At 35.8% G+C, this 72,089-nt stretch overlaps 3 protein-coding genes across 4 annotated transcripts; 1 reads left to right on the top strand and 2 right to left on the bottom strand.

The window, feature by feature from the left end:
- The first annotated feature begins 7,460 nt into the window (after window positions 1-7,460).
- On the top strand, window positions 7,461-13,855 carry TYMS (thymidylate synthetase). The gene is made up of 7 exons (XM_070942352.1): window positions 7,461-7,665; window positions 9,047-9,120; window positions 10,762-10,936; window positions 12,108-12,209; window positions 12,371-12,546; window positions 12,842-12,913; window positions 13,687-13,855. Exons 1-7 carry the CDS (start codon window positions 7,461-7,463, stop codon window positions 13,822-13,824), a joined length of 942 nt encoding a protein of 313 aa, XP_070798453.1. The 3' UTR covers window positions 13,825-13,855.
- Window positions 13,856-15,776: 1,921 nt separating this feature from the next.
- ENOSF1 (enolase superfamily member 1) lies at window positions 15,777-35,142 on the bottom strand. Its single transcript, XM_070942354.1, has 16 exons — window positions 35,002-35,142; window positions 34,505-34,613; window positions 33,489-33,604; window positions 32,231-32,317; window positions 30,782-30,808; window positions 28,291-28,363; window positions 27,652-27,690; window positions 27,278-27,360; window positions 25,113-25,147; window positions 22,374-22,461; window positions 21,883-22,017; window positions 20,703-20,744; window positions 17,928-18,057; window positions 17,446-17,545; window positions 16,760-16,841; window positions 15,777-16,161 (listed from the first exon to the last, which is right to left on the bottom strand). The coding sequence occupies exons 1-16, from the start codon at window positions 35,083-35,085 to the stop codon at window positions 16,069-16,071; spliced, it is 1,323 nt and encodes a 440-aa protein (XP_070798455.1). The 5' UTR covers window positions 35,086-35,142; the 3' UTR covers window positions 15,777-16,068.
- Window positions 35,143-41,055: 5,913 nt separating this feature from the next.
- On the bottom strand, window positions 41,056-61,755 carry YES1 (YES proto-oncogene 1, Src family tyrosine kinase). 2 transcript variants are annotated; one of them, XM_070942355.1, is made up of 11 exons: window positions 61,491-61,755; window positions 56,355-56,454; window positions 53,723-53,821; window positions 51,768-51,871; window positions 51,515-51,664; window positions 51,241-51,396; window positions 50,724-50,903; window positions 48,691-48,767; window positions 43,324-43,477; window positions 41,977-42,108; window positions 41,056-41,282 (listed from the first exon to the last, which is right to left on the bottom strand). In XM_070942355.1, exons 1-11 carry the CDS (start codon window positions 61,753-61,755, stop codon window positions 41,074-41,076), a joined length of 1,626 nt encoding a protein of 541 aa, XP_070798456.1. In that variant the 3' UTR covers window positions 41,056-41,073. The 2 variants fall into 2 exon arrangements, with proteins under 2 accessions (XP_070798456.1, XP_070798457.1); XM_070942356.1 differs by lacking the exons at window positions 56,355-56,454; window positions 61,491-61,755 and adding an exon at window positions 56,730-56,746.
- Window positions 61,756-72,089: the final 10,334 nt, after the last annotated feature.

Consider the following 72,089-nt stretch of genomic DNA (forward strand, 5'->3'; position numbering starts at 1 on the left):
TGTATTCCAACAAAATTTCTGACTTTTTATTATTTAGTGATTCATGCATATTTTTGAACATCTCAATTAATTCCTCACACATCCAAGACTCGATATTGCCAATTTAAGGAATTGTTAAAGCTTTTGAGTTATATCACTTTTAATTAAAACTTAAAATCCATATAGTCTCTTTTTGTTTTCAAATAATGTCCAGTTCAAATATTTATCCAGTCCACTCCAAGTTAAAGATTTGTTATCTTCTATGCATTTTCAAAAATACATTCTTAAAAAACTAGAATAAGTTATGTTTCATCTGGAATTTTAAAAAAATATCTTTTAGCTACCCACATTCAATATGTTATGTTTCTTAGTCCATTTTGTGTCATTCTTGGTGATAAGCAAAAGCCTAGATCTGGTGCATATTACTGAAATTGACTTGGTTATAGGTAGGAAAACTGTTCAACCCAGTTGAGTAGAGATCACACAATCTGCTTGAGCCAAGTTGATTGAACTGTTCAAAGCACATAATACAAAGTTCTGCCCACCAAGAGAGGACCAAGACAAGATTTATATAACAATCCTGTTTACAAGAAAAAGCCACAGAGACCACCTTAACTCATATTTACAGGATCCCTGTATGTTTAATTTTTGGTTTGGCTCAGTAGTAAGACGCTGAGCTTGTCGATCAGAATGTTCGGCAGTCCGGTGGTTCAAATCCCTAGTGCTGCATAATGGGCTGAGCTCCTGTTACTTTTCCCAGTTTCTCCCAACCTAGCATTTCGAAAGCATGTAAAAATGCAAGTAGAAAAATAGGGACCATCTTGATGGGAAGGTAACAGCGTTCCATGCGCCTTTGGCGTTTAGTCATGCCGGCCACATGACCATGGAATTGTCATCAGACAGCACTGGCTCTTCGGCTTAGAAATGGAGATGAGCACCGCCCACTAGAGTCAGGAACGACTAGCACGTATGTGCGAGGGGAACCTTTACCTTAACTTTACCTTGTTTAGTCAGCAAGTGAGTACTATAATTGTCAGTGGTTGATGTCTTCTTTTCCAGTAATTAGCTCTTGAGTTTGCAGTTTCAGTCCTCTTAGCCCCTATTTGAAATATAAAAATATTTCCCATTTTATACAAAAATATACAAATATTTTATACAAATATATACAATTGTATTTCTATTTTCAAGCATTTTGCCAAATACTGAAGTATATCTAAAACCATTTTGTTTGAAGAATGGGAAATGTTAGCTATTTTCCAGGCTTAATGCATCTTCAGATTCCTGCCTGCTGGCATCAGTTATTTTTCTCCTTCAGTAACAATGTAGATGTGTCAGAAATTGGCCTGGATGGGTTTCAAGTCCTAACGTAGCTGTGACGCCAAGGGCAAAGAGAGGTTGCTGTTATTATTTCTGAGATAGTTAAGGTTAAAGGGAACATAGCTCTGGCAGTGATCAGTTTTTGCTGTTTTTGTATGAAGGCTGCACTGACAAGATGTGAAGTGCTGGTGCACCAACCACCGACTAGCTCAGCAGTGATTTTGTACATAATCCTGAATCTGATTCCAAAGCCCTCTAGTCTTGGGCGATTTCAACCTCCATGCACAGTCAATAGAAAGGCACATACTTGATCTGGTCTTTAGTTTGGGATGGATCATCTGAGACTGGAAGATATGAATATCTGTCCTTTGCCTTCTCCAGATCACTTTCTTATCAAACTTCAGTTCTTGGCAGCCCTAGAATTCTCCAAGGGCTGCAATTCTTAGACTTCTAGGTGCCTAGTAGTTGCAGAGGATTTTCAGAGGACATTTGGGGCATATCCTGATAATTTAATAATGAGCCTGTAGTACAGTGGACTAAAGCACTGTTATTAACAGATTAACATCTGCTGCTTGCAATTACTGAAAGTTCAAATCTCACCAGGCTCAAGGTTGACTCAGCCTTCCATCCTTTCTAAGGTAGGTAAATTGAGGACCCAGTTTGTGGGGGCAATAAGCTGACTTTGTATAAATATACAAAAAGTATGAAGGCTATTGCTTAACGCATTGTAAGCCGCCCTGAGTCTCTGGAGAAGGGCGGCATATAAATTAAAGCAAAAAAAAAAAAAAAAAAAAAATGGAGAAAGCTCCATTATATAGAAGAGAATATATGCAGTTCAGAGTTGAAAAAGATGTCTAGAGTAAGGGTGGCTAAAAACAGCACATGACTGATCAGTGATAAAAGCTCATGTTTCAGACCACATAATGATGATAAAAATGATGAAATGTTGGATATCCATCTTCAGATTCCTGCCTGGTGGCACTGTTTAGAATAACTTCAGCTTTTTGGAGGAAAAATGCTGATGCAATATGCTCCTAAGCACTGCTACCCTGGAGTTAGTTGTAAATGGTATGAAAAACATGAAATACTGAACTGCCTGTTTCTCTGAGACTCTGAGGATCAGATTAAATTCTATCAGGATTAAATCCTAGATATTCAGGCAATCAATTATGGCAGTTGTATTGCTGGGACTGTGCTCCCCTTAGAATTAGTTGGCACATGACTTGCAGATTCTCCTGTACTCTCAATTCCTATTTAAACATCAGGAGGAAACCATGGCCTTCAGTTTAAAGTGGTCAGGGAATAGTAACTTGTGCTCTTATCCTTTGGTTGGAATACTGTAATATAATCTATTTAGGACTATTTTTGAGGCAATCTGGAAACTGCAGCTGGTATAGAATGCATCAGCTAGATTCCTGATGGAATAATTATGCTAAAATAATAATCATTCTGAGATTCCTGTCCTAGTTGAGTCTAGTCCAAAGTGATAGTTATCACATTAAAGCAATTTAGAGCATAGCAGTCATATATATCACCCTATCACTCTCGCCTGTCCTTGGTTTAGAGACAACGTACAATTATTGAAAGTTTCAAATACTTTGAAATATTTCACATGATCACACACTAGAAAAAACTTTATAAAAATGTGGGACTTGGCTATTTATTTCTGTTGTTTAACAATGGGAAAGTAACTTACATATTTTTGTAATCGACATGTCATGTTGTTTTTGGACTTGAAATGTGGGATATTTTGTCACAGTCAGGTTATGTTAAATAAATAAGAGAATTCTCCACTCATCTGAATCTCCTTTCTCTCCTTAATATTTAGATTCCACATATCTCCTAAAAATTATCCATTGTATATGCTCAGAATTTTTTATGCGTTCTTTTCATAGAACATGTATTTTAGATGGTGGTTTGATTTTCTTGTAGTGATATTAATTACCATTCTAACTGAAGCTGTACAAAATTGCTGTAAGATTTTAAATATTAAAATTCCCATCCAGTCATCTACATCAGTGGACCCCAAATCTTTGGGCACTAGGGACCAGTTCCATGGAGAGAAATTTTTCCACGGACCAGAGGGAACATGGTTTCATATGCTGCCTGTATCCCGCAGATGGATCTTTGCTTGTTTGCATGGCCTGGTTTCTGGCATGCCACGGCCAGGTGCCAGTCCATGGACCGGGGGTTGGGGACCCCTAATCTACACTGATGCAGAATTAGTTCTAAGATCAATCTACAACTTCCAGGAGCTTCAGCTGGAAGGCTCAGTGGTTATAAATAAGGGACATTATAGGCCAATACATGCCAGACCATCACATTGAGAAAGGTGAAATTGTGTATATTAGGGAGACATAACGGAGATTTTTGGGGTTCTGGCAACAGATTCCACTGTCCAAGTTCCACACTTTTCCTGTGAAAGAAAGAAAATTTGGAGATCCCCTCCCCTTTACCCAAAGGAACCTATGAATTTATGTTATTGAATTTAAGTTTATTAAACCATATCCAATAACTTCACTATATAGTCACTTCCTGATTCCTACATTAGAATGGCATTTATTTATAGATTTTTTTTTCATTAAACAACTATCAGTACCCTGTTGTTCACCATCAATCATTACATTTTCCTATTGTGAGACTAAAATTAGAATAAATACTTGAATATGTGTTAAGAGATAACTTGTTTAAGATTAAAAATTGCCTTCTATCTTTCACACACATATAAGAAGTCGACCCATGGAAGTATATACTGTATTTTTTGGTAGTATTGACAGGCACAACTTATCCAATTACAAAGGCCATTTGCTGAGAACTGCAGCAATGAAAACCACCAGGAAAAGCTTCAAATCTACCCACAGCTCTTTTTGTTGAGAAGTATATGCAGCCCCTATAAGATTTGTGGTTCAGCCCAGAGATTTCAAAGGTAAAAGAAAAAGAAAGAATGTAAATGAAATGAAATTCACTTTTTGTTTTTGTCCCTCCTGCTATTTTTTGACCCTATAAATGGTTGCAGACACCTGCCATACATGCCTCTAAATATGCTGATAAAACATTCTTGGTATGTTTTTGTTAGAGAGGCCAGCTTTCAAACAACAGCTATATAACGGGAACAGATCTAACAATTCTATCTGTAACTGGTCCTGCTCATAGCCTTACCTAAATTTTTACTTTTATACTAAACACCAACAACAACAACTTTAAACATATATGAATTGGATTTTCAAGGAATGCTTTACGACAATATTTTGGATTTATTTTTAGTTTTAAATATAACAAATGAACACCGATAAGTCTAGCACACAGCAAGAAAGTAGTCTATTCTTTTTTCAACAGTCACGTCTAATGCACCCCCTTGTGTTTATTTTTTGATGCATATATAAGGCAAGAGGCTGAGATTCCACAGAGAAAAAGACATTAGAGTTTAATAAGAAAAAAATCCATTAATATGATTAGATAAATAGCTCATGACAAAATCTGTGATGTTGATAAGAATTAGAACAGCAGCCTACTCTTCTCTTAACCTGAAGAGAAGCCATTAATATTAATGGTAAATATGATTTTCTGGCAACCTATTTTTGCCACTGAGTTTAATAACAAGTGTATTTTATTAGTAATAATTTCAGTTCCCAAATGTAATACAAGTTATATGGTTATATACTGTATATATTTATAAATACATGTTATATGTGGTATTTTGTACTGATATAGTTGTTATATATACTATGCATTGGTAGAATCTTTAAAAATTAGTTCATTGAGCTCCCTATAGAAAGAGACTTTAAAAGTATGTCTTAATTTTAGGAGAAAATATATTACAATATTTTTTAATTAGAAAACACTAAATTTCCATTTTATATATTAATTTGCATAATTGGACTATAAGCTATTAAAAATTGTGATTCTGAATCTATTAACTTCACCTTATTACAGAAATGGAAAACTTTATTACTATTTCTAGTCTTTTTATAATCTGGAAAGTTATAATTAATTAAACTCTTTGAATGGGCTGCCACTTTTGCAGAACTTCCTTTGAAGTGGCTTGTTCATAGACTTTTGTCAGTAAAAACCTCCCCTAAATATGGAAAAGAGTTAACTTGTTCTACGGGATTCCCATTCAAGTATCAGTTTTATATGATGCAGCTCTTGCCAAATACCACTTTGGACCTAGCTTTATTACATAATTATAATTAAAGGGTTAGATACAGTACATAGTTTCTGCAGAGAACAGCAATAAAGGTGATTAGGGGGCTGGACATTAAAACATATAAAAAACTGTTGTAGGACCTAGGTATCTCTAGTCTAACGAAGGACTAGGGGTGACATGATAGCAGTCTTCCAATAGTTGAGGGCTGTCACAGAGAAAAGGGATCAACTTATTCTCCAGAGCACCTGAGGACAGGACAATAAATAGTGGATGGAAACTTATCAAGGAGAGAGCCAATTAAAGAGAATTTTCCTGTCAGTAAGAATTAATTAATAAATATGTAATTGCCTCCAGATGTTGTGGATGCTCCATCATGGAAGGTTTTTAAGAAGGGATTTGAGAGCCATTTTCCAGGAATGGTATAGCGCAGGGGTATCAAACTTGCGTCGTCATGGCATTGTCATGTGACGTAGCGTGACTTTTTCCCCCTTTGCTAAACCGGGCATGGGCGTGGCCAGCAAATGATGCATCTGGCCTATGGGCCGTGAGCTTGACAGCCCTGGTATAAGGTCTTTGGCTTGAACTAGAAGACCTCCAAAGTCCCTTCCAACTCTTATTCTTATTTATTTTCAGGCTTACTTCAGCACGTGCCATCAAAAATATATCCTGCATATAAAAGGATGTTAATAAATTGCGTAAAGATCTTTTAAGTATCTGAGGAGTGGAGAAATTCTGAGAAAGCACTTACTTAATGAAAGAACATTTGAATATATAATACATGCTTCCCTGACAGTTAAGAAGTGGTTATTTTCTGTGTAAAAGAATTTATTGGCTTCGATATGTACTGTGCTACAAGTATAATCATCCAGGTCATGGTTATCCCAAAAGTGCTTTTTCCAAAAGGCATCTTGACTTCTTTTTTTTAATTAGTTCTTTGAAAATGTTTAGCTTCTCATCCAAGAAGCTTCTTTAGTTATAATTCTGGCTCTCATGTTTAGCTTGACTAGATTTTTCTGCAATATATTTTTATTTACGGAGCCAAATGCTGCATGAAACCTTATATAGGACATAGACGGTTATTTTTGGCTATACATTTCATTTTACAATGATATCTAGTGAAACAATTGTGTATGATGGATCGCTTAGATCTAAATGACTGTTCTTCTGTTAATAAATTCCTCTCAACATAGTCCTCTAACCCAGTGGTCCCCAACCTTTTTATCGCCGCGGACCAATCAGCCTTTGATAATTTTACCGTGGCCCGCTGAGCGCGCGCAGGGGTGGGGGCTTTGGGCCACACGTGCGTACCTGCGCGGGGCTCTCTTCCCTGGAGCCTTTGCGCACGGCCCAGGAGCTTTTGCGCACGGCCCAGCTTTTGCGCACGGCCCAGGAGCCTTTGCGCTGCAGCGTTCATGTCCCCCGGCCGCTGCGCGGCCCGGTGTCAGGTACTCCACGGCCCGGCACCGGGGGCTGGGGACCACTGCTCTAACCAATTGGTTTTTAGCATACATCTTGGCTACTATATCTAGGAAGCTGACAGGTCTGTATTTTTTGGGATGTTCCTTACTACCTTTTTTATAAACATAATTTCTATAATAGAAATTTCTCATTATTTTGGAATGCAACCAGTATTATTTATGTAGGAGTACAGCCCCATAAACGGCAGTGAGGGGATAGTGAATAGGTGACTTAAGAGAAGAACTTAATCAACCCAAAAAAAACAGCAAGCAAGGCGCTTGCGTCGGTCTAAGCCCTTTCTCATACTTCCTCCTCCTCTTATTCCTCTAAAATAGGAATGGAGAGGAAGCACGTGGCATTCAAACTCTACTCACAACAGTAGGTGGAACTGGAACCTGGAGGAACGGGAGAGTCAGCCAATAACAATCCAGGCTCGGGGCAAACACACTCCTTGGTTTCCTCCGATTGGCTTATCGGAAGATGGGCGGGGAACGCGCCAAATCTAACGCTAGAATTTCGGTCCCGCCAAGAAAAGCCCGCTTTGCTCTGCTAATTCGAAATGCCGGCCGAGCTGGACGTGCAGGAGACCCCCGCGCTCCCCCAGGAAAAGCCCCTCGCCGCCTCCGGCTCTTCCCCATGTCACGGAGAGCTCCAGTATCTCCAGCAGGTCGAGCAGATCCTGAACTTCGGACACAAAAAGGAAGATCGGACCGGGACAGGGACGCTGTCCATCTTCGGGATGCAGGCGCGGTACAACCTCCGAGGTGAAATTTAGCCCACTCCATCCTTTTCTCCGGCTCCGTGGCTTTCTTTTCAGGAATTCGGGGGTAGTCGGGAAACCGCTGCCGGTTGTGCAGCCTTGGCGCTGGTCTTGGAGCCTCTCGGTCTCAAAAACGGTGAAATCGTCAAGTCCCTTCTCGGGGGCTTTAAAGCAGGGGTTAAAACTTGTGGACTTCAACTCCCAGAATTCCTCAGCCAGGTTTGCTGGCTGAGGAATTCTGGGAGTTGAAGTCCACAAGTCTTAAAGTTGCCAAGGTTGGAGACCCCTGCTTTAAAGGGCACCGAATTCGCCTCGGATGGTAATCTAACAAAACAACAATACTGTTCTTTTTATATTGTGCTTTTACAATACTGTGCTTTTTATAATCCGTGAGCAAGAAAGAAACGGAGACCACCAGACCCGAAGTGGTCGTGGGCAAGCCAGAGGAGACAGCAGAAGATTTCGAGACCGAGACCAGCTCGGTGTCCTGATTCCCATATCTTCAGTTCATAGCTCCTTGCTTCTGCCTAATTAGCTTCTGCCTAATTTGGTGCAAATCTATTAGGTCCGAAATTCTTTTGCTTAGGAGCACTTATGTGTCACTAACATAGAACTTGTCTCAAGCATGAACTTTTCTCAAAACAGGAACGATGGAGAAAGAGCAGTGATTTCCCCCAAGTGGCATCCCAAAAAAAATTATTCAGTTATATATTTATCAGATTATAGCCCACATTTTCTTTTGGCAGAGGATATGGTTTAAGGAAGTGCTTCTTATAAAGGTAGTCCTCGACTTATGACCACAATTGAGCCCAAAATTTATGTTGTTAAGCAAGGCAGTTACGTAAGTAAATTTTGCCACATTTAAGTGAATCTCTGCAGTTGTTGAGTCAGTAACACAGTTGAATTTGGCTTCCCCATTGACGTTTCTTGTCAAAAGGTCATAAAAAGGGATCCCAGGGAAATGATCATAAATCACTTTCAGTGTCATATCTTCGAACATTCACTAAATGAACTGTTGTAAGTCAAGGATTACCTGTAGTTTCTTCACAGCAGCAACCCTGTAAGATAGTCTGGGCTGAGAGTGTTTAAGGTCACTCGGTACCCATGGGTTCCAGCTTCTATGACAGTCAGCTTTTTGAGGTAGTGCAGACAAGATAGTACTTTATTGTAAGGCTACAGTACAGAATCTTGCAAATCTGGAAGCACTTCTTGTCCTTGGATAAAAAAATAAAAGTCTGAATACTATATGTTAGTATTCCAATATGATGACCTGATTAAATATTTATCTGAATTATGTTTAATGGCTCCAAATTATGAACTAATTAACTTTAGAAAATGTTCAATTAGCATATAACCCAATATCTCTCATTTTTTTTCACTTTCAGATGATTTTCCATTGTTAACAACTAAAAGAGTATTCTGGAAAGGAGTACTTGAAGAACTACTTTGGTTTATCAAGGTATAATGCATAATAATGGTTTCAGTCAAATTTTGATTAGACCCATTGAAATTAATTGAAATTGAGGTTTATTATAAATGCAAATAATAATGCAATGTTAATTCAGCCATAAATTATTCAGAAAGGATACAGATGAGGCATGTTAAGTCTTCTACTGGAAGCCTACAGAGATCTGTGGATAGAAGAGTCCTTGGCGAGATGTATCAGCCTACAAACCACAAAAGTGGTGGTACAAACGTGGAGATAATTATTCAACATTATCAATAACAAATCTGTTATAGCCTTTAGACAACCCCCCCCCCCCACTATATAGCAGTACAGATATCTAAAATTATTGATGAGGCTAACAAATAGGAATGTGTTAAAATTAATATAACAATAATACAAATCAATGGAGATCACCAAATAAAGCTAATCTTCAGAATAGGTGGAACAAACAAGAAACAGAAGCAAAACCAAAACTGGACAACCTGAAAAGAATACATCAGTCTTGATTGGATAGAAGTGACAGATAAGTATCATGTTCTCTACCAAGTTAATTCTTTAAAATATGATACCGGTACATGCATGTCTCATTTCTAAAAAAGAAACATACTTCAGGCTTCCAGATATGAACTGAAGACAGTTTTTTGAAAGCGGAGTCAACAACTAAAGCAGAGAACCAAGGAACCTATGATTAGACCAGTTCCTTGGAACTTCTATGGATAAGGAGAAGACAAGAGATTGCCCACATGTGCTCAAATGGTTGCTTCTTGCATGGAACCCACAGAATATGCCTCCATGCAAGAAGTTTGTGAGTTTGAATGCTGGCAAGCAACAAAACTATCCATTTTGCTCATCTAGCAATAAATAAAATAATTAATCAGGGTGGAGACTTAAAGAATCCTAAGAGGAATATACCTCAAATGCTGTTTATTCTTTGAAGATCTCACTGGATTAATTTTTCTAATTTTCCCTCTGCCTTGTGAAAAATAGAGCCTGAAACAACTTCAGGGTTAGTCTGGTTAAAATCTATTGCCTATTAATGCATTCTAGTAGTATTAAAAATTTTAAAAATAAAAATTACTGAACAAAGTAATGCAATATATTGAATCTTGCTAAATATTATGAATATAATGTATGATACCGAAAATATTTTCCTATTTTTATTTCAAATCAGTTTTAATTTTTTCTCTAGAATATTAAAATCATATTTGTTATTTTTAACAAAATATTCTTAAAATTGTAGAATAAGAGAATTGGAAAATATAATGCATACAAAGTAATTAACAAGCAAAACTGTATTTTGATTAAATTTAATAAACTTTGTAGAATAAGAACAATATAAAATTGATCTGTCAAAGAAAAGCAGTAGCTTCACAATCACTGAAGTGCTTCTTGTTTATATAAACATAAGGACTTCCAAAGATGGAGCATATATATATAAAGCAATATTAGACAATCTGAGTACTGAAACTGGTACTCTGAATATTTACTGCTTTACTGAATTGTCACAGACAGCACTTAATGTTGGGAGATGTTTTCTTCTCCAAGTGGTTGGAAGTATTAGAGCTTGATATTAACCTACAAATTTAAAAAAATTACAAGTCTAAAGAGTTTATGCTGAATGCTGATAAATGATTTCTTTCTCATTACCCACAGGGTTCTACGAATGCAAAAGAGCTTTCTGCTAAGGGAGTTAAGATTTGGGATGCCAATGGTTCTCGGCAATTCTTAGACAAACAAGGATTTTTTTCTAGAGAGGAAGGAGACCTTGGTCCTGTTTATGGCTTCCAGTGGCGACATTTTGGAGCTGAGTACAAAGATATGAATACAGGTAAACATGGCTAAATATTTGCTTTCATTTTCAAGTATCCATAAAAATATACTTTAGGATACTAAGGATGTAATTGTTAAAACTGGCTTGATTCCAAAAATGTACAGGTTATCTTCATTTAACTACCCTAATGGGTCTGGCAACTACCACTAAATGAAGCAGTTGCTAAGTGGAAAATCACATGACCATGACTGTTTTTTGGCTGAAAAAAGACAAGACTGTTCAGTTTCACACTTTTGGCTTTTGTTTGCCTCCTAACCATTCCTGCTCCTTGGAATGCTTGAGTGGCTGCTTACTGTCTTGTATACATCAAAAGCAATATGATTGCAAGCAGTGGACTTGGAGCCTGTGGGTTGCTACACAAATAGCTTACTTTCTTGCAAACCTTTTGTCTCCAATTAATATGCTTTGCAAGGGTGGTGGAGAGTAAGTACAAGTCAGACAGGACAACACATACTGATGCTATAAAAGTCATATGTAGGCTGTAAAGGTATTTTTTTAGTAACTTGGTAATGGTGGCTAAACAAATGGCCATAAATGAGGACCTATATTAAAGTACATGGGGGCATGAAAAGACAACTGCTTTAAAGAATCAACTCTATAATAATTATAAAATAATGTCTTCATGTTACATTATGTATTAAGCAGATTTCTGTTTCAAGAAGATTTGAATAATTTGTTATTGGGAGTAATTAATTTGTAAAAGTTAATTTTCATGCCAGTAGTTATGTAAATAATACATATATTATTGGTCCTGTCTCATTTAACCTAGAGTAAACTACTGTTTATTTCTACTGTTAATAAAGTACTTTGATCAATATGGAGTAGGAAATTTAATGAATAGGTCAAATTTCCCCTAGAATTAAAATGGATTTATACTATCACCAGTTATTAAATGGCTTACATTTCTGCCCTTTTAAGCAGATGACATCATAAAAATATACTTTGTAATCTGTTTTCCAGACTATCAGAACACATTTGTGCTGATTGGCCATGACTGATGCTTCCTGGGTTTATTTAGTAGACATTTTCAGAAGGAATTTACAATTCTTAAATATTGTTGTCTTTAGTGGAACAATCTCATAATAAATAAGATAAACAACTATCAAGAGTGAGATTAGTTCTTGTATTGAAAAGAATTATAAATAAGCTTGTCTTCACTTTTTTGTAGATTATACAGGGCAAGGAGTAGACCAACTACAGCAAGTAATTGATACTATCAGAAACAATCCAGATGACAGAAGAATTATAATGTGTGCCTGGAATCCTAAAGGTATATATAATGCTGAGTCATTAAAGATTGTAGTTATCCATGATAACTCTTGTTAGGGAAAAAAATCACTATCTTAGAAAACAGCTATCCAGAATAATTGCACAAGCAATTTATGTTTTAAATACATTTTTAAAATTTATTTTTTTCCCTTTTCTTTTCAGATCTCTCTGCAATGGCTTTACCTCCATGCCATGCTCTCTGCCAGTTTTACATTTTAAATGGTGAACTGTCTTGTCAGTTGTATCAGCGTTCTGGAGACATGGGACTGGGAGTTCCTTTCAACATAGCTAGTTACTCACTTCTTACTACAATGATTGCCCATGTTACAGGCCTAAAGGTATCCTTATCTTTTAAACCATTTCCACAGGAAGTAAGGAAAAACAAACAAATCTCAGGGTGAACACAGTTTGGCAAGGAGTGGAACTCTAGCAATATTTTCAGACAGACAATAGGAGAGGTAAATTCTGGCAACACTATACTAGTCTGAAGAGAGAGCTTAACAGCATCAGTAAACAAACTGGTGTATAGGAAATAATGACAGTACGTTCAGAAAACAAAACTTGTCTAGCAGCATATTTCTTTTTCTGTTTATTCTTAATTCATCACTAAATAATACTCTTTTTTTTATATAGCCTGGTGAATTTATACATACATTAGGAGATGCTCATATATATTTAAACCATATTGAACCCTTGAAAATACAGGTAATTATATCAGTTGATTACTCTCATATTGTTTTAATATCATTAAAATTATTATGTGTATTGGATACTCATTTCCATCAGGACCTGGATGAAGTATAACTTAAATCTGTCAGTAGTGCTCGACATTATCAACAATTCATTGCAACACTGCAATTGAAGGAGATAACATGTTATCACAATCATTACATAGATAATATTTTTCTATCTCCAGCCTAGGTTGGACAGGAGATGTAGTGAGTCTTCTGTACTGCTCTCAGGATTTGAGTGGGTCAAAATAAACAAAAATTGATTCCCAATAAAACTGAAAACTGGCCTAGAAATCTTTAGGTTCTCTGGTGATCTTTTCTATATCTGGAAAGGGTGTGCTATCTTGGAAGAAGCTTGTCTGACCTTCTGCAGCTTCGTGGGTATCCTGGATTAATGGCTACTGCCAGAAAGGAGTGTTTGGCTCCATTTATGTCCCATTACTTTGTGATTGTTTTATTACAATGTGCTGTCTTTGGGCCTACCTTTGAAAACCACTTGGAACCTTCAGTTGTTGCAAAATGCAGTGGCTTACAATTTAATAGGGTAGCAGTTTTACAGCTGTTGAATTGCTACCGGCACATTTTCAGGTACAATTATGTATAATGTTACCCTATAAAACAGATTTACTGTTTTAAATCAAAACTTGTATAATTTACTAATAAAAAGTATCTTCAATAAGCAATCAATTCAACACTTAATTGAACTCTATACCATGTAATATATATATATATATATTTAAATTTCAGCTTCAGAGACAACCAAGACCTTTCCCCAAGCTCAAAATTCTTCGTAAAGTTGAAAACATCAATGACTTCAGAGCAGATGATTTTGAGATAGAAGACTATCATCCACACCCAGCCATTAAAATGGAAATGGCTGTCTAATGAACTTTTTCTGCGACTGTTTTAATGTTCGGCCTGGAGTTAATGTGTTTAAGCATTATTTGTATTCATATCACTCAAAAGGTCAAAAACATTTTTTTTTTTTTTTTTTAAAAATGTTCATTTTTGTATGAAGCTTGAATCTGAAGTAGACTGTTATATATGCATCATGCACAGAGCATAAAAGGGTTTATGTAGTTTGGAATTATCCAATAAATCATATGTGTTGTAATAAATGTTAGCTGAAATCTTAAGGGAAAGATGTACTGCATCATTCATTTTTCAAGTTAACCTTTCCTATCTAGTAGGAAAATACTGTAGAATAGAAAAAGCAACATAACAGCTTGGGGAAGTAGACAGCAACTTTAAAATAAAATGGATTACGGTAATTTTACTGATGTTTTCCAAAATGGCTAAAAAAAAATAAGAGAACTACCCAGATAGTTGGTTTTATAGAGCTGCCCTGTGCATACTTACACAAAAGACCATCTGAGCTGTAAGATTTGGGATAAGATTGAATAGCTTCTGCCCTACCTAAAAGCTACATTTTTCTTTCCAAGCATTGGAAGCAGATGAACATTATTAAGACAGGTTCTCCTAAGAGTAATAGCTGTCTGTTGGTTTATTTATTTATTAGTTAGACTTCTATACCGTTTCAAAGTCTTTACAGCCCTCTAAGCGGTTTACAAAGTTAGCATATTGCATATTAACATATTGCCCCCAACAATCTGGGTCCTCATTTTACCCACCTCGGAAGGATGGAAGGCTGAGTCAATCTTGAGCCGGTGAGATTTGATCTGATCTGCTGAACTAGCAGTCAGCTGAAGTAGCTGCAGTACTGCACTCTAACCACTGTGCCACCTTGGCTCATAAACCACAAACTGCAATTCTGTGCATTTTCCTGCAATTTGCAGGGAATTTCCATTTTTGCTAGTTTGGCAGGACCTTAATCTCATGTGCATGTTAACTGCAAAGTGAAACTAGTTCTTTTGAACGGTAAGAAAGCTGGAATATTGTGATGTCTTTTGACATTAATATCCTAGTAGGTAGTATTTCTTGCTACCTACCAGTTTGGTCATACTACAAAGCCTCATATTCTAGCATTTTTTTATTTAGAAGAATGTGCATGATTTCAACTCCAAATACAGCAAGTTTATAAAGTAAGAATAACAGGATTCTGTTAATGAAGTCTATTTCTATACTCTGCAAGTGTATAGAAATATTCTCTATTAAGAACTTTCTGGCCTGGAATAGATAGATTTGGGTGATAATATAGGAAGAGTCAACAGTCCAATCTCAGGAAATTAGACTACTGATCTACCTCACCAAGAACATGCCTTTCCAGTAGAGCCATTCTGTGAAAGAATTCAAGTTACAAGTGCACCCATTAGCTCAAAATCTAGCTCATCATCTATTGCTGATACCCCCATTTAAGGTCTCAACTGTTTTCTGACTAGAAGAATAAATTGTTTTCACTGTTGTCTTCAAAAAAACTGATGTATGTTTTAATGACTACAATCTACCATCACTGTCATCTGTCCAAACTGTTGATCCAATTCAGTGGTGGGTTCTAATCAGTTTTATCACCGGTTCACATCGCACAAGCGCATTGACTAAAAAAACAGCTGAGGCATGGCAATCCACTCTGCCGTGCCTTAGCTGAACTAAAAACAAAAGAAATAAAGGTAGGTATAGCGGGGGGAGGGCCCAACTGACGTTCAGAGAGAACCGGTTCGCTCTCCTATCAAGATTTCCACTACTGGCTCTCCCAAACCGGGGAGAACCGGTAGCAACCCACCACTGGTCCAACTGCTATTCTATGTTAAATGTTCACCAGAATTTAAATATCTAGATTCAGTCTTTAAACTTTATTTTCTGTAAAGGAACAGCCACCTTAGAAAACATTGCATCACGACATGCAGTTAAACTTTACTTGGAACATTTAATCTTGGCAGATGCATTTTAAAGTGCAATCTTCCATTACATAATCCTGTAGTTCTGGAATAGCTTGAAGACAGATGAATCATCTTAACTTCTTTAAACTTAGCTATTAAAAGCTGCCTATTTTTAAACTGATCAAGGACATTCATTGGCAATACAATCTATTTTTGTTTTGTGTGAACAGAGGAAGCTTTCTAAAAGCACTTATTTGACTCCTACATCTTAATATAACATCCATGTAAAAAAATAGCTGAATTTTATCTTCGTTTGGGGAAAAAATGAAATATGAACTTGTTTTACGTTATGTTATGAACACAAGGACTTTTGCCAGATTTCTCCTTGTGGAAACAGATATTTCTGTACAGAATCTTCTTTCATTTCAGAGGAATATCCAGCCTCCTGAAAGAAAAATTTCATGTTTAAATATATAAAAATAAACATGCCCTACTAGTATGTGCTCAGTATGGCTAGTTAATGTGGTACATATTTTAATAACAATATGAACTAAATGCATTATTGATTAAATTTGATTCGTCAACAATTCTTGAAAGCTATATAGAAGGGAATATTTAATGTCTATATTTGTATTTTTGCTTCAAAATCAAGCAGGGGGATGTTATTTTTCTGTAAAACCACTGCTCCACATTAGGCTAGGCAAAGAAAGGAAGTTGTAGTCCCCACTATTTGATGGTGAAATGGAAGGCTTCGATTTCCCACTTGCTTCAAGGTAGTTGAAAGTATTTCAGTAACTAATATATAAAGATTATGAGGCAAATATGGATGTACAATTATGAGGCAAATATGGATGTACATGCTCATCTGAACATCCTTTAGGAAACAGTCTGACACAAATTGGTAGATAGTGCTTTGAACAGTGTGGAATAGCAGAATTGGAATGCTAAGAAATCTTGGAACTGACTCTTGCTGCCTTACAATTTTTATATAAAAACATGGTGAAATCTCTGAAAATATTTTAAATATTGAACGCAAACAGTACCTGGGGTGGCATGTAAGATGCATTCATGATTACTACAGGATACTTGAAGTGTTCATGCAAGTGATCTACATATTCACACATCCTAAAAAGAAAAAAAATGAAATATATTTACTATTCAAACAAACTTGCATTTATTAAGATTTGCTATCCCACCTGTAAAAATATACAGGTTGTCCTTGATTTATAACTATAATTGGAAACGGATTTTTGGTTGTAGGCTGCTTTGGTTGTTAATTTATGGCATCTCCATGACTGGATCCAATTTTACGACTTTTGTGACAAAAATGGAGTTAAGCAAATCACAGTGGCATTAAGCAAATCAGTCATTAAGTGCAAACCCATACTTCCATTCTTCACAAATCATAACCATACTACCCTGGGACACTGCAATCAGTGGTAAAGAAGAATAAAGCACCTGTTCTGGTCCATTGTAATTTCAAGTGGTTGTTTAAGCTGTAAATTGTAAATTGAGGACTACCTGTAAATACCAGTTAGATGAACATTGGAACTTGCCATGGCTGGTAAGATTCAATCCTGTTTCCATTTTAAAGACATTTTCAAAGTTATACAAAGAAAGGGCTTTATTCTGAATCTTCTCTAATCAGAAATTATTTTTTGTTGCTTGATCACAGCTACACACAAGTACTTGCTTTAAGTGTTTCAAGATACATGACAAAATCTCTTACCTATTTTCAAGGCTGCCAGACACTGAAATGTAGTCAAATATTATTAAGTGCTGGACCAACTCACAAAGTCCGACCCCTCCTGCATGAGGACATACTGGAACTGGGGGAAAAAAAGATGTAAAATTTATTGATAGTTTTTTCCTCAAAATCCCTGCTCAGACTAGATAATCCTTTCCAATTGGCCCTCCATAAATGGGAACGACATTTTCATTTGTCATCTCTGCCCACACTATCTAGATTGGAGCTCAGCCACATGCTATTCATTACTGTTACAGAAATATGTAATTTGTTTTCATACATAGTTCACACCTCTGAGCTTGCTTTTATTAAGCCAGGCTTCTGGATGAAGCCAAACTTTCAAAATAACTATCTCAGCTACAAAGAATTATAAAACGTGTTACTTCTTGTGCGTCACTTTGTTTCTTAACATTTCTCTGTTCTCTCTGTTTTCAGTGTTATTGCAACATTTACAGGAGTCTTACTTTGAAACTTCTTGGCCATCAGCAATACAGACAAGTTTTCATTGACACTTCCAAGCCTACAACTATCCACCTGGAGATAGCTCAGAGCCTGGGCCTGTAGGAACTGCTTGAACATCACTCTGTTATGGCACTGCAGATAATGAAAACACACACTGTCTTAACTCAAAACACTGCATGATTAGAAAATGCTTATAAAAATGTCTGATAAATCCAAGTAACCTAGAGCAGGGGTCGCCAACCTTGGCTACTTTAAGCCTGTGGACTTCAACTCCCAGAATTCTGGGAGCTGAAGTTTGCCAGGCTTAAAGTTGCCAAGGTTGGAGACCCCTGACTTAGAGCATTTTATTCTGGATACTTCTCCCTTTATGTTCCAAAGACTTACAGCCACTGCATATCTCCCAAATATTTGGACTCTGGATGGGATAGAAAGTAATAGTTTCCACTCTCTAAAAGTGTAGTATTTCATAAAACCAGTTAGTTATACAAAAGCATGGAGAAATGCTAGTGGTTAAAACAGTCCATTTAAAACTCATTTTGAACTGTAATTAACCCCATTTTAAGCACATTAAAATTAACACATTTACAGCCTATGGACTTTTTCTTAAACTTATAAACAGTATAAACAAGTGTGTTTATGGATACTCCAATAATAATAAGCATGACAAAATAGCAAAATATAAATTGACATGGTGCATTGCAATACAGGTAGTCCTTGACTTATGGCTGGTTGCTTAGCGATTATTTAAAGTTACAACAGACCCCTTCCAAGGTGCTTACAACCCAGTTCCAAACACCACCGGCTACACAATACCCTATGTGACTACATTTTGGACACATGGCAACCAGCCAACATTTAAGGCCATTTGCAGTATCCCAGAGTTATGTGACTGTGATGTACAACATTTTTATTGAAAAACGGCATTTACTTCTGGTTTGTGGTAACAGGTTCGTTTAATGACCCACTGCAAAAATGTTGTAAAACTGGGTTGGTCACATGGATGACCTGCTTTATAAACCATTACAATTTACATCTATAATGGGCAGTTTCTATTATGGTCATAAGTCAAGGACTACCTGTATCTGCAAGAAATACCATTTGTCTGCAAGGAAGAATAGACAGAGTAACAGAAGTGAAGAAGCTAAAATATTCTGTGACTTTAGAATTCAAATAGAGAAGCATCTACCGCACAATACCCGAGACTTAACAATTGTTGGTAAGAAAGACAAAAAAGTCTGGATAGTGGATGCTGCAATGCCTGGAGAAACCAGAATAGAAAGACCAGAGAAAGATCTGGAAGAAATCCAGATCTGCAACAAAGATCTGCAAACAGAAGCAGAAACATTGTGGAAAAAGAAAGCAAAGATAGTACTGATAGGTGCCTTAGGTGCAATCTCAAAACACCACTTGACCACTACTTGAATACCACCGGCATTGAAAAAATCACCATCAATCAATTTCAAAAGGCAGCTTTACAGCTTACATCCTGCAGCAGCAATTCCTTTAATACCATTAAAAAAAAAATACACATCTCCCTATATGCTCAGGAAGACTCAACAGCTGGATAAAAATGCAAAATCTAATTTAAACTTCTAGTTGACGGTGATATCAACCATAATTTCCAAATAAAACTTTGACTAAATATGAATCCTAAAATAAACAAAAATAGCTTGCTGAAGGACAATTTTATTGCTGCTTCCTCTTGTTCTACATTCGACATAAATATTGCAAGACCTACCCAGAAGGTAGAAGGAGGAAAGTTTAAGTCATGAATTTAAATACAATTCTGAATATATACCTACTGAGCATGGAGTCCAGCAGGGATTACTCCTGTGTAAATAGATTAAATACTAATGCCATCACATACATATCTGTGTGATCATATATGAAAATTTTTGTCATTAAAAAATGTCGTAAAAATGCATTATCATGATGGCAAAAGAATTTATTTATTTATTTATTATTCATATTTCTAGGCGCCCACTCTCTGAGGACTCTGGGCGGCTTACACTAGTAGTGTCTCCTGCTGGTCTTCTCCTGTTTACTTTCAGTGAATGTGTAGCCATTTCCGTATTTTCTTGGTCACAAAATTTGATACAAAATATGTAATTTGTTACTGTCATCTTCTGCAATCTTTCCAACTTCCCAATCTAGTCTATAATTGTAAAATTTCCCACCAGAGACTCCTCAGAGCATTTGAGATCAGCCAAGGTTGGTCAGGTGCTGCCCCCTACTGTAGTCAATTGTCATTGCACAATATTACAGTATTCTTGTACTAATCATAAAGGGGTTAAATTCAGCTAATTTCAACTGATAGGATACAAAGCTGCTTCAATCAGTTGGGTCTGGAAAGGGATTCTTCGAAGTCATGGGGATCAGCTCCTTCTCTCAAGGAAATATTTCAGCCATCCCCATCTATCAGACTTCTATGACAGATCTAACTAGTCAACAATGAATACGGATCAAGTATATGGTAATTATCTCATTTCTGAGAAACCTATCCACATTTTAAGGTTAAATTAACTGAATGGTATTTAAAACACACACACACACACACACACACACAAAACCATGGTTGAGTCCATACTTATTATTTGTTTCTTTAATATATAATGGCACCAAGTAGCAGCAAACTTCTGATTTTATCAGAACTATCAAAACAAAATTTCCCAAACAGAATTCAAGACAAATGTAGGTAAAGAAGCTATGGTGAGGTATCAGAAAGTTATCTTGTCAACATTCAAAATATATAATTAAGGATTTGTAAATAAACTTACTTGTTCTCCTGTTGCAACACCAATCCCTAATGGTGCTAATGCCTAAAAAAAAAAATTCCACAGGTTTTTAAGCGTGTTCAAATATAGTTATTCACAACAAATAAACAAAATGCCATTTCTGCAGTTTGTCCATATTAGAAGAAAGTTGAAAGCATCAATAGAACTGCTAATATTTTTTGCTTTGAAATTAATCAATTAGTTGATTATTTAAGTATTACCATATTTTTCGGAGTATAAAATGCTCTGGACTATAAGATGCACCTACCTTTTTTGGTGAGGAAAAGAAGAAAAAGAAATCTGCCTCTGCCTCCCAGCAATTTTGCCTCATTGCAGCAAACAGCAAATGCCTGCTTTACTTTCATTTTCATTTTCAGCATAGCTTGATTAGCACAAGAAAAAAAAATCTGCTCCCAGCAATTTACATCCTTGCAGCAAGCAGCAGAGGCCTGCGCAGCAATAGGCAATGGCAATTTCTGCAGCCTGAAACAGCTGACAGTTGGGAGGCCAATCCAAGCGACAATCAACTTGTGCTAATTAAGCTGTGCTGAAGCTGAAATAAGCTGTTTCTTCTTGCTGCTTGCTGCAAGGAGGTAAATTGCTGGAAGGCAGAGGCCATAGGGTGGGGGCCAGTGGGCGGGCGGGGCTACATTTGGTGTATAAGACACACCCAAATTTTAACCCCCTTTTAGGGAGAAAAAGGGTGCGTCTTATACTCCAAAAAATACGCTAAAGAGAAAGCATGTGAGCATAAAGAATGCACTTAAATCATAAATGACTTAGTTATGTATATTAAACCAGCATGAAATCAATAGTTCTTACACAGTACTGTATTTCTACTATGGTGCACAGATAAGCCCCTTATACTCTAATGAAGTTTGAATATAGTATCTATTTTGTATATAATTGGGACATTAGATACAAATATATTAAAAATACATGATTCACAAGAATAGTGCTGATTGACCAGATCATGTATGAAAATACATTTCAGGCTTTTATTATAGTCTAAAAATATGAAAATCATTTAAATTTAATGAAATACTTGTTGAGTAGTGAAAGGATCTCTTGACCAGGCATATGTTAATAACTTTTGCTAGAATCCTGAAGTTCCAATGTAGCCAATAAATCAACATGGCTTCTGGTGGATAGCAAGTCTATTAACTGAAACCATGTCTCTTACCTTAGCAATTCTTGCATGCCCCAGAATATCATCAGGAGAAGTTGGTTCCTCAATCCATAGCGGTTTGAACTCAGCTAGTTCAGTGACACAGTCTATGGCTTCTTCCACCTCCCATCTTTGGTTAGCATCCAACAACTATGAATAAATACAGTCTAAATTCAGGATGGTGCTGTTCCTGTAACTATAACATTAAGACAGGTGTAAAGTGACATAGGCTTAAGGCAAATTTCCTACTGCTAAGATGGTCAATGCCCTAAATGACATAGTATCTGCTGGCTAACATTACATTACATTACATTTCATTTTTTTAAAAAAACAAAACCAAGGTTACATTTAGCAAACATGCCGAGACCAAAATCAAATTCCTCTATATAATTCTAAAAAATTCACGGCATTAAAAAGAAGACTTGACTAATCTGTTTCTAGTAAGATTTTTTTTTCTATTTTTCAAATTCTAAAATATTTGGCATCATACAAATGTACATACATACCAGTGTATTTTCAGGACCAATCATTTCTCTGACAAGTTTGCATCTCCGAATGTCATCCTGGAGATCTTTTCCGACTTTCACTTTGAACCTAAGCACACATTTGCAATCAAATATGAACTATTTTTCAATAACTGACAAACCTATGACAATTTTACTGTAGAAAAACATTCACTTGTATCATTCCATATTATCAATATAATCAGAAAAAAAAAAACGAGTGGGAAAATTCCAGTGAGGTTGGACTCAAATAAGAGGAGACTTTCTAGAAATTCAAGGAATTTGACATTACATCAGGATTAGTTTATTTTAAACTTGGGCATTTTGAACTTCTACAAATCCTTTCCCAATCCATCCAGGCCAGGGGTCCCCAACCCCCAGTCTGTGCCATGCCAGAAACAAGGGAAGGCCCATCTGGGAGATGCAGGCAGCATGTGAAACCATGCCCCCTCCTATCTGGGGAACAACCTCTCCCCATGGAATCGGTCCCTGGTGTCCAAAAGATCCAGGCAATGTAAAATGTGCCTAGTAAAATGATTCTTCACAGAAACATTAAAGGGAGTGTTCTAAAATCCTCAAATCTTTTCATGCTCAACCAGAGTTTAATTCCTGATGATTACATGGCCATGGAAACACCATGGAAGTATTTTTTTTTTTTAGAAGTTTCTTTTCTTTAACATCTCTACACCCTGCAGCAGTGTTTCTGAACTTCAAATCAAGGTTAAAGTCAGGGGTGAAATCTAAAATTTGTTACTACCTGTTCTGTGGGCGATGCTTGGTGGTGGTGGTGGGGGGTAATGTGACTGAGTGGGCGTGGCCAACTTTTTTTTTTAACTTTTTAAAGCATTTTTTCTACAACCTTAAGAGGTTGCAGAAAAAAATGCTTTTAGAAGCCTCTGACGATCAGGCAACTCAGCTGGTATTGCCAGAGGCTTTTAAAGGCATTTTTTTTCCCTACAACCTCTTCGGCTGAAGAGGTTGCAGAAAAAAATGCTTTTAAAAGTAAAAAAAACAGCCTCTGATGATCGCGCGGCTCAGCTGGGCATGGGAGGAGCCGCAGGGATTTTTGCTACCGGTTCTCCAAACCACCCGCTGCCATCGCTACCGGATCAGGCGATCCAGTCCGAACCGGGTGCATTTCACCCCTGGTTCAAGTTCTGTTGATTTTTCTGTCTGCCTATGCAATGCAGTGAGTTAGATCAGTTTTTCTCAACTTCAGAACTTTACGATGTATGGACTTCAACTTCCGGAATTCCCCAGGCACTAGCTTGGGAATTCTGGAAATTAAAGTCCACATATCTTAAAGTTAGTGAGGATGAGAATCACTGTACTACATCCTTGAGCTATCTTGTGACCTTCCTTCCAAGAATTAATCAAGTCCAATGCTGTGTAGCTTGAGGTCAGCCAAGGTTGATTTGATGCTGCTTGGCATCTTAGCTCAAATCTTTATAAAGATCTGAACGTAATGCACACAGTGCTGTTGTCCCTGATATAATCTGTGCAAAGAGCACCAACCCTCTCACTGTGTCCATAAAGAAGGGAGTGGAGGGGTGGAGGACACTGGCAGAAAGAGAGGTTGGTATCCAAAGCATGTTGATGAATTGAGCCTTAAGATGCCTATTTAGCTTTAAGAATTCAACATGAACAAAACTGAAAATCAAACTCAGCCAATGGAAGCTTTAGCATTCCACTGGCTGAGTTTTTCCTTACAGATATTGGGGAATATTTTTCCTTACAGATATTGGGGAAACATTGTTATATTTTGCCACTCTACTGACTCAATGAGCTGAGTCAGCATAGAGTTGCCAGCCAGAGCCCTAACACAGCAGATTCAATTTCTGTAATAGGCTCTTCACAAATTAAAGGTTATTGTGTGTATGCCAAAACCTACAGATGTATATAATGCTTCCATGCTTGTTAATATGCCATATATGCTTTCAGGTAAGCCCAAAATTGGCTTTGGCTTATCTGTGGATGAGCTTATCCACAAGTATATAGTTTTCTAAAGTACTCATATCCCCTGCGTGTTCTTACATAAAAAACCCATCCATGGGTAAGCCAATTACCAACTCTTTCATCAAAATACCACGAAAAATGTAGGTCATCTTATTTGCAGGTGGCCTTTTCATGATACTTTGATGAAAAAATTGAGTCGGCTTATCCACAAGGACATACGGGTATGTCACTGCAAGAATCGATGGTGTGGATAATCTGCTTTAGATAGGAAGACAATCATCCATTTGATCTTTCTATCCCAGCAATTTTGGATAGTTAAAGCCAGTGAGTTTTACTTGTTATAGGCAGGATTAAGGGAGAAACTGGTTCAAATATACATTCAGTGATACCAGCTCAGCGAATGACTATAGACCAGTCTTTATTTTTCTGGGTAGTTGCATTTATGGAAAATGAAAAGAATAGCGTATCTGCTGCCAAAAAAAAAAAAAAAAAGGGAATGGAATAAAGAAGTATTACTTGTGATACACCATTTTCCAAAAGCAGAATTTCTGAAGTTCATTGTGAAAGTACTCCTGGTAAAATTATAAAAAGCACCGTTGTATATCCTATCAAATTCAGAAAGAGAGTCAGTACAATGTAGTGTAGTGTTTAAGGTGTTGGACTGACAATGATAAGACCCAGGATCAGTCAGTTGCAGGAAGGAGTTCACCGAGTGACTTTGCCCATCATATCTCTCAGCATCTTCTACTGTGCTTAGAAGAATGCACAAGAAAAACACTACTGTACCTGGTCCATCCATCCTTCAGAGCTTCAGTGCATAGCTGCCAAGCAAATTACATCAATCAGACCTCTAGCAAGTATAAACTATCAGACAGACAGACAGAAACACACACATAAGATTCATTGGTCAGTTGGCCTTTTCTAAGCAGCTACGTTCCAGTGGCATCTACCCCAACCAGCAAGACTAATGATTGGGGTGACTGGTCTGTGGCTCAGCCAAGTCATCTGAAGAACAACCATTAGAGAAGTCTTGATAAGAGCTCTTGCATAAAAAACAAGAGGTGTGGGTGGAAGTAGCAGCTACAATCCAAGATTAGAGAGGGTAATTGCTTCATCCCTGTTGCAAGCAGAAACAGGGTGCATACATAAAACTGTAAAAGGAATATGATTTATTTCATAAACTCTGCCTATCTTGAGCAAGTCAGTCAAATGGGACAAATAAACAGAATTAGTTTATTCTCTTGGCAAATGCTAGAACTGAAAGTGGCAAAGGCACAATGCGCCAATGCAGATTTCTGATAACTAACCTTACAACAACCGCTAATGAAGCTGTTTTGAAAGAATTTTAGCTAGTCCTAGTTAACAAGTAATACAGGTAGTCTTCAATTTATGACTATTTGTTTAACAATGATCCAGAATTATGAGGGTCACATGATTGCAATCTGCGTTTCCACTTACAACTGGTTGCCAATCAGCCGTGACCATCATCTGCAATCTTTTTGGCAAGCTTCCCCAGAAAATCAATGTGAAGCTGGCAGAGAAGGTTGTAAGTTGCTGCTGCCTGCCAAAAGGACTCTCTGTTGTCTCTGGGGATTGACTGAGATGACTGCCAATGGAAGCTGAACCTTTCTGGCGGGATGCAGAGATGGAGTTCAGATACTTAAGATTTGAAGAGCCAAAATCCTGAAGAGTGGAGAGACAGCGCAGAAGGTAATGACCATGGGATGCCTCAGGCAGGGAGGGAGATCCTGGAAAGGCTAGTGGAGATTGCATGCAGATTTCTCTTCAATCAGAGGCTGAAAATGTGGCTTGGATTTCAGCAGGGGATTTTCAGCTTCTGAATGGAGCCTCCCGGGCTCTTCCCCAATCCCCCTGCACACCTTACCTGGAATTGCATCTGTTTAATGACCCTCAAGATTGCTTAACAACCACAACAGGGATTGCTTGGATTACGGTTGTTGAGCAAAACAATCACATGACATCTTACTTAACAATGGAAATTCCAGTCCCAACTATAGTTGTAAATCGAGGACTACCTGTAGCAAGATCAAATTCTGCTGCTTTTTCTTCTGGCCTGTGCAATGCAGTAGATTATAGGATTCTCTCTTTTAGTAGGAAAGACTATTACTCCACATGGTAACAGATTTGACTGGTTTCGGGCTATTTGCTTCTGACCTTGCCAGAATTAATTCGTGTAATCTCTTTCTTAGGTGGACATTCTGCTCCAAAGATGTTATTATGAGTGTCAAGATGGCACAATAATAAACCAGTGGTAACCATCTCCAACACATCCAAGCCAACCAAGGCAGGGGTGAAATGCTCCCGGTTCAGACCGGATCGTCCGATCTGGTAGCGATGGAGGCGGGTGGTTCGGAGAACTGGTAGCAAAAATCCCTGGCCCCCCCATGCCCAGCTCAACCGCACAATCATCAGAGGCTTTTTTTTAACTTTTAAAAGCATTTTTTCTCCAACCTCTTCGGCCAAATAATGCTTTTAAAAGTTAAAAAAAAAGCCTGATGATCACGCGGCTCAATCAAAAAAATCCTTTTTTTCTTTTAAATGCCTCTGACGATCCCAGCTGAGTTGCCTGATCGGCAGAGGCTTTTTAAAAAAGCCTCTGCCGATCAGGCAACTTAGCTGGGATCGTCAGAGCCTTTTGAAAGCATTTTTTTACAACCTCTTTGCCAAAGAGATTGTAGAAAAAATGGTTTTAAAAGTAAAAAAAAAAAAATTGGCCACGCCCACCCAGTCACATTATTCCCCCACCAAGCCACGCCCACAGAACTGGTAGTTAACAAATTTTAGATTTCACCACTGAAGCAAGGGTACATGTCACCATTTACAATAGAGCTTGCTTTTAGAATTTCCCCCGCAGTGCTAATTCAGTTATTTTTTTGTGGCATATTTGTGCATCTCAAAGCTGAAATGAGGATAATGTGGAAAAAACGAACCTGCTTTAGGGAGTGGTCTGGATAACCTAGCCAGGCACATGATGTGGTATAAGATGGGTAGCCATATTTTAACATTTGTTCTTCTACAAATATATAAAATGATGCAAACAGTTAAATGTGATTTCCTTGCAACAGATTTCATACCCTGGAAAGCCCTTATTCCCACAATGTGATATGGTAATAATTCAGAAAATAATTCAGAACAAATCAAACCCTCGATTTTCACAAAAAAGTGAAAAGGGCTACCAAGAAAGTATGATTGCTTTCCCAGCAGGTGGATGTTATTTTTTAACATCCTAAAACCATCCTAAGATACATAATAATCCTTTAATTAATTATTGATTTGACAAGGAAACAAATACTTTGATGCTTACCCCGTTCTTTTTTTCCTGCCAAACCAGTTTGAAGAATCGCTAGTGAAATGAAAAGATAAAGTGTAAATCAAATCCAAAACAGATCATTAATTTTGTTTGGTTTTTAAATATGACCTATTAGAGGAAAAAACCCGATACAGATCATTTTGCACACAGATAGACTTGCACAATGAAAAAGCTTGTGAATTTCCCTGAAGCACTAAGGAGGGCTATCATTTCCAGGTTGCAAATATCCAAATGACTGCTAGATGGCAGCAAGTAGTTACAAAAAAACCCCAATTATCTTTTTTTGCCATCTGCTACGGTAGTTACTTGCAATACATAAATAATTCAGAAAACCATTCTACAAGGGCTGTAAAGATTGCTGAGTTACTGAGTTACTGTATCCTGTAATTATTGATTGAGATATTTAGTTTTTGCTAGTTTGGTACACAAACAGACCCCAAAGTATCAAGACTGCAAGTGTCATCTTTCAAATGCTGCTACTGAACTGGAATATTTAAGGTGACCAAAGGGGAACATGATGAAATATATACAGTAAGAACTGCAGTATTTAATTAATACATTTAAAAGTTCAAGCATATCCCTCCCGAGTAAGATAAAACAGCTTGAATTTTGAGGCCTATTAAAACAACTTACAAAAAGCTTCTTCTTCTGTTAATGCATCAGTAATGTATCTGAAATCTATGCAAGATAACAACTGCTTGGGGTCCTATAAAGAAAAGAGAAGGAAACCATGCTAAAATTAGCTAGAGAAATGACAGAATGATACATACCAGGGATGTCAAACTCAAGGCCGGATTCGGCCCATGGGATTCTTAGAGTTGGCCCAAAGGGCCACCCTGGAAACAGTGAAGGACTCGTTCCGTGGTGCCTCTGCCAGCAAAAACAGAGTTTAGGAGGGCCTCCTACAGCCCTCCCAAGCTCCGTTTCCGCCTGCGATGGCCTCCTGCATCCCTCTGCCAGCAAAAATGGAGCTCAGGAGGATGTCAAGCTGGTCACACCCACTCATCCCGAGGTCAAACACAACCCTGATGCAGCCCTCAATGAAATCGAGTTTGACAGCCCCGATATATACAGTCCATTTTTGCTTAGGATTTCACAGCAGGGGGATATAGTTGTTACATTATGTCATAAGATTTTATAGGACTTCAATTTGCAGTAGAGGGTCTGAACCCCATAGAATAGCATCTTTCTATCCATAACTGAAGAATATCAGGGTAGGATGAAACCAGTCATGTAGCTCCCAATAGTCAATGTAATTATAAAATGCTACACAGGACACACACGGTGTATAAATAGAGAAACGCTCCCCCTCTAAGAGAGGGTGTTGAAGTCATAGAAAACCGGGTGCAGACTACCTGCACATGAAGGATTCCAATACAGAACAGTGCCTCCTGGTGGTCAGTGTAACTATTAAGACTAGATACAACGCACAAATGTTTTCACTTGTGTGCAGGGGTAACATCCATGTGCAAAAACTAGGCTAAGTCAGTAAGCTCTTCCTTAATTGGAAGTGATATACACATCCTCATTAAAACACAATGGCTTCAACTCACACACTAAGTAACTCAGAAGAACAGGAACAATGACTCTTCCTATATAACACGGTCATTCTTCTGTACGATATCTTATCTATATATGGCTAAACCTTTCCTGTTTATCTGTTTGCAACCTTCAATTGGGTGAAATGATGCATCATAGGACAAAATGTTTGAGCCAAGGCATTAGCCCATTAACATGGGATAATGTACAGAACACGTCCAAAATTTAGGAACCATCACTTCTATGAGATTGAAATTTCACAAAGTTTGTGAAATTTCACAAAGTGGCTGCTTCAAATGCTGCCATACTGCCACGATCAGTTGCAGAGAAGTCATCGTCATTTCCAAGGTTCCCTGCCAGCTTTCCTCAAGTCGATGGGTGAACTGGCAGGAAATATAAACTCAATCATGACTGCTGTTCTCTGCCAGCTTTCCACAAGCAAAATCAGTGGGGAAGCTATCAGGCAGCTGCAAATTGGAGGCCAGTGTGCAGGTAAGTGGCTGCTGCCAGGTGAGGGAGGTTGTAAGGGGGTGAGTAAGAATGTGGTTAGAGTTGGGGATGTGTGAATGAAATGGCACAGAACAGGGAGGGTGTCTGAGAGTGCCTGAGTGCTACAACAAGGGTCAGGGAGGATGCTCAAGGATGCATTGATGTGCCACAGTGGCGCAGTGGTTAGAGTGCAGAACTGCAGGCTACTTCTGCTGATCACCGGCTGCCAGCAGTTTGGCAGATCAAATCTCATCAGACTCAAGGTTGACTCAGCCTTCCATCCTTCCAAGGTTGGTAAAATGAGGACCCAGATTGTTGGGGGCAATATGCTGATTCTGTAAACTGCTGAGAGAGGGCTGTAAAGCACAGTGAAGCGGTATATAAGTCTAAGTGCTATTGCTATTGCAGGTCAGGGAGAGCGCAGGTTGCGGACAGCGTGCGAGAGTTCACAGGTATCTGACATCACATAAGCACAGAGGGAATAGGGAAAGGTATGCAGATGGGGGAGACTTACCTGAACAAATTATAACATCCCTGCCAGTTTCCCCATTGACTTTCTTCCCACAAGCAAAGTCAATGGGGAAGCTGGCAGCAAGTAATAAATTGCTCCTACTCGCATGTTTTTTTACCTGCCCAAAATCATTCTGTTAGGTAAATTTGTTTAGGTAAATAAATATCTCTGAAATGATAACATAACTGAAACAATTACCCAACAGGTCACGGGTTACAATTATTTTCAAAACTGCATCATAAAAGTATTATATTAATCACTTTGAGATTCCAAGATCAGAAAATAAATAAATAAATAAATACCGGTACATTAAAAAAATATAAAATGTCATCTGATATTCATGAGTGATTGTTTCAGGCAGAAAAAAAGTTTTGAACAGAAATCCAAAAATAAACCTGTGTACGAGATTATCTACCTTCAAATCTAAATTTAAACATTTTAAAAAATGTACAATATTAACAGTTTAGTTAGTTATGATGTCTAGTCTGACTGTTCTCAATATATTTAAGCATGCTAACTCAGCATCCAATGCTCTGAAAGAAATATATTATTTTTAAATAATGGCTTGATTTTTTTTTTTCTTACCATGTCAACCAGCAGTTTCCAGAGAGGCTTTAAAAAGGGGGGGGGCAGAAGAGAGAAAGAGAAACATTATGAAATTCTTAAACATAGAAATAACATTTTAAATTACCAAAAATAATAATAATAATTATAACCGTATGAGACATAAAGCAGGCCAGTTCACAAGCCAGCTATAGATATGTTGTTGATCTAATCTCTAGAGCTTGCATAGTAAGCTGTGCCTGATAAAATGTCTATTACATTATTCAAGGTGCCAGCTTTGAACTACAAAGTACAAATACCATGAAATCAGAATATCTAAAAGCTGCTTCCACATAAATTTATTTTAAGTTTATTCTGTAAAGTTCCTTGCCTGTAAATATCTGGCAGGTTGTGACAGATGAGAAAGAGCTATTCCTCTAACACCATTTCATTTCTGGAATAAACTTTTTATTTCTACAGACTTGGCACACTTGTTTATAAATTTGGGACAATGAGTAAGTACGGTGTGATTCACTCAATCAGCATATGTGTTTGATTGTTGCTACTTTGAATTCTGTTTTGTTTGTTTTTACTTCATCATATTACCATATGATGAAATCCTGCCAAATACTTGCAAGAAGGGCAACTTGTGGCTTGCCAGAAGTTGCTGAACTATTATTTCCACCGCCACAAGTCAATATGATCAATAGAGACAGATGCTAGGACTTTGTAATATACATAACAATCTTGAGAGAGTTCTCTGGTCTTTGTCCCTGGTCTAATCAATTAAGTATCCTCAAAATATGATAATGTTCTACATGATATTTTGAGGAGGCTCACAATGTTCTGGCAATTACAGCAGTTCTACCTACTCAACCAGCCATCACATTTTTACTAGGTTGATAAATGAAAGACAGTTTTAAAAAAATCTATTTTTATTTTTAAAAAACCTCACAATACAAAACACCAAAAATAAATGATAAGTGAAAGACAATTTGGAGGGGAGGAAGAATTGGATTTTTATTCCAAGTTGAGCATATGTTCAAAGGCACTCTTTGCCTTCTGACTATGATTTGAAGCCCCAAGATAGAGACAAAAATATATACAAGAGTTCCAAAACCTTAAAGTTTTATATAGTTTTATTTCAAAATAAAAGGATCACACTATTGTAACTTACTATATAAGAAGAAAGTGATAACATAAAAATAGCACTGTGAAGAGAAGTCCTAAATGACTCAGACTACATTCCTACACTATTTGTAATAATTGAATTATATGTAATTTTTACAATGTAGAAAATATTGGTTCAAAACCACAGAAAAGCACAAAAGCATGATTTAAACAATTTAACATATAAAGTACTTAAATCTAGCAGGGTACATTCATGTTCATGAAAAACAGCACTGCAGGACAGGATGAAAGAAAGAAAGAAAGCAGTATTTATTCAAAGACAAAGAGTGATACTTCTTTTTACTTGTTCTAAATCTTTACCTTTCTTTCTTGTTTGGCCCAAAGATCCCAGACAGCGTTCAAAATGGCAGCTGTGGCCAAATGCACAGCTCCTTTCTCGGGACCAATCTATTAGCAAAACAAAAACAAAATCTGTGTTATTAAATTTTATGACAGCCAAGCACAAGTGTGTAAGGTTTCTATCATTGCTATTATTTGTGGATTAACTGAACTATACATTAGCTACACAAGAACTTGCCTTACAGAATTAAAAACTATTTGATTCCATACAGCTCTGCAGGTCTATCATCCTTGTTTAGCAGACATGTTGCAAATGTTTATTCATAAGGAAGCACTCAGTGAGAGTTAAATAAATTAAATACTATTCTATTACAGTGGTAGAATATAACTATGCAGAATTTTTGTTTTGCTGCCTTTGAATCAGTGTTGACTCTTATCACTACCTGGTCTAGACCCTGAAGTTTTCTGACAATGGACATTATGTATGGTGTGTTTTTGCAAAAATGAACAAGCCCAAAATGTGTCTGCATAAATCTAAGTGTCTTAGAGTGAGTGAGTTCTGGATAAGGAGGTTCTTCCAAAACAAAAACCTTTGTTTTGAGAGTGAGGAATTGAATAGGAGGAGGGAAAGAGTGACTGAAAAGCCAGCTTATAGCTAATAAAAACATTTGGTTGGAAAAAGAACCAGAAAGAAAGAGAAATGAGACCATCTTTAGGCTGTATGTTCTTGATTCTCAGGAACAGGTTGTAATTCTTTAGAAGTTCACAGAAGGAAGAGAAGGAAGATGGAGATCTGCAGGATCATCTCAGTGCATTTTCAAAGTGTCTTCCCAAGAAGTAAGAATGTCTCAGGAATAAAGGATTACTGATCAAGTTTAGGGCTACAATATGCAGATCAATCCCTTTCTGATATTCATCAGATCAATGGGATTTTCTTTCAATTTTGACCTTGATATTACCATTTTTCAGAATTTGTCAGAAGCTGATGGGGAAAATAGGAATGGAATTCAAAACTGCCAAAGTTGGAAGTGTGGAAAGTCACAAATTCTGTGATTTAAAAATGTAAACGGGTAAGAAGTTGGGTGACAAAAATACAAGAATTTAAGTAATATTTCTATTTTAGATCATTCTAATGCATCATTTTCTTCGAAAGCCCTATTTTATATAGTATTTCGTATAAAGCAACTACATAAAATCAAATTATTTTCTCTTCTTATGTTCTTAAAGAACACCTACATGCATATATTAGCCTTGTTGAAAATGCTGTAAGTTATCTTACCCATCGGAGCTGCCCATCACTGGTGAGCTGTCTGTAGAAGCCTCGAAAATCACTGATTATGTCATCCAAATCTTTATTAATGATATGAATTGACAATGCATGGACTGCACTGATAACTGAAAGAAATAATCACCATCTGGAGATTACTACAAATGCAGTATTATCTATTTATTTAGAATATGGTGAACAATGGAAAAGAAACTAAAATATATAAAAAAGAAATAACAGGATTGTAATTTATGAAACTCTTGTTATTGGGTATATTAAAGTAACACACATAGATATCAAAGTTTGGCTCCAGAATCTGCCTCTCTTACTATAAAAATAGAAATATTAACACTGACACAGTGAGGTCAGTGTTAATGAGCACTCTAGGAGTGTTTTTCTAGGCACACACAATTCAATTCCAATAAATGTCAAATGTGGTGGGGAGGAAGAGGCAGCCTGTTTTAAGGACTGCAATATCAGTATTGTAGGTATGATGTAGTGGAGAGAAGGTAAGCAACAAGCAGATCAAGGTAAACTCAACTATTACATTTTTAAGGCCCAAATCTACAAATATTAATTGCTTACACAGGTCAGAACATGATTTATGAATATTGACTGACAATGGGGTCAATCATAGTGTCAATTTGGGTTTCTTAAATAAATCATGACATAATGTGTTGTATTTAAACCGGCCTTTGACGAGGAAATGGAAACACATCAGAAAAGTCTGTCATGAAGAGGGTCTTTTCCAAAAAAGAAACAAAGGCGTAAAGGCGTTATTTCATTCTCATGAGGACCCGATTTGTGGGGGAAATAAGGTGACTTTGTATAAAAAAGAACACTGCTTGGAGGGAAGGGTGAAAGCCCTACTAAGCAGGTATATACAAAAGTATGAAGGTTATTGCTTAACGCATTGTAAGATGCCCTGAGTCTCCGGAAAAGGGCAGCATATAAATCGAACCAATACATAAATAAATAATAAATGGTATATTGGGGGAAGCCAAGCCTGGGTTAGCCTAAGAACTTACCCACTTCTGTGCCTTTTCCCAGCGTAAATGTAAAGCCACAACCTTTCAAGCCATCGGGAGCATCCGTTTCTATGACCACGTAGGCTGCGGAATAGTCTGGATCTGGATGCTAAACAGAAGAACCAACAAAGGCTCGATTGGGAAAGCAGCCCAACGCGCACAGGTCCGGATTTACAACGCGACGCGACTGAAAGCCGGCGCGGTGTCTGTAATCCAAATCGCGTTAAAAACCCAACAAACGGAACTTGCCTCAAGTTAACTTCCAGGCAAGCAGGCCGCGATCGGGGGGTGGAAAAATGCAGCCGGAGCTCCGTTTAACTGGGACAAAGAGCCCCCGAAGGCCAGTCTAGACGAGAACAGCGCGGAAGAACGAGCGCTCTCTTGCAAGTTGCCGTAGAAGTGGGTCCAAAGTTCGGCACCCTTGCGCACCCGAGGCCGGGGCTGCTTGCCCTCCCCGACGTTCAGGCCGTCGCTCTGCCCAGCTCCGCTGCGCTTACCATGGCATCTGACCCGTGTTGAGCCAGAGACGTGGGGAAGCGGACGTCGCTCACAGCCAGAGCGCGGATCCTCCCTCTCCCCATCCCGCAGGCAGCGCTCGCCACTCGAGGAAGCGGGACAGCGACTCTCGCGCTCGGGAATGGCTCCTTGGACGCCGATTGGCCCGCAGGAAGGGCGGGGCGAACCGAGTCGCAGCTGGAGAAGGGGAGGGAGCAGAAGGAAGGGAGCGCCCGGGTTGCCTTTATAAATGGGCAGCCCTAATCTTTTTAAAGGGTGTAGAGCCGCTTACGACTTCCAGTAACCATATGAATAAGTGCAGTGTTTTGGGAGGGAAAAGGCGCCTAACAATAATTCAAAAGTGGGTTGCGTTCTTTTTTTAAAAAAAATATTTTTCCCCACTTCATTTTTCAATGTTGGGATTTCCGAATGGCGTGTCATCCAAGCCTTAGCCACATCCAATCCTCTTAGCTTTTTCTAGTTTTAGATAATGTCGTTAAGAATACAAATCCTAGCGGGCGGTGCTCATCTCCAATTCAAAGTCGAAGAGCCAGCGCTGTCCAAAGACATCTCCGTGGTCATGTGGCCGGCATGACTAAAGGCCAAAGGCGCATGGAACGCTGTTATCTTCCCACCAAATGTGGTCCCTATTTTTCTACTTGCATTTTTTACGTGCTTTCGAACTGCTAAGTTGGCAGAATCTGGGACAAGTAACGGGAGCTCACCCCGTTATGCAGCACTAGGGATTTGAACCGCTGAACTGCCGGTCACCTTTTGATCGAGAAGCTCAGCATCTTTAGCCTAGACCAGTGATGGCTAACCTTTTTGCCATTGCATGCCAAAAGTGTGGGGGGGACACACGCACGTGTGCCCACATGCATAATTCTATGTGCCCCTCCCCCCTCATGCTCCCCCTGCTTTTGGCACACGATGGCACGGTGGGCCCAGTAGGCCCATTTTTTGCTCTCCCCAGGCTCCAGAGCCTTTCTAGGAGCCTGGGGAGGGCAAAAAACAGCCTTCCCCACCCTTCCTGGAGGCTCTCCGGAGGCCGGAAACAGTGTGTTTCCTGACTTCTGGTGGGCCCAGAAGCAGGGCCGGATTTTCCTATAGGCTAACTAGGCTTCAGCCTAGGGCCTCAAGATCAAGAGGGGCCTACATTCAAATTGTTAGCAAAATTAAAATTACATTTCACTATAGGTGAAAGGGCCTCATAAGTGGAATCGCCTAGGGCCTCTTTTCATCTAAATCCGGCCCTGCCCAGAAGGCCCGAAAATCAAGTGACCGGCGCACGTATGCGTGCCGGAGCTGAACTCGCGTGCCCACCAATATGCCTCCACGTGCCACCTGTGGCACCCATGCCATAGGTTCGCCATCACGGGCCTAGACATAGTTGGCTTTAAACCGACCGCCAGAACGTCAAACCGTTCCTCACCTCCTCTCCTCTTCTAAAGTCATCATGGGTTTATCTGAAAGGGCATGGCCAAAAGGAGGTCCTTACTGTTACTAATCCTTTTTCTCAGGATTTTGCTGAGACAAATTTACAGGATTACAAATTTACAGGATTTACAAATTTACAAGTCCAAGTTAATTTTGGCTAATAACAGTAGTATTCATAGTGACATACCACACTCTGTCAATTAAAAATGTTACTGTAGAACTGGTTTAGTTCATAAATTATATATGAATTAATTTTGTCTATGCAATTATGTCAAATTTAGGCTTAATTTTATTGCATAATAATAGTATATATGCTGGCATAAGTATGTGTTCTATAATTTTCTAAAATATAATTTACTATTGTAAATAGTAAATAATAAATATTGTAAATTATATTTTAGAATTTTAAATTATTGAAACTTTTGGAAGGACAAGTGTCCTGAATACCAGTTTCTTTTCACAGCTGATAAATACTATTTTGGGATCCATAACAAATTTAGAGGGATGTTAGAATGTTAACATGTATCATGCTAAAAACATAGTGTTGGGGATGCATTTATATAGAGTTGCTGAAGAAAAGCTATTCCATTTCAATTGCCATACAATATTAATCAATTTTTCTGCTTTAGTAACATAAGATGCACTAATTTATTAAGCTTTGGGAAGTTTAATTATGCAAAGTAATAAAATATTAAAAATATTTAAGCTTGTCAATATAGTATGATAGGAAAACCAAACAAAAGGTTACCACACAATGTAGCTTCAACAAAACTGATACACAAGGCTTGCACTACAGTTTCTATCAGAAATGTTACACAATAGTTTTCAATACAATATAAAAATCATTCTGAACTGATTAACAATGATTACAGTACAGGAAGTGCTGAAAATCCAATAAACATAGGAATTGAAAACGTAATAAATTTGCATTTATATTCTAAAAATTGTTCTAGTAATTCTACTTTTTTAAAAAAATACAGTGTTACTGGAGATGCTGGGTCATGCTGTACAGTATTGACAGAAGAATAAGAAGGCATGGAATAAAATTCACAAAAAATAATTTGAGGTTATATTGGACTTTTCCATTGAAAGTTCCAACGAAACAAGGAGCCATATCAGAAAATTGTGGCTCCCTTTATTTCTAACTGAAAATGTGCAGAAATTGTGCTTATTGCTCCCAGTCCAATAAAGGACAATTAATTTAGTAGGAAAATTACCACCCAGCAAAAGGGGCTACAGTACTTTCCCAACAGTTAACCAACAAATCACATAGCTCAGGAAGAGGAAATTCCAAGACCTGTACTTGAAATTACTATAACATTGTTATAGGTAGCTCCTTCTCATCCCTACCCTTCACTTGTCTTCAAGATTGGCGAAACATACTTCATCATTTTTAAGATTTATTTTTTTGGTGAGGGCCCATTATACAGTATCCACCAAAATTTCTAAACAGAGACACTTAATCCCAAAAACCAGGAGATGTATGCATATCAATTGTGTTTGTAAAGTAACAAAGTGCCTTATGCACACATTTACAATGTTAGCAAAAATAACAAAGTGCCTTATGCACACGTAATGGTTAGTGTTTTCCAATATTTAATGGAAGATGCCAGTGCATTTTAAAGGAATAGCATTCCAGTTTCATACAGGGGAAAGAGACTTTCTGGGAAAGAAGAAGTGTGCTCATGCACACTGGCTGGCTTAGATCCTTCTGCTAATAGATACCAGTTAAACAAATCGAGAAAACTTAATCATGCTTTATTTAATTGCTTCTAGGCCAAGATTTTTAACTGCTTTATATTTTCATCAGCCAAAAATGAAAATTAGGAATAATTTCTGATTTCAAATTCTTGATTTGTGATTCTGAGCTTGTTATTCACTTAGCAAGGTTAAATAAATCAATATCAGAAGTTTCTTGATTTGCTTAGTTTATACTGACAGAATAAGCATCAGTATCCATGCAATAATAAAGCATGCTTGCTTTGGCTTATTTTGATATGCAAACCTATCCAGAGAAAGGACTAAAACAATTTCTAATATTTCTAGGGCAAGGAAAAAAAAATCTTATAAATGAATCATGGCACCTGCAAAAAGATGTATTCTGTAGACTGTTGAAATCTACTAACAAATACAAAATAAAACAACATACTTCAGATTATTCTCTAAAGATCAAGAAGTATAAAAAGAAATGGAGCAGTGCTATGCGTGTCAACTTGTAAGTCTCATGGAGTCAATTACATTTAGTTAAATTAAACTTAGTCTCAGATAAGTATATATAGGATTGTTTCATTTCAAAGCAACTTGGAACTTATCACGTTATTTTCTTAAAAAATAATTTTGTAATTAGAATTTTAAAAGCAATCTTGTGAAACAAATTCAACATCATGTTTTATAAAAATAATCACACTTTTACATGTATTACTATATATAGAAAAGTGTTGTGTTGAATTATTTGCTCACATTAAAATCTTGAGGTAATACACTATAAAACAAGGAAAAACAAACATGGAAAGTATAACGCTTAAAATACATATTTTTCTTCAATAAACTCATTAAATTACTGTTTTTTAATTTCCTTACTATACATTTGTTACAATGATTTGTTGCATTTTTAATTAAAATCCAAATAACACCAGACTAGTTTTCTGGCATATGCATTATTACATAAACACAACTGCACTACCCATTTCAGAATATAAAAGAAATTACAATCCTGTATTATTTGCTACATAGAGCCCTTTCAAAATTTCTAGTTATGGGATCTATAAATGAGAAAAGAAAATGCCACTTGATTGCACAATTTTATAAGTTTATATAAGTTTCACCAGAATAAAATATTTGTGGTTTTTCTGGTAGCAGTAATAATCATTTTCACAGAAAAGCTTTGAAGTGCAACATTTGTTTCGAGTGGAATATTCTAAAATGCCAAGAGGATTTTATTGCTTGATATGATAGAGGTTATGATAGCTCCTACTCCCCAGTTTACTTGTGAGTAGTGTATGTGTGCAGTTTTAATATCATTAGCTGAATTTGGCTTAGGTGCAAGGTCTGTTCCTATAGTTTAAAGCTATACATAATGGCTACGAAAAGTCCAACTTCTCCCAAGAAATGCAAGGAGATGGATTCAGTCCACTCTAATAACAGCTTTTGGATCTGATGCTTTCGTAAAGAGTTTTATGAACCACTATGCAACCATTTATTGTCTAGTTGACTGTGAATCACTGTGCATTATTAGAAAAATGGGCTACTGTCCAGCTATCATTATCCCAACACTTACTACGTTGGGGTAAATCAGGAATTCTGACAACTCTGAACTGCAAAAATGGGGAAACAATTCACACCAATCCCTCCATCATTTACCTCCATCAAAGTATATTGTGGGGATTGCATGATGTTCCAGAACAGCACGAGGGGGCTATGTCTGCCAACATAGAAGTTCATTTCATTCAGATCTAGATCTAGATCTGATCCATTGATGGGCTCTCAGATCTTACAATATTTTTCATAAATACTTTGACAGAGATACATAGCAAAGAGAAGCTGTGCAATCTAGTGAATCCCTGAACATTTTAATTGGTGAATTAAATCATAAGCATTTGCCACTTTACTTCCTTTTTCAGATGTGCCTTCTAAAAAAAATTAAAACCCGAAACATGTTTCACTACGAATTGGAACTTTGAAACACTACATCTTGAAGGTTAAGATGTTAACTTTTCCCTCTGATTGCATTTTGCAGTTTCAGGTTTAACATTGTATTCTAGTAACTTAATTACAAAATGAATTAATGGTTTATGAAGTTAATTTCATTCTTAATTGAACTATGTAGGAAATAAAATACGCTACTTTCCAGTTATGATATATTAATATAAAGTTTCAGCACAGTGCAACATGCTTTTCAGTTCCATTATTGAGGTCTAGTATTTAATCAAGTTTATCATAAATTACTTGCTTTAAAAGTAATTTTTTTTGGAGTTGAAGTTGACTCCTGGTGTCTTCACATACATGTCCATATAGTTTTCTTGGCAACAATACAGGGTTAATTTATCATTTTCTTCATCCATATTTTTTCCATTTTCCTATCTAGTCTACAGCTACAGTATTCCTGAAACTAATCAAGTCTAACTTCTGAGCTCAGAGAAGGTTGGTCAGGTGCTGCCATCTGCTGAGAGCTACCCTAGGAAATGAAGAAAACTTTATATTTAAAGCCCTCTTAACTCTAACATAATAGTACTGTTGGTCCCATAAGCTATTTTGTTATCCTTTGACCATTTCCATTCATAAGTTTATTTAAATAGCTGATGTTGCCTTTAATAATGACTTAAATGTTAGAAGGAAAAAAAAAGAAGAAATCAGCAGCTCCACTTGTTATAGCAATGCTAATTTTACCGCCCATTTTTTTCAGTGTATTTCTTTTGGACCCTGATATAATATTGGAGAAAAATATATCATTGATACATTTAGGTATAACACTTTAAAAAGTGGTTTTGTGCAACCGTATTTCAGAATTCCAGTTTGCCAGCTAACAAGAGCATGCAAATTGCAATTTGCCTTCTTTTGAGTTCTTCCAATTAGCAAGGAATTTTTTTAAAAAAGTACTCTACATTTGGCATATTGTGCATGGGATGTAAGCCATCAATTTATAAATTGTCTCCAGGCTGGTACTGTGGTTCTGTAGCAGTAAAATAATCTTCTAAGAAAGACTGGATATATTCAAATGTTGGCCTTTCATCGGGATCTTTCTTCCAACACAGTTTCATTAATTCATGGAGAGATTCTGGGCATCCCTGAGGACAAGGCATTCTATATCCACGTTCCACTTGCTCTAAAACTTCCCGATTGACCATTCCTAAAATTAAAAGAATAGCTTTAATGTTTGTATTTTTTCAAGTTGAAAGAGGGTTTCAAAAATCTGTCACTGTTTACTTGGAATGTAAACAGGTTTATAGGTTGTATTCACGGACAACATTAAATATTTTTAAAATCATGATTTGTTGAACTATTCCAAACTATAGCTTGTTTGGGGAAAGTCTAACTATGGTTTGAAATTAGAGTTTATATTTGGATTTTTGAACACAATAATGGCAAATGTAAATTTGTTGTTTCCCACTATATTCCCAGTGTATTTTTGTGCCTCATCTGAGACACTCCAAAGAGATGCAAGGTAACAGTAGAAAGAAAAGAAAAAAGAAAATAAAGAAAATAAAAGAAACTAGGAATAAACACAATTATTTTGCTCATCAAAGGTTAGCTTTGACTTCTTTAAAAATCTATGGTAAAAATGATATGGCATAATGTCTTTTATTTATAAACACAGTGAATTTGATGTTTTAAAATAGTGTGTCTCTACATTTTTAAAATATTGAATTGCAGCTTCTGTAACATGGTTTGCATTAACTGTAGTGTTTTCTTAAGTATTGTATGAGGTAATGCACTTTATTTCATCAGAACAACTGATTGTAAATAACCCTAAGCATAAATAACAGATTGTGAAATTATATAACTAACATGATACATTAGTCATGGTTTTTCCCTCCTCTTACCTGGGTATGGCACACGTCCCTTTGTTACAAGCTCTGTCAGCAAAATTCCAAATGACCAGACATCAGATTTAATTGTAAACCGACCATATAGTGCAGCCTCAGGTGCTGTCCATTTAATTGGGAATTTGGCCCCTAGATAATATATACACATTGAAAATAATGCATTTTAATATTATAACTTATAACTATTTTAAAAATTATTTTGATGGTGCTATCTATATCTATTTATCTCTCTCTATCTATCTTTATATCCTATCTATCTATCTATCTATCTATCTATCTATCTATCTATCTATCTATCTATCTATCTATCTATCTTTCTTTCTTTCTATTTATATCTATTTTTCTATTATCTATCTATCTATCTATCTATCTATCTATCTATCTATCATATGGGAAAAGGATAATTTGATAGTCTCTTCTATTGTTGTAATAGCATCCATTCTATTAAATATAAGAACTAATCTGGAGATTGGAACTCTTTCTGCTGGAAAAGAACTGCAAACGTATCTTTGTTATACTGAAAGAGAAAAGTCTAATTGAGAATACATGTGGGAGTAGAGCGTGGGTGACAACAAAGTGAGTAATACTTTCAAATTAACATATGTTTAATGGTACTTCTCCCAAGGCTGAGGTTGTTCTGCCCAGATAATGAAGAAAATCTATGCATTTTAGCATGCAGGTTGGTAACTACTGTAAAAAAGTTGCCATTGTTAATCTGTTTTATGTGGAGAACTAGCACATAATTGTTCTTTCTATTATGCAAATGATTGGCAGGAAGTACATAAACAAGTGTAGCTTTCAGCACCTGCCTATAATCTGAAGTTCAGATTGTACTGTTTCTTTATAAACTGCTTGGCAAATAACCTTGAATATGAATCACAGTATGTTGCAAAGTTTGATAACCAAATGAAGCCTTTTCAACAACAATTTTACTTTTGCAGAGATAAGGATTTATTTTAGCAAGTTATATTGTTAATAAATCAGTTAAAAAATTCAGAAAACTATTTTAGAACAGATAGCAGTGTATTGAATAATCCACTTTAGAGAATATCCAGTTTCTATTACTAATGACTATAGTAAATGGAAAAAATAAAGATCATTCATCTATCTCAGAAAGTATTAATATTAGTAAAGCACTTAGTCAAACTAGAACATAGCGCATAGAATCATAGGGTTGGAAGGGGCTTGAGGTCTTCTAGTCTAACCCCCTGCTCAAGCAGAAAAACCTATAATATTTCAGGCATAAGCTGACTTGTGTTGATCAAGAATTCAGACAATACATTATACATACTAATAAAACAATATTTACTATACTGGATAGTACATAAAGAATATTGTAAATACCTTGTCTAGCAGTGTATTCATTGTCTTCTATTAATCTTGCTAATCCAAAATCAGCAATTTTGCACACCAGATTATCCCCTACAAGTATATTAGCTGCTCGAAGATCTCTATGAATGTAGTTCATTCTTTCAATGTACGCCATGCCATCAGCAATCTTATAAAAAAAGTAGCTTATTAACAAAGCAGTATTCAGTCAATGAAATACTTAATACAAAATCATGAAAATGATTCTGAAGTTACATGTTACAAACACAGTAGATTTACAATGTTTAGATTTCATAACATGTAGCAATATTATTTTGCAACAGAATTAATAATCTTAAATTAGAAAAGTCTACACATTATTCTTTTTGTTCTGTGTGTATTACATATGCATGTTGCACTTGTGTAAAGCAATTTTCTAGAACATTCTCAAGCTGATTTTTTTGGTGGACGTTCATGCTTAAAGTGTCTGCTTAAATTGAATTGCCCAAAATTCTCTTTCTGGCTGTCATGGTGGTACCACTCAAAACTTCTCCTTTAGACTTTCTCTACACTATTTTGCACATTTTTTTCCTTTTGTTTTTCTCTTTTGTTCTTTCTACTTTTGATGTTTTTGCTTTGTGTTTTTCTTCATCAAGACTTGGCTTCTTAATCTATGATCCCTTGGCCTTTTTTCAGCAAACTACTAGTTTCAGGAATAAAATCCTACTATTAGTAATTAATTCTCAGTTTTTGTTTGCAGTTCAAGGGGTTACTTGCCCACTTGCCATCACTGTTTTATCCTTCAGATACATCTCACTTGATGATTTCCCCAAGAGTAAGCTTTGTAAATAAATCAAATTGCAGAAAGTAAATATCTACCTTCTACAAGTTTGTTCATGGGACAAAGTTTACATTACTCTCTGTTGTTTAATACCTGCTCTGGCTTTAACTCCCTTATATCTAAAACCAATTTTCTCCTATGTCTATTTTGAATTTAAGAGCCATGAATTTTTGACATCAGGCCATTTGATCTTGGTGAAAATAAGAAAGTGAATCGAACTTGGGAAAACAATGAAGTGAAAGCTGGACAATTCCAGTCTAAATTTACCCCATCTTCTGCTGCTCTATGTTGGTGACATTTTTCATATCTGCCTCCACAGTCTCCTACTGGATAACTGGGAACTTTCTTTGGCATTGATGTAGATGTTATCCACATGCTTCAGCTTCATTCTCTTTTAAAGTGTTCGTGTGTGTTGCATTACTGGCTTCTATTTCAGAATATGAAACTTATTTATTTGCATTTCTTCTTTAGAATTTGGGGGATTGTAACGTATTCTTCCGTTCTTCAATCTGAAATGAATAGTCATTAAGTGAGGACTATCTGTAATAGTTATTTAGAGAGAATTGCACATAGGATCCACTCTACTTGGCCAATTCTTTTTAAATTTCAACACAATTTCAACCTAACCTAAATCTTTGTGTCTTTGAGGGAAAATCTAGCCTTTGTCTGATGCAGATAGTGTGGTATATATGGGGGAGCCTGAATTCAATCTAGTTGGAGTTTATTTGCATTCAATCGAGTGGAATAATTCATGCATCTGGCCATGTTTCTTTATTATTATTGACTAGTCAAGGTTGAATAATTGTATTTTACTTATTTGATTTTGAAACAGCCCAATTCCTTTGTTAGACAGACCAGCAAATAAAGCAAGAAGATGAGAAGGAGAAGACGATAAAGATAATAATGACTGTTGAAATAAACCAAGGGAAAAGTACCTTAAGAGATTTAAAAATGGAATCAGATAACCTGGAAGATACTTTTGAAAGGGAGATAGGGGCTTGGGTGGACACTCTGGAGACCTGGCAGCTTAGGAGGATAGAGATGGGACAAATATTCAGACTGAATGGTGAAGACACAGATGCTGATAGAGACAAAGATCCAAGAGAGGAGTATGGGAGGCAAGCTAAAAAACGAATAAAAATTGAAGTATTAAAACGGGCAAGAGATGATAGATGAAATAATTTTTTTCTTTTTCTAATATAATGATGGCCTGATTAAAAACTAGAATAGAAGTAGAAATAAGAATACATACATTTATATAAAGCAATAGTTAGACGGAAAGATTGTAAGTTGAAAGATGGTACTATTAGGTATGTTTAAATAATAGGATGATTGGTTCTAGAATGGCATACTGAGACTTTGAATAACTAAATAATGAAGGACTATGTCTTAATATAAACATGTGTATTAACACTAGGATTAGTAATGGTGGCCTGACTAGAAGCTAGAATAGAGGTAGAAATAAGAAATAGGGGGAATATTAGCAGATATAATTTTTATGTAATAGAATATAAGTAATAACCAGATGGAAAGATTAGAGGTTGAAAGATGATATTACTATTTATGCTTAATAATATCATTGGCATTAAAATGGAACATTTAAATATTGAATAACTACTCTAAAACAAACATATATATTAATACTAGGATTATTAATGTAACAAATATTGTTATTATTATTATTGCTATTTGTATCAAAATGAATTATACCCAAAGGCCACACTATTCATGTATTGATATTGATGTATATTTAAAAATAAAAATCCAATAAAACTTTTTTTAAAAAAAGAAACAGCCCAATTCTTTAGCAACTTTGTAGTTTGTAATTAAAAGGAAGAGAATACAGTACAATACTACCTACACTAACATATAGGTAGTGTTTGTTTAGCAATGGCCTCATACAGAGACATTTGCAGTTATGAAAGTGATGGTAAACATAACTTTATGATACTTCCTCACATTTATAACCTTCACAGGTCTATAAACACAAAGGATCTACTGTTGCACTCAAGCCTAGCCCAGAGAAACTCCATTAGTGCTGGTATATTTCACATCACATTTTTAATAGTAGCTCACCTTCCTAAAGATGAATTGTTGCAGCAGATATGCTCAGCTATATTTTGGATTGTGGTACAGGATTTGATATTGCAATCGTGTTTCTTTGACAGAATTTTTCATGGTTTGGGAATGATCATTTTATGAATATTCAAAACCGTTGATATACAGTATGCTATATTGCAGTAATTCTCAAAAGCATCCTGTTTCTTTCTCAGGTGCATTCTTTTTTCCAAACTGGACAGCATCCTATTGTAAGTATTCCTCTGCTCACAATCATGAAGCTTTGTTGGGACAGGATCGTCTGCACAGTCCTATTGCATTTAGCCAAGAGCAAGTTTCAACATAATCTCCTTGACAAGAATCTCCTACCTACAGTATTCTCAGGTGGAAGCCAGATGCACCATCCAAGATTCCAAATGCTATGACTGACGGCTTAAAATGATGCCTTTCTTTGGAAACAATCTGCTATGCCTTTTTAACAGGGTAGAGTGGGCTGTCTGAATTACCTAAAAGCGGTAAAGTGCCAGTGGCTGTGTTTTGCTCTGGGGAATTAGTTTCATAATTTCTTTGAAAAGAAATTTCATAATTTCTTAAAAAAGAAAAACCTTCATATTCACTAAAATTATTTGGTGATTATCAGTATTTCACATACATGATGGTGGATTTCTCGCATTCTATACTTTTTTTTAATTCTCAAGTTATACATCAATTTGTCACCACTATTTTCTGATTATCAAAGTTCACCCACAATGGACAGACTATTTGCTGCTCTCTCAACTTATCTCCACTATTCAACTTTTTAACTATCACTTCATTACATGGTTACCCTTTAAAGTAACATTTTGGACAGTTGTTACATCTGCAAAATATGCCAATATTCTTTCAAAGCAAACTATTTGCTTATAAAGAATTGCCTCATTGTACATTGTGTAGCTAAGAACAAAGCTACTTTGTGTCTTAATTCTACCTTGATTCTGAAAATATTTTCTAACGCCCTTGTGAGAACATTGTTTTTTTAGCTTTCCTCCCTTATTCTACCAGCCACATTGAAATAATCATTTAGATCTGAAAAGTAGTTTTGTTTTTACCTTGACAGCATGAAATCATTTCATTTGACTCAACCATCTTTCATTTGCTGCTTAACAAAAGTTTCCCCACTATTTTATTGAAACGATTTGTTTGACAAGCTACAACATCTGCCTGTGACATTTGTTGTTTGTGGGCAATTCCCACAGGGCAATTACTGCAATGGCTGAATGACATATTAAGAGCTTCCGTTATGTCTGTACCATCCACATTTGTGAAGCCTAGATTATAGCAGTTTTAAACTGCTATTATTAAACTCATTTTGATGTGATCACTGATAAGATAGCTCTTCTCCTATACATTGTGTTCACAGTAGGTTAGAAGTAAATAGCATGAAATGAGATTATTATATTACCATAATAATAATCTTTCCCCTTTTTAAATGGAAATTTTAAATTTGGTTTTAAATTATTGGGGTTTTAAATTTGTTCAGCCAAATTATTTAATTCGTTTTAGTCTATTTTAAATTTTGTATTTATGTTTTATTCTATGGCTGTTCACTGCCCTGAGTCCTTCGGGAGTAGGGCGGTATACAAATTCAATAAAATAAATAAATAAATAAATAATAAATAATGAGAAATAAGTAGAAACTATGTTACTTGCCCAAAAGAGAGAATTTGGGAGCCATTGCACTGTGCACAAAAAACTGAGTTCACTGTAAATAGGGCTTGCATTTGGCACATAGTAGACACTGGAACTGAGTACTGGAATCATATTGGTTTTATTAGTTTTGCAGTAGAGACATTCATTGGAAACCTACATTCTTGAATGCTTGTCTGCTCCTGCCACTACTTACAAATATTTCTAAAAAAGGCCCAACACTTATAATCCATAAAAACCCACAAACGATAACAAAAGGTTGCTAACATGTCACCTATCATGTTGATTCACCATGTTACCCACTGCAGGGATATTTTCTTTCTTTGACCATACTGGCAGTCTGAGGGGTTCAGTTTGGGCAGACACTTTAGATGAGGCTTTTCCAAGGTGTAACTCCCTTGGGGAGGTGCAGACAAAGTCCAGGGGACATGTGAAGGACCTTTTAGTTACATTGTTACAAAAAATCTACCTTTCCCAAAGTTTCATTGTATTGTTTTCATTGTTTTTTTGTATTCATTTGGTGTTTGGATTTTTAGGGGAGTTGTGTATATTAAAGTTATACTAAAAGGAAGGTGTAATGGTAAAAACTTTAGAATTTCCTGCTTTAGAGAATCTTTTCACCAAAAAAAACTGAACTAGAGAATGTTCCAGAATACCCTACGATGCAGGCACAAATCTATACAGATGACCACCTGAAGATCTATGGTTATAATCAGACTGTTAACAGAATGGGAAATCACTTTTAGCCTTTTCTATATTACTCAATGGTTGTAATATTGGAATGTTTTAGTAATCAAAGAACATATTTGAATAACTACCTGGGCAGCCATATCCACCAGTTGTGGAAGCTTTAAATATTTCCCTTCTCCTTCCTTAAGAAAATCTAGTAAGCTTCCTACAGAAAGACATAAAAACAGCAGCGTTTCCTTTAATTCAGTTATAGTAATGGTATCACAACACTTTAGTAACAGTTCAGTTTCAAAATCTACACTTACTTCAGGCATAGTTAAAATAAAATTCTATTAATATCAATATAAATAAAACAGAAAAAACCAATACTTATATGGTTACAATGTAGTATTTTGGAATTAGTAGTAATTTTGGGCATGTATAAAATAAAACATAATTAACCAAATCCTTTGGATATATGACAATGTTAACAGATATCTCCAACAATTTAAATGTAATGGCTGTATACGTGAGGTCCCCTCATTCTCCCAAGAGCAGATACGCAGTTTTGTGAGGCAGGAGTTTGTCTTAATTTGTATGGTTTATTTGTTTTTATTTATTGATTTATATCCCACCTTAATTATTCAGAAGTGACATATGCAAATAAATATGAATTCAATATTGGATTAATTTTCTATGTCATGGGCATAAATCAAGTAGTGTTGCTTCAAGACATATAAATGTACACCTGGATTAGAGATAAGCATCTATTCAGGGCTTGGGGAGTAGGAATATTAAGATTTCTCTAAATGTGTAAGCAGTCTCCACAATATGGCTGCCATAGGAGTATTGCCTATTCAGTATAAGTCTGCAATGGAAGGAAGTAGTCAATGACAAAACATGCCTTTACTAGAAAATAAACTGATGAGAATAGTTTCTGTCACTTTCTCACCATCAGGATACGGTTTTCAGCCCTGGTTTTTTTTTTATTTCTGGCAGCAAGTACCCATTGTTTTAATTTATTAAGAATACTTTGGGGCCTATATATAAGCTCATAACAATTTTCATTGTTAAATGAGACATTTGTTAAGTGAATTTGGCCCCATTTTACGACTTTTCTTGCCACAGTTGTTAAATGAATAACTGTGGTTGTTAAGTTAATGTCACGGTTGTTAAGTGAATCTAGCTTTCCCCTGATTTTGCTTATTAGAATGACATAAAAAGTTATCACGTGACTCTGGGATACTGCAGCCATCATAAATATGAATCAGTTGCCAAGTGTCTGAATTTTGATCACGTGACCATGGGGATGCTTTAATGATCGTAAGTGTAAAAAATGGTCATAAATCGCTTTTTTTAGTGCCATTGTACCTTTGAAGGGTCACTATACAAACTGTTGTAAATCGAGGATTACCTGTATTTTTAATCTCTCATATTTTAAATCCTATCAATTAATCTGTAAAAGACCATTTTTCTTGACAGGTACAACCTGTCAATGTCACTTCGTGGATGTAAAGAGTGCTACATATTGAAAAGTTTGCACATTTTCCAGTACAAGTTTTCTATTATTATTATTATTATTATTATTATTATTATTATTATTATTATTATTATTATTATTATTATTAATATACGCAAATATCTTTATTTCACATAATTTTAATTTATGTAACTATCTGATTCTATTAATGCCTTTTATATACGCCTGGCAAATGCTTCCTGAATATGTTTCTTGTTGATTGCCAGGAAAGGTATTAAGAAAATAATAATATAAAATGATAGTTTGTCTTTTTTTTTAAGGGGAAAAATTTATTTATTTACTTATTTAATTAAAAAAATCTGATTGCCACCCATTTTAGAACCATAATTTTGTCTCACAACAATTATATAAAACCAATATTATACAAAAATAAAACAACCCCTCCCCAATAAAAACAGAAAGAAAGAAACCTGGTGCCATAACTAAACTTCCTAGATACAGCCCACCACACTGCGTTCTAACTCTGATTTAACTGTTCCAGTGGGATAAGAACCAAAATCTACAATGAAAGCCCTGGTAGACACTTCGAAATATCTACCATGATAAAATACTTTTCTCTCTATTCTGCCATAATAATTCAATAGTAAATCCATACAATACTATTGTTTTCCTATTTGATTTCAATATAGAGGTAAAATGTACCTTTTGTCATGAATTCAGTGACAATGTAGATAGGCTCCTCAGAAACTACAGCATAAAGTGGAACAAGTTTATCATGCCTTAATTTCTTCATGATCTGAGCTTCTTGTAGGAAAGCTTCTGGCATCATTGTACCAGGTTTTAGAGTTTTGATTGCAACTTTTGTTGTTCCGTTCCATGTACCTATGTAATAAATGCATTATATTATCAGTTACAATACAAAGATTTTCAGTGGAATATAAATTTTGCAGCAGCAGTATGTGTAAAATAATCCATTAAAAAAATGTTGAACAGAATTTAAAAATAATTTGTGCCTTTAGCCTATTGTTTATAAATGATTTAAAGTAGTATTGTTTATAAATGATTTAAAGTGATTCTCTAATTCTTAGGCAGATGTTTTCCATTTCAGCAATCTAAATTTTTTTAAAAAAAATCTGGAGATAGTAAGGTCTGGAACTATTATGCACAGAACACTTAGATTTAATTATAAGAGTTACGGTTTTCCCCATGTAACACTTACCCATCCAAACTTCACCAAAGCACCCTTGGCCTAGCTTAACTTCTAGCCGCAAGGATTCTCTAGGGATTTCCCAGGCGTCCTTTGCTAAGCCCTGTGTCTGAGGTTTCACAGTTGGACACACAGTTGTTAATTTATGACACAGGCCGTCAGCATGATCTAGCAATCAGAGAAACATTTCTTATATAGTCACATATTTTAAAGCATAGCCTTCTCAGAAATATATGCATCAGGTTATAATTTATTTCTAGGATCAGTTATAACATTTAGAACCTACCTGTATAATGTTTGACCAGCTTTTGTAAAGATTCAAATTGTGCTCTTGTTGTTATATAATATCCACCATTGTCAAGTTTTCTGATTTTATAGTGTTTCACATTATCACCTCTAATCTCATCCCAGTCACGTATAGAAAGGGAATAAGCACCTGGAAAAATAATTTAATATTTGATTCTGTAAACACATTTATTAAAAAATTACAAATTCATTATAATTTAATTTTATTCAGTAATATAGTTAAAGATAGATACCTTTTGTAGTTTCACTCTCTCGGACTAAAAAAATACCACGTTGATTCCCAGGATTTAAAAGTAATCTTTCTGCATCTTTTCTGCCCATTTTACCAAAATACCATCTACAAAATTGAAAGAGAAATATGTTCAAGAAAAGATTCAGTTGAAATATTTGATTAACATAGCAATGGTATTAAATTGCAAAGATGAGACCATGGAGCATTCATTATAACAGGGGCTTTCCATATAATTCCATCTTTGTACTTTTAAAATATATGAGAAACCAAAGTTGTTTCTAAATGTGATATGATCACACAGATTCTTTCACAGGCAAAGATATGATCTAGTACTTTTATTCAAAAAACAAACAAGACCATGTCTCATCTATTCCATCCAAGATTCAGTAACAAACTAGTTTTAAATACATGGAGCGGTTCAAAAGCAGATATTCCAAAATACTGGTTTAAAATTTTGAAGAAAAACAAGACAAGTCAGTTGGACTAAAGCAACTACAGGTGAAACCAGAAAGTATTGTTTGTCATTTTGTTATTCCTGTATGCTTTCTGCTTTAAATGTGGTTTTGTTAATTTTTTAAAATTACCAAACATGCTAAGCATTGTTTCAGTGGGAAATACTAGATTGCATTTGAGTGACAATAATGCCATATAAACAAGCAATAAAATAAACCTGCATATCTGAACTTGCTGAGTTACAAAGGAGATTTATTTCCTTTATTATTTTTATAAATAATCCAAGGCAGATAACATACCCAACAACCTAACTTTCTTCTCCTATTTTCCCCACAACAACAACAACTCTGTGAGGTGGATTGCGCTGGCAAGAGTGATTAGGCCAAAGTTCCCCCAGCTGGCTTTCATGGCTAAGGCAGGACTTGAACTCATGGTCTCTTACTTTATAGCCTGGTAATCACAAAGTTTATAAGCAATTCTGGGTCAAGGCAACTTTATTTGTTATTTTTGTTATTTTATCAGATTTCTATACTGCCCTTCTCCTTTCGGACTCAGGGCGGTGAACAGCCAAAGTAAAACATTTGTACACAAAAGTTAAAATAGATTTAAAATAATTAAATAAGTTTGGCCCATAATTTAAAACATTTCAAATTAAAACCAACTTTAACAATATGCGTAGAAATTCCATGTATTTCTAAGCTCAGAAACTAGCCAGAAGATTTAAGCAAGCAACTTGTGGCAATGTAAGGACTAACTTGCAACTAAACTTTGCAAAAAGTATACCAAACTTTAAAGGTTGTATATCTTACACACACCATAATTTCCATCAGAATGTACTGTGAAGTCTCTATGATGTGGAGGTGAGACCTCTTCATATGGAATATATATGTAAATATATTTTTCTTGATAAATAAGAATGAGAAATTTTGTGACTTTTTGCAGATCTATTATTTAGGGAAAGAGAATTTATTAGGTTTATTTATTTTTTTCAGCTTCCAACGAGTATGGATTTTTAAAAATGTTTAATGTTATATGTTTGGGTCTTCCCCTCCCCTTTTTTGTACAGAGTTTTTTTTTTGTTATTGTTACTGTTGGATGTATGGGTTTTTTTCTAATTTTTTTTCACTTTTGTATTTTATTCCCACTGACAAAACATTATACATACATACATACATACATATACATATATAGATATATAGATATAGATATATAGTTAGATATTTAATAGACTGTGATGTGTCAATAATTGTACCCGTATGAACTCATATTAACACATGTGAAATTGAACTATTTATTCTAAAAATAATCTAAACATACATTTTAAGAATGTCTCCTCTATATAAAATATAATATTTTAAGATATTAATTTTGTTTAATTCATGTAAGTGCTGTAATCGAAGACCTCCTGTATCTAATAATTCTTTTGAATAGACTGATTAAATTATACTGAACGCCACTGAATAATTACAGATAAAAATGATTAAGAACATTATAAAGTCTTACTCTTCTGCTTGAATGGAATCTGCCGGAGCCACATAATTGCTAGGAATGTAGCCACTCTTTCCTGTTGCAATAGATCTTGCTTCCCACCAGTCTCCTTCCCTAAGGGGAAGGAAGGACAGGAAAAAATGTAATTAAACTGAATATATATGAACAATAATAAAATCATTTTCAATTATGAAATATTGTGAACTGATATAGCACCAACATCATCTTAGCTTAGATGTCTGTTTACATCTATGAAATAGCACACCAGCTAGATCTTAATATAATTGCTGTTTGTCCTATGTAGGAAAATACAGAAATACATTCTTCCTACCATACAGTAGGAAGAACCGTTTGTTTTCTGCCTCTAATAAACATGTGATAAATAAAAAACAGAATAACAGTTGGAAGAGACCTTGGATATCTTCTAGCCCAACCCCTTGCTCAAGCAGGAAACTCTACACCATTTCTGACAAATGGTTGTCCAATCTCTTCTTTAAAACTCCAGTGTTGGAGCAGCAACAACTTCTGGAGACAAGTCATTCCACTAATTAATTGTTCTCGCTGTCAGGAAATTTCTCCTTAGTTCTAGGTTGCGTCTCTCCTTGATTAGTTTCCATCCATTGCTTCTTGTCCTGCCCTCAGGTGCCTTGGAGAATAGATTGAGCCCCTCTTCTTTGTGGCAACCCCTGAGATATCGGAACACTGCTAATATGTCATGCCTCGTCCTTCTTTTCATTAAACTTGACATACCTTATTTATTTATTTATTTATTTATTTATTTATTTATTTATTTATTTATTGGTTCGATTTATATGCCGCCCTTTTCCGGAGACTTAGGGTGGCTTACAATGCATTAAGCAATAGCCTTCATACTTTTGTATATACCTGCTTTCGCCTCCCCCCCACAAGCGGTGTTCTTTTTTATACAAAGTCAGCTTATTGCCCCCACAAACCGGGTCCTCATTTTACCTACTTTGAGAGGATGGAAGGCTGAGTCAACCTTGAGCCTGGTGAGATTTGAACTTGCAGTAATTGCAGGCAGCTGGTGTTACTTAACAGCACTTAACAGTGCTTTAGTCTGCTGCACTACCAAGGCTCTATCAATTCCTGCAACCATTCTTCATATGTTTTAATCTCCAGTCCTCTAATCATCTTTGTTACTCTCCTCTGTACTCTTTTTAAAATCTTTTTTATATCATGACAACCAAAATAAACAGATGGATTTAAACAAAATTTCCCAAAACTTCTAATCTTTCTCAAATATTACTATTGTCAACAAAAAATGGACATCTTACAGAAGAATAACTGAAAAAACAACATTCTCTTAATGAGATGAAAAACGATCATATTCAACGAATACAGTTCCATTTTTAATATACTGGAATCTCTCTGCTACTAAAATTGGTATTAATTAATTAAATATACTTCTGAAAGTGCATTATTGCAAATTGCCATATAAAAGGAACATTAAGGTTGCATGTACAGGTAACCCTAGACTTATAATCATTTGTTTAGTTTGAAGTTACAACAGCACTGAGTAAAGGGGCTTATGACCATTTTTCACACTTATGATCATTGCGGCACCCCTATGGTCATGTCATCAGAATTTTGACACTTGACAACTGCCATGTATTTATTATGGTTGAAGTGTCCTGGGGTCATGTGATCCCCTTTTTGAGACCTTCTGACAAGTAAAGTAATGGGGAAGTCAGATTCAGTTAACAACCGTGTTACCAACTTAACAACTGCAGCTATTCAATTAACAACTATGGCAAGAAAGGTGGGCCAAAACCCACTTAACAACTGTTAATTTTGGGTTCAATTGTGGTCACATGTTGAGAACTATCTGTATGTACCTATCTTAGAAGTAAAGATAAAAGGATTATTATATTGAAGGCATGTGGTATAATACAATTTACCTTTATAACTTCCAGACTGATCTGTTTTCTAGAAAGTAAAGAAGTAAAGAGGATGACTTTGATGGAGATATGCAAACTCTTTTGCCAAAAGAGTAAAGCATTTTTAAAGGCCACAATGTCAAGACAGCAGCTCATACAGACACTTCCTTAATTCACTGAATTATAAGATAGAAGAGATACATCACAGTCAGACTTGTAAGATTGATACCAGCCATACTAGGTATATGAGATCAAAAAAATCAACTCCACTGGAAGGCTAAAACTAATTTATTGAGATTGGCTATAATAAATGAACTTTGCAAGTCCGATTATGTTGTATTTCCTCCTCCTCCTTATAAGATCATTTTTCTTACTCTCTTATTCGCTTATTACTGAAGGCTTTTCCCTATCAGTAACAATACTATTAGCATATGTGGAGGAATGTGAATGGCTAATAGTGTGTAATTAATAGCAATAGCACTTAGACTTATATAGCACTTCACAATGCTTTACAGCCCTCTCTAAGCTGTTTGTAAAGTCAGAATATTGCCCCCAACAATCTGGGTCCTCATTTTACCCACCTCGGAAGGATGGAAGGCTGAGTCAACCTTGAGCCTGGTGAGATTTGAACTGCCAAACTGCTGGCAGCCAGTGATCAGCAGAAGTAGCCTGCAGTACTGCATTCTAACCACTGAGCCACCACGCCTCTTATTAAGTAATTAAGTCCACAAGTTGACAACAATACTTACGTATTATTGATTATCTGAAAGCGTTCACCTTTCTTGAATGAAAGATCATCTCTAGTTCTTGCTTCATAATCGTACAAGGCCACAAAAACAGTTACACCCCCTTAGGAAAACCCAAAAATATGGCATTAATAATTTTTCCTAGACAAGAGAAATAGATACAAATCAGATTATACATGTACTATACAAAAGCATTTCACCAATTTTATTTTGAAGAAAATAGGTAAATATTCTTACTAAAAAGTGAGGAATGTTTACAGCTTTAAAAGGAAAACATTTCCTGAACTTATTTATTGATTTCATAATGGCCTAGGTCTGCAACTACATTCAAGGCAATCTATACATTTGTTTAAATATATTAATATTACTAAGAAAAACTTATTTAACATTTTCATGGTTAAAATAACTTCAAACTAGAAAAGTTGCTTTTCATGTTAAAGTTAAGAGACTACCTGTGTTTGTATGTTTATAGAAAACATATGAATAGGATATTCGGATGTGTTCACATTCTTATCATAGACCTTCCCAACTCCTATATGTCCACAAGAAAGGTGTATAGCAGTGTTTTTCAAATTTGGTAATTTTAAGATTGGAGAATTTCCCAAATTCTCCAGACAGTATTCTGAGAGATGAAATCTACACATCTAAAAATTGCCAAAGTCTGAAAAACACTGGTCTAAAGTGAAGGTATATTGCTTATTAAACATAGCTACAATCCTCAATAGGATTGCAAATTCTAATTCTATTGTACTTCAATACTAATGCATAAAGTGGCCATCAAAGTCTGCAAATCTTTCTTATTGTGGTTAAGAATGGAGAATCAAAGCCAGTATAAAACCCACTGTTTCCATTTTATCTCCATGTGCACCTTTTCACTACTTTTTCCATAAATGCTAATATTTGTATAATGGATTCCTTTTCAAAAAAAGCCCATGCTATTGATAAGATTATTTTATGTCTAAAAATCCAATAAACAAATCTCTATTAAAAATTAGTAAGGTTTCCAGAATTAGCATTTATATTCAAGCACTAAAATGCTTTCAAGCATTTGGAAGAAAATAGCAACATAAATTTGCACGAATATATTAATCATCTTTGATATATTGTGCAATGTTAATTCTGGTTTTTGCCAATAGAGACTCTGAACATGACTTGGCAACTGGAAAATGATGAACTACCTGAAGCATTTGAAATGTATGTAGGGGTTAACGGCACTCTTTCTTCTAATAAATCTTCCATTAATAAATATTTCTGTTGCAACTGCTTTTTGTAGTTTAGATTAGAATGCACACATGCGTGCACACACACACACACACACAAATCTTCACATAAAAATATAAATAGGAATTATTTATAATTATTTATAATTATAATTATATAATTATTATATAATTAATTATTAACCCAAAATAAGGGTACTGTGATATGATATGAACCTGATTCTAGGCCCAAAACAGAGCATTTTTTCCTACCTGAAGCTCCTACTGGATTTAACCTGACCATGGATTATTAACAGATTACTCTGTCAACTGAACTCATAGAGTTTCATGAAGAAAACATTGTAAGAAACCACATAACTTGAAAACTATGCAGAAAATAAATAATTCCAGTATGTGCTTTTATTAATGTGCTAATGTATTACTATACTATGTGTAATATATTAATATACATTACTGTTCATTAATTTCTCACACACATTTTACACTATTAATTCTGTTAGCATTTTTCAAATTAAAGGAAATCTACAAATGTTTAAATTAATTTATAAACTTGGATTTTACTGATTTATAAAGTATAACCAACATTTATATTGTATAAACTCAGTAACTTCAGTGTCCAGGGGAAGAATGGTGGATTGAGGATGTCTCTGCAAAAGTTGATCACACATCAAACAAGAAGAAACCAGTAGACTGGTTCCATGGAATCTTTCATGTGGGAGATTGCCCACATGTGCTGTCCTTTGCTAGGAGATCAAAGGAAAATCGTCTCTTGCAGGTGTGGGCATTGGAGATGGTGGGAATAGCCATTTTGCTTGCAACCATGTTCAACACCTTTTAATGGACACTATATTTGCTAGCCTCACTTTCTAGTCACTTTTGGAAATTGCTTATTAACATTAGAAACTTTTGGAAAGTGACCTATGTATCTTTTTTTTAATTAAATTTACAAAAAAAGTTGGCTAAAGAAGAACTCTGTATGATGGGGTAAAGAAGAAATGGTAGAGAAATCAAATCCTATGACAATCGTATGAGTGAACTAAAGATTAAAATTGTTAAGAAGTAAAATTAAGGAATCTAAGTTAGTTTATTTTATCAAGGTTAAAAAAGGCCCATTGTTATTTCTGGAATCCTTTATGGATTTCTGCTAACACCAGGACTGAAAAGATATTTTATGGATTTGCCTACAGATAAAGGAAGGGATTTGGGATGAAGAGATAATTAGTCGTTGGCTTGGAGAGGATGAAGAACACAACATGTGTTTATACTTGTTGTGATGAAGGCTGGAAATCATTTGAATTACCTTTAAGTAACTCAAAGCAGCGAACATACATAATACTCCTTCCTCCTCTTAATTTCACTACAACAACAAACTTGTGAGGTGAGTTGGGCTGAGAGTGTGTGACTAGTCCAAAGTCACCAAGCCTAATGCAGGACTAGAACTTAAAGTCTCTTGGTTTCTAGGCCAGCAGGTTAACCTCTCCGCCACACTGACTGTCAACAACTAGATGTCCTGAAGAATTTGACATACTTTAAACAACATTAGTAGTATGAAAGATTCTCAATACTTCCTCAGAGTATGCTAAGTGCCACCTGACCTGAGAGGCCCATCTTCTGGCACTGTAATCAGCAATCACTTTATCTTGTCCACCCTTGTGATTTACTTGGAAAAAATAAAAGGAGTAGTTTACTGCTGCTTTCTTGATACAATATGAATTGATGCTTTTGCTCTAGTCACTAAAATGATCATCTACCTCAGGCATCTTCCTGTACTGTACTGCTGCTGTCCAATATATATTGTCCGCTTGCTTTAGTTGGGTAGCTGGGATGATTTTCATGCCATGGATGACCTTGCTAGGAGTATTTATGCTTGGTGTAAAATCAGGGTATCCTTCACTCACCCCTCCCAGTAACTTCCCCATGCCCACAATGTAGTAGCAAAGCAGGACCTGAGGGAGTATACTTCCACAAAGCCCCCTAATTGAAATGCTCACACATTTCCATCCCTAAGCCTGATTCATATCCCTAAGCCGGGTTTTGAATTATCAGAAATTCAATATACACTACAAACATTCCCATTTAGAAATGTTTTGGCAGCAGTTAGATCAAAACATTCATATGGAAAGACTTAATTATCTAATTTGAATTTTACTTAAAGCATTTTTGGTGCCTGTGTTTGTAAAGACCAAAACATTTCACTGCATGTATTTTTTCTCTAAACACTTACATCGATTATAGATGATCATTTCTGTAAATGGACTTCTTATTACTGCTACCATAGCACAACTTCAAACCAACTATCGTAAGGTCCGTGTGTGTGTGAGAGAGTAGTAGTAGTGGTAGTGGTAGTGGTGGTGGTGGTGGTGGTGATGTTGGGAAGTTTGCCACAGCTTTTGGAAGCTTTGTAATTTAGTAAGAAGATTAATTAGAGGTGGATAAAGGTGTCTCAAATGAGGAAGTAATTCCTTGAGCACAAATGCATATTCAGGTTGTTACCAGAGGTGTCCACGAATTCAAGTCTGAAGTGGTTTAGAACACTGAGCTCCCTGCCTTCTATTCCACGCTTGAGATTAGTTTACTGCATGCTGGAATGCTACCTTCATTATGACATAAATCATGATTATTAGGTGCCAAAATGTTTTGTTTTCAGATTCCCCCCCCCCCCCTAAGTAACTAGCAGGTTTAAATCACGCCTTTATTTTTTTGTAGTGTCTAGAAGTAGTGAAGCCAATCAATATTCCTACATTTTTCAGAAAAAAAAACAAATGATTTCTTACACACATTTGTATAAAATAAATTAGCAACAGACTAAATGAAAGGATGCAATTTAAAATAGGGAAATGTCAAGATTATTGTTCATATTTTTAAAACTTTCTATGATTTTAAGGTGAAATGAATGAATTTCATTTTCTATATTACTGAACATTATGTTATTGGGATATAAATACAAAATAAAATGATAAAATATCCTAAACTTTTATTTACAAAGAAAGACTTGAGGTATTTTAAAGGGATGAACACTTGTTTTTTGACTTTTCCATCAAAATGTATGGAACTTCTGTAAATAGAGTCGATTCCCATTGCACTTTGTAAAAAACCGATTAAAAATGCAATACCTGCTGGATATAACAGTGAATGATGGCAATATCTGCCGCCTTTCATCACAATACTTCTATGCCAAAGGTTGTTGAGAAATTGCCACAACACTACATGTTTATCCAATACTACCTCACCTTAACATTTAGTATAGTGATATCTTAGGTCACTGTATGAATATTATTCCCTGCTCAAGATAAAACGGTGGCTAGCCAACCATCAATTTGAATCGTATAGGTAACTGAGGTTCTTTAGATGGTCTGGTGATCTTGTTTTTTTCTTATAATTAAAGGAATCATTGGCTCCATCTTGGTGGGGATTAGTATTAATGGAATCTACACCCAGACATGCATGATATTCACAGAGGTACTGTTCTGCCAAAAATCTTTAAATTCTATGACTTTTCAAGTTTGCACCAATGTAAAACTTGTACATATATAATTCATGGATGATCCTGAAGAATCTGTTACATGTATAACTAATCAGCATCAGTCCTACATAAAACCTGGGAAGTTGATAAATGTACTAAAGAGAAGTCAACCATTAGTACAACTATTGGGACTGTTGGCGCAGAATGTTCCTTTGTACAATTTTATTTATGTATTTATTTTTTTAATAAATACTTTTGCATATTGCTTGGAGCAAATGGAGCATATGGTTTGCAGCAAAATCAAGCTTTTCTCTAATACTGCTTGATTTTTGTACAATCTTACAATATTTTTTTTTTAATACATGATACATTTTAGACTAAATCACGTGCAATCTTGTTTCAATATTACTGAAGGATTTTTTTGCTATTTGATGGTAATTTTAAGACCATGCTTACCTGTTAGACCACTAGGATATGGACATGGCACTGGAGAAAATGAAGAAGATGCTCCTCCAAAAGGTGTCATACCAGATGACCCACCAAAAGGAGTCATGGAATGGCTATTAAAATTAATCGATGATCCTTTTACTACAGGTGACTGATTAGCTTGGGTTGAATCAGATCCATAATTGCTGACAGGGGAAGTGATTGTCTCTGGAGTATTCTCAGTTCTATATTTCATGGTAGGACTTTTGTCTTCCTTGCTCTTAATGCACCCCATGGTCTTTTCTGTAGAGAAAACAAAGGATAGTATTGCATATGAATATTTCATTATTGTTTAAACTGTTCACTAAATATTTATAATAATTTAGAAATCTTTTTAGATTGAAATATATTTACTCTTTAAAACAAGGATTTTAAACACCTCTGAATATTAGTCATATTCAATTGATTTCATAATTATACTGCTTTATTACAGCCAAAACTCAGAAACATAAATTGTGCTAAAGATATGTTACAAGGGTGCTTTTCAAAAGGCAACTGGTTTTTTTCCTTGAAAATATTTCATTTATCATCCAAGAAGCTTCTTCCATTCTGACTGAGTAGTGGGAAAACTAAATATAATAAACTAAAGTAAAACATGGATAACATCAAACTTCTCAGCAAATAAACTAAGGTATAATTTAGGAAGACCTTGCATTACATGATGATTTTCATTGCTACTGCTCAGTATCTTAATACAATCCAGTTGTAGATGATTTGAAATACAAAAGAAGTTAATATAATAGTTGTCTATTCTTCCAGCATACAGAAAAAGCAGCGATAGGTGACATAAATACCAATAAAATAACAGGTGTTGGACTTTTCAATATTCCTGATTCTTGGGAAACATGTTTCTTGGTAAAAATCTTAGAAACATTTTCCCTGTTATACTGTTAAGGGTGGGATATTATCACAGCCTAGGAGAAATCTTTCCTTATTTTGGAAAACGTAAGGAGAAAAAAACTGGTTGTTGACCAAAGAACCTTTGCCTCAAATTCTCAAGTCTTTATTTTCATATTATTTAAACTTTGTAAAAATGTTACTTGGCATGGTCATACCCTAATAATCAATATATACGGTAAATCCTGCTGATTACCCACATGTCATTAGAGTTTTTTCTACACAATAGTATTATTCCAGCTTGATGGAAAATCATCATCCATTATTATTAGAAGTAAGCTGAGATTAAGAACTGAAGCTTTAGTGAATAGTTTAACATCAGCCTCCATGACTTGCTTTCAATTTTAGGCATTCATGTTTCTAATCAAAGAAGAGCATTAGCTGTTACTCTGGATCTAATGAGTAAAAAACCTTAGAAGTTTGATCTGAAGTATTTCAAAAAATTCTTTCCAAAGACCCACCTCAATTCTGCACAATACTTGGACCAAGGTTTCAATTTGGAAAAAAAATCAATACTAGGTGGTTCCTTTAATAATAATAAAAAATAATTCCTTTATGGCTATTGAAGATTTTGATACTAGTAGGCCCTCCAGTTTCCCTCGGGATAGAAAACCACTCCCAAGAATTTAAAGATATGAACCTGTTTAATTGATTTCTCTCTATATTCCATCTTTATATTTGTCCTTGCTGGAAAACTCCATCATTTTATATTTTAATCCATTGAAATAAGAGTAGTTTTGATAACCTCTTTTTTCTTTTTGCTCTCTAAAGCACAAAATGATGTATAGTTTGACAATGCCAGAGGCCAACTAGACTAATGCTGAAAATGACATGCCTGATGGTAATTAAATTGAATCCAGGCACTGATTTGAATTATATGCTGAATTAGAATTATATACTTACAAATTTAATTAGCATTTATGAGGCAAGCTCATTCAATTGTTTTCTTTCAATAGGGAAACATTACATATATGAAAATTTAAAAAAAAAAAAGCTTGCAGGAGAATTCATAAAACATAAAAACTAAAAGATTCCTATACGGTACCTTTGTGGATTATCACCAACATGTACACTGATATACAACCAATAGATAAATTGATCTATTAGATAAATTTTTAAGATACAAAATTTTAAAAAACCCTGCAAGAAAATAACCTAGAAGAGTTATCTTTATCTAGCAGCTAGCAGGCTGTCAAGGAGCTACATGAATTTTCTTTTTACTTGAAAAACAAATGCAATTTACACAATACACTATGCAAATCCTTAGAAAGGGAAGTTTCTTACTCCCACACATACTTCTTTTCAATACAAGAATACATCAGAAGTTAAGTGTTGTTAAGTTTCTTAGAAAGCAAAGGGATACATACACATCAGAATTCTATCAAAGACTGAAAAATTTTAGTAGAAGAAATATTGCCCCTCAAACGCCCCCCCCAACTATAGGGACAATTTATTTATATACACAAATGTACGCACATTAGTGCAATTTGAATGATCATCAACTTATAAATTGTGATTAATAAATTGTGACTAACGTAAGATTAAAAACATTGAAAAACCCTTTGAAGAACATAAAAACCACAAAACCACAACACTGTATGAAACTAAACCACAGGGGGCTTGCTGTTCCAAAGGGTAGGTGCTGCAATCAAAACAATAGGTTTCCTGCATGTCAGTAGATGACCCGATTCATAGAGTGGACTTGAAGTAAGCCCACTCTGTTGTACCTTGAGAAAGAGTTAGGAACAATAAGAAACAAATAGACCTGCAAAATAACCCTGCTTAATGCAATGAAAGACTATACAGTGGTAATCAGCACCCTGAATTGTACCCAGATGCCCAGTGAGCTAGTGCAGCTTTCAAAGTAATAGTGTTAATTGGCAATCAGCACCCTGAATTGTACTCAGAAATCTATAATGAGCCAATGCAGCTTGCAGAGTAATGGTGTTAATTGATAATCAGCACCCTGAATTGTACCCCGGAGCCTATAGTGAGCCAGCGCAGTTTGCAAAATAATGGTGTTGATGGTGTAGTATACTCATAACTGCACATAATACTGCATCTGGACCAACTGTAACTTCAAATAGTCTTCAAGGGCAGACCATATAGGGCCCATTGCAATATAGGCAGTCTTCTACTTACAACCACAATTGAGATAAAAATTTCCGTTGCTAAGTAAGGCAGTAATTAAATGACTTTTGCCCATTTTATGATATTGTTTTGCCACAGTTAAGTGGATCACTGCAGTTGTTAATGAATCATGTGGTCATTAGGCAAATCTGGTATCCCCCATTGACTTTGCTTGTAGGAGGGGACACGGTGGCTTAATGACGCTGGATGTGCTGAGCAATTGCCAGGACTCTGGAAGTCTGAGTCCAGCTCTCTGGGACAGGTTGAGCTCCCATCACTAGTCCCTAGCTCCTGCCCACACAGCAATTCAAAATTATTATTTGCAGGTAGATAAGATAGGTATGCCATTTTGATAGTGGGAAACTGCTGGCTGGAACCGGTGCTGGAACTGTCCGGATGCATTGGCAGAGAAGCAGTGGAGGAGAGCCATGGATAAGTCAACTTCTTCTGAGAATGTTGCAGGCCAGTTGGTGTGAAGCTAGTTTGCCCTCTTGTGGTGCAGTGGTGCAACAAACGGACTAGTGACTGTCTGCTGCCAGGAGATCTACCATGTGTATAACACTGTAGCCTCCCTGGCCTTGTATGCCATAAACTAAATAAATCTGCTTGTCGGAATGCACTGGGAAGATTACAAATGGTGTTCCATTCCATAACCCTGGGACAATAAACTGTGGTAAATATATGCCAGTTGCCAAGTGCCTGAATTTTGATCACATATCCATGGGGATGCTGAAATAATTATAAGTGTGAAAACTGGTCATAAGTAAATTACTTCTGTGTTGTTGTAACTTTGAACAATCACTAAATGAAAAGTTGTAAGTGTAGTCCAAGCAGGACATAACCAAGGAATCAGTGGGTGTGAACAGATCTTCCTGATCCAAGAATATTCACAACTGATGCGCACTGATGGATTTGTACAAACTCTCTTGGCCACTGCTGCCACCTAGTTTTAAACAGTGCAGAGAATTCAAGAGGATCCTCAAACTGCATACCAGTTCTATCTGGGGAGTGCAATCCATGCAGAACTAAAAATGGAAGTCTTCAGATCAAGGCACCCCAAATCCCTCAACTACAGTCTTGAAAGGGTTAAACCAAAGTTTATTCTTCTTAATGAGCCATGGTGGTGCAGTGGTTAGAGTGCAGTACTGCAGACCACTTTTGCTGACTGCCGGCTGCCTGAAATTTGGCAGATCAAATCTCACCAGGCTCAAGGTTGACTCAGCCTTCCATCCTTCCGAGGTGGGTAAAATGAGGACCTAGATGGTTGGGGGCAATATGCTGACTGTGTAAACCGCTTAGAGAGGGCTGTAAAGCACTGTAAAGCAGTATATAAGTCTAAGTGCTATTGCTAATCCAAACCACCATAGCCTCCAGACACCAAGAAAGTATCTTAACTGCTTGGTTGGCCCAGAATAGAAATGCATTTCTAAGTATCAATAGTGAACTGATTATTTTTAACCCTGAAGTGATGACCTGAGTGGCTTCTTGTAGCTATTAAAGAGGAAATGAGAGGCTATAGAACTCTAAGAAGATTCATGAAAGAGGGATCTATGGCTAGACCTTTCTCTCTATCTACACTGACTGGGATCAACACAAAAGGATGGAGAATCATTTCACACCTAACTCAGAAGCCAATAAAAATGATACCATGAATGATGGTATTAAAACCTGTTGAGCAATCAAGGAATATCAGAATGGATGCACCACCCCTGTCCAGTTGCAACAAGGGCTATCTACAAATATAACATGATTCTAGGCCATCCATGTCCTAGGGCCCAGCTAACATTTTCTCCAGAATCCTCTGTATCTGCAAAGCAACCATCTTCTCAATCACTTTCCCTAAAAGAAAAATTGGAAACTGTTGTAACATCATCCAGCACTATTGGCTTCAGGGATGATTTCTTGAGAGGATAGATTATTGTTTCCAAAAGTCAGAGGAACCACCCATTCTCTCAAGGACACATTAAACACTGCCCTGAAATCCTGCCCAAGTTTCTCTGCCTCCCCTTTTATACTAAACCAAATCAAGGCAGAGTTAATTTTGAGTTCCTTTCTCGAGTTTGCTTCAATCTGTGTAATGTAGTTGCAAATCACTCCTTAATTGTTGTTTCATACCTTCCCCAAGGTCATCTCTAATTTCATTTACATTGACAGCACACACAGTCTCTCTGAATCTAGCTGTAGGGTGTAAGAGACTCAGTACCACCATAAGAAAGTCTCATGACAGCTGCTGAATGCAGCCAGCCCTCCAGAGAATTCACTCTTGCTCCCACTAAGCCCTGTCTCCTGGGTCACCATCATCACCACTGTTTAGGTGGAGCTTGGGAATCAGATCTGAGACCCACTGCTGCCATCACCATCTGAGTGAGCATCACAACCAGCTCTGTAGCCATCATCAGGGCAGCGCTACCAGATATTCCTCAACCCAGGGTTGCCATGTGCCATGAAACTGAGAACTGTTGGGGCTTCAGCTGCTGCCACTCCACTTTTAAATCACTAAACAATTATATCCATATAACCTTGTTTATGCCTAGATAAACCACAGGGAAGATTATTTACCTTGGCCATCCAAAAAGCAGTCTCTGTTAAAAACAGCCATGGCCTGCAATTTTTCTGATTTAATTATGAACAATCTATGATATCCAAATACATTTATTTAGTCCAAAAGAACTGTTTCAATTATATTGTTATGCATCTACTTTTGTTTATAATAGCTTGTTGCTATGCAGTATAAATATAATTATCAATAGATACAACACAATTCTGTAGTCAGAATGGTCAGCCTGAGGAACTTTAGAATTTGGCAGAAGGATTTAATCTATGATATCATCAAAACTCCACAAGCAAATATTTCAGCCACATTTGCACAACATTACATTGATTGGAACATTCAGCTATTTTCTGTTTTAAGTTTTTCCAAAGCTTTAGACACTTTCAATATTTTGGGGAAAACATGTTGTTTCTCTGGAAGAAATTGACACGTTATATGTAATACTTTATTTGACAATAAGTGCAATAGCAAGACAAAGATGAAAATGTCTTCAAATATTCAAAGGGTACATAACCACATGGCACATAAAAATATTTTATTCATATTTATTTTTAGAATATATTTTAAAATTTGACAATTTACTAGGAAGAATGTGAATGAGAAAAACCATGAATCGCAACTATAAAATATTTTAAAACATGTAAAATTGTTCGGAATCTTTTCACTAGAGTAGAATGCCTTGCCAGTCCATAGTTTAAACATTTCTATACACAGGTATTACTTTTCCCTATAAACCTTCAGCAGTCATTTTGAAAATGTACATAGTTACAATTTGGAAAGTAGATACAGGTTAGTGACACAAATTAGTATAACAATTGTTGTTATAAAGCATATGCTTAATCCTCTCACTTAAAGTTAATGGAAACATAAACTAACCCTATTGCACTTTTCCTTGGAGACAAATTCTACTGAATTGAATGGGAATTAATATACACCAAGTGCAAAAGTTTTCAGTCACAAATGCTTACCTTTGCCTGAATTGTATAAAATGAACTTTTTTTTGCTTTTGTCCTTGAAAATGACATTTTTGAAAACAATAATAAACTCACTAACTTTAGGGATTAGTATTAGAATACAAGCAATGACAATTTACAAAGAACGTGCACAGGAAACATAAAAAGAAAAAAGGATGCTTCTGTTTATAATATTCCCACTTCCTATCCTGTAGCATTCATTCTTCCCTTCTGCACGTCAGCATTTCGACCTTTCCTCTTGTTTTATTATCTCCCATGTACCAGGAAAGCAAATGAAAAGCAAATGACAACCACAGTAAGTTATATACAGGAACACAGGCAGTTTCCTTTAATGGTCTGTCACTTCCTTTCCCAACTAAAAAGCAGGTATAGGAAAGTCAACTCCGTCATGCACATTAAGAAAAGCAAAACATCTTGTTTCCATCTTTGATTGACAGACTCTGATAGACAGACTTGGGTTTGTGGTTTTTCTCTTTCCATTCTGGATTCAGTATAGAGAATTACATCAGTCTAATAAAACATTATCTTTTCTCTGCTGCACTTGGCTTGGTGTAATAAAAAAAAATCTAGTAATGGTCTGATATTTTAATACTATTAAAAAGCAGCACTGCTATTTGACAAAGGGAGGGCAGGCAAGACATGAGAGCTTCAATGTTTAGCTCAGTTACCATGTCTAATCACATCCCAGTACTATTCATATTCTGCATGTGAACAACTGGTGAGACACATGTAGTGGCTTAAATGCAGAAATCGTTTCTGAAGGAGAATGGATTAAATTTCATTTTTTAAAAACAACAACACAACACAATTTTAAAAGATGTAAGCATAATGTAATGAAATTATTCTATTCATATTTGGTTAAATAGTGGGTATTTATCAATTTAGAACAGCCCAAAATTATGCCAACACCAGTTGACAGTGTCTTTTTACAACTTCTTTCACAGTCATGCAAAGTTAAATCAATTTGGCACTCTTTCTGCTAACCAATTGTGTCCTTAAAGTCTAAGAACTATTCATTGAGCTGAATTGCTCTATTAAGGACTGTTAGTTGGCATGGGGAATACTGAGTTGACTGACAATGTGCTTCAGTCACAAAGAAATTGCAGCAAGATTTTCTTTAAAACACAGTTGGGCTCTATTTAAATGAAGCTAAGTAAATAGAGAATGTTTCCGGAAGAGACTGAAGGTTTGGTGGCCTTATGGCTTAAATCATATTTGAAAACAAAACCAAATATGTCTATATTTTATTAAAAAAAGGTATGAACCTTTATTAAAAAAAGGTATGAACCAAACATGTCTATATTTTATTAAAAAAAGATATGAACTTAAATACTGTATCTTCAGTTACCCTTTTGCCTGCTTTTTTTAAAAAAATGAAGCGTATTTTGTATTATTACCAATTATAAAGAACTCTTTACAAAATTGTAGATTGTTAAAGATTCTAATACTTTAGCAATAATGCAATATAATGCACAGCAACTCAGAAATAAATCTCACAGAATTAAATGGGGTACTCACATGTAAGTAGATTAATTCCTATAGAATTTATTATCTAATCAACATGCAACATTAAATACACACAAGATATGATATCAACATATCATATGCAACATTAAATACACACAAGATATGATATATGATACTGGTAAATTAGATATCTCTTCATTAATAATTTCACTTCACAGAGACACCATACACTATGCAAATATATCTAATATACTGAAGGAGATTGTTGCATGATCCATTTCTGGAAAAGCCATCTTTAAATCCAGAAGAACTTGGTGATTACTGAGTAGGGATCTATTGCCTCTATTGAATAAAGTGTTTACAGAAGTTTTACTCTATATTGCGGTCAACCCTGAATTAAACTGATTGAGAGCTGAGATGCACTGTTGCTGACTAATTATATATATTGTGACAGAAAACTATTCAATGGAATAACCTTATAAAGTGCTTTATTTGAATTAATTTTAATTATAAATCTACACTGAATTAAATAAATTTAATTTTTGCCCTAGCCCTGGCCACATTACTTATTTGAGTGTAATCCCTGATAACTTACTCAAAAGCCAAGTACACATATTAAAGTGATTACATGCTCCTGCACTCAACTAAGTCATTTTTAATGTGGTTTCAATCAGATTTTAGGAATGAAAGCTACTTACATAATGAATTTTAATTGCCCTAACAATTTTAAATATCATGACACTAGTATTTTAGTTACTTTTTCTCAGCCAAACATAACTCACGGGATTGTTGTGGTGATAAAAAATTGAAAAATAATCCTCATATAAGCTGCTTTGAGTTCCTGAAGAAAAAGTGAGATATAAATATAATGAATAAATAAATAGTATGTTTTTGTATTAATAATTGCTATGCAAATTAGACAGCAAAGGTGACTAACAAGCAAGTACTGGAGCGTGTAACATCAGAAATGTCACTAGAAAGCAAAATCACGAAATTGTGTGTCACTTACTTTGGCCATGTCAGGTGGGGGAATTCACTGGAAAAAGCAATTATGTTTAGAAGAATTAGTAGTAAAAGGAAACCAGGCCATAAAAGAACAAGGTGGCTGGATGCTATCAAAGCTGACAACAGACAGAATATAGAAAAACTCAAAAGAAATAGTGCAAGATCAGAAGATGTGGGGAGACATGTCCCATAAAATCACCAAGAGTCGGACCAACTGAATGGATAACATCATCATCATCACCATGGAAATTAAAGTTTGGTTGATTGATTGCCTTTTTACTGATACACTGATTCAAGAAAACATCATTTTTAGGCATTTTTAGACATTTTTCTGTCTTACATCACTAATTTGAATTTCTAAAGGGTTCAGATACCTTCAGTATTGCTCAATCAACATAGTGTTGCAGTGCTTTAAACCCCAAACAAAAAAGTGTAAATAACAAAACTTTCCTCAAATCTTTTTTTCATGTAAATCACAAAGTCCATTATATGACCAGCAGTAGTAACCAGAGCATTTTTAACTGTTCCTCCAAGGAGGCTTTTTCTATGAGAGTTAATTGTAATAAGTGATGGCATATGAACATCAAACTATGGGACACCATAACTCATTTGCTAGTTCCTGTCAGTCATGTACAGGCATAGAACATACTGCTTTTATTTTCTAATACTGTTTAGTAAAATCTATTCAGGTTTTAGACGGCTTAAATTTAACCCTGATGAACTCTTCTGTTATCAGGACTCTGAATTTGTAATCGTTGGTCTGGTCAGAGAACATAGATATGGAATTGCATTAAATTTTACTGGAAACTGGTTAACCCATAAACATCTGATTGGTTGACTGGAACATCACGTCTTCAGAGAGTCTGTGTGGTTGATTCACCTTAATTGGCATAAGATCTTTATGCACTAAAGTCCTCTTCTGTTGCATAGGACAAGGCATCCTAATTAACAGGTATAATAGTCCTGCTATTAAATTGTGGGTTTTTTTAAGTGATGATCAGAAAGATAGTAAAAGCCCAGTGACTTTCTTCCACTTGGGTCAATATATAGGGAGTTTCCTCATACTACAGGCTTGACTTTTGCGGACTTCCTCTCTTTTGATTCTGTCATAATTATGCTTGCCCAGGTATGCAAAAATGAATTGGGACTTCTTTCATGATCACTAAACTTGTATAATGAGCTAATAGGAGTTACCACCATGCAAGGGGAGTTATTATTTCTTTATTGTTTTTTCTAGTTGCTGAGTTCCTGGTTGGCAAAAGGTTTCTAATCTCCTCAACCTGGCTCCTAATAGAGCCTATCTGTTTACCTACTGTGTAGGTAAAATGACAAATATGAGAAGTTGTTCAATGAAGTAGCATAAGAGGATTTAAATCTGTCTGTGCAAAAATTCTCCCCCCCCTAAATTTGGTGATTTTATTATGTGCCATGAAATGATATAGAGGATACTATTGTATGTGTCAGTGAAGCAGTATACTGAATGGCATGTTTTCCTGCCACTACATTCAATGGATTTCATCTATGTTTAATTGGCATGAGTGCACT

Source organism: Pituophis catenifer, unplaced genomic scaffold (assembly GCF_029215685.1).
Source record: "Pituophis catenifer annectens isolate HBS135680 unplaced genomic scaffold, rPitCat1.0.hap2 SCAF_3, whole genome shotgun sequence".
In the NCBI taxonomy this organism is placed as follows: domain Eukaryota; kingdom Metazoa; phylum Chordata; class Lepidosauria; order Squamata; family Colubridae; genus Pituophis; species Pituophis catenifer.

Bases quoted from the DNA above. Each gene is read 5' to 3' on its own strand.
- TYMS (XM_070942352.1), top strand. From the start codon at position 7,461: ATGCCGGCCGAGCTGGACGTGCAGGAGACCCCCGCGCTCCCCCAGGAA. The intron at 9,121-10,761 runs GTATAATGCATA...CATTACCCACAG, and splicing joins AACTACTTTGGTTTATCAAG to GGTTCTACGAATGCAAAAGA. The intron at 12,914-13,686 runs GTAATTATATCA...TTTAAATTTCAG, and splicing joins TTGAACCCTTGAAAATACAG to CTTCAGAGACAACCAAGACC.
- ENOSF1 (XM_070942354.1), bottom strand. From the start codon at position 35,085: ATGGGGAGAGGGAGGATCCGCGCTCTGGCTGTGAGCGACGTCCGCTTC. The intron at 30,809-32,230 runs GTAAAGATTTAG...CCCTTTTTAAAG, and splicing joins GGGCCAAACAAGAAAGAAAG to CCTCTCTGGAAACTGCTGGT. The intron at 22,018-22,373 runs GTATGTATGTAC...ATTTATTCATAG, and splicing joins TTGGTCCTGAAAATACACTG to TTGTTGGATGCTAACCAAAG.
- YES1 (XM_070942355.1), bottom strand. From the start codon at position 61,755: ATGGGGTGCATTAAGAGCAAGGAAGACAAAAGTCCTACCATGAAATAT. The intron at 48,768-50,723 runs GTACATTTTACC...GTCTTTCTGTAG, and splicing joins CACTGAATTCATGACAAAAG to GAAGCTTACTAGATTTTCTT. The intron at 41,283-41,976 runs GTAAGAGGAGGG...TTTTAATTTTAG, and splicing joins GGGACGTGTGCCATACCCAG to GAATGGTCAATCGGGAAGTT.